Genomic DNA, 72089 nt, shown 5'->3' with positions numbered 1-72089 from the left:
GCTTTTAAATAAGCTGGGAACTATTTTCAGCGTAGAGCTAGCTGGAGAATCAATCTTGACTCAGTTGCTAGGATACTATGTCTTTGGAGCAGAAGTAAAGAATCAATTTCCCTGTGCTTTAAAGAACATGTATTTAAGTAAATTACTTCCCTAGAAATATTGATTCATTTCAAAAAGCATTAAATAATACGGAAACAAGAGGATTCTTCTGTGAAAGCTGCATCTCAACAGTGAAGCGGGTGTGCACTTAAATAAAATGTATTTACAAGGATAATCTCGACCTCATTCAAGAAAGAAAATGAACTTTTTAACGTAGTGGCAAGGCTATTCATGTAGTGAGCTCTCATGGGCCGCTGCATAAATAATGATTGCCAAAATTGTGTGAGTGTTCTTATGCGAGAACCAGCTTTGTGAATTTTTCCAAAGAATTCAGTCCTGGAATTACATCCAAGGCTGAATTCGTTCTAGCAAATGAAGTCTTCTTAAGACATATTCTAATGGAGACATCGCAGCTAGACACATACTGTCTTCCAAGATGTGTTTTAAAAATGCATAAGCTTCTTAGTGGGCTCTGTGGGCTGGTGTGGGTTCCGAAGGCCAGCCAGTGGCCTCACAGGCATCCTTGGACATCAGCAAGCTCCAGGGAGGAAAGCCAGCCAGCCTGCAAAATGTTTCTGCAGGAACTTTTGGCTGCCTTCAGCGCCTAGAGCAAATGTTTGTTTGCTTCAGTACGCAGAATCAAATGCTTTTGTGTGAAAACACTTGTTCGAGAAACAGACGTTTGTTTTCATAATCGACATTTGGACTGTTGGAGCATTACCACTTCAGATATTGGTTGGAGAAATATACATTTAATACGGGAAACCATATTAGGATCAAGCACCAATCAGAACACAAATCAAGGCGGCAAGAGAACGAGGTTTGAAACTGGACCCTGTTAGAACTAAGCAGGAAAGCGCTGCCTTGTTTTACATGTTTCTGCCGGTTGCCCAGCAACAGTAGGAAAAAAACGAAGAGTGATTTACTTCCCTCTAGAAGTGTAGGCCTTATAAACTATCAAGGATAGCAGGAAGCTTGTATTTATCTAGTATTAATATTTAAATGCCATTTTCCTATTGAATGTACCACATGCTCTGTATTAATCTGTTAGATCAGACTTAGTACAAATTCATGTTTCCTAACTGAAGGATTTCTTCTCTCAGTTCGCTGTTGATTATCCGTACTCAGTGTGGGAGAACAGATATTCCCCAAACAGCAGGAGATGCAGAAATAAACCCTGGCTTCTGAGTGCATTAATTTTTTTTTTTTTTTTTTTTTTAGCAGCAGAAAGAAACTAATTACATTTTAAGGGAGAGAGATATTTGCAAGCGTGGCAAGAAAGTCATTTATATATTAAATATATTATATTTGGCCATAGTTAATCCATAAATAGAAAGCACAATTACACTGAGTCTGAGAATGAAGACGAGAAAAAAATCTTGTAAATTAAAACATTTTTTTTCCACGTACAGTTTGAACAGTATTTTTAGTTTGATGAAAACCAGGCGGACATGCAAATGCCCTGGCTTTTATGGCATCATAGTGGAGTTTTCGTTTATATGAAAAGAAATTGCACCATCCAGGTTCATCAGAACATTTATGAGCTGAACTCTGGAATCAGATTACTATATACTTTAAAATACAATAAAATTATAGTCCAAATTTCTTTGCTGCAAGACTTAGCCCTACTTGATCTTCAGCTGATGTGTATATTATATTATATTATATTATATTATATTATATATTATACACTGAAATAGAAAAGTAAGCCAATATCAGTTTGGAAATGCCAAATGGAAGAATTATTCATTAGACCTTCAAGAAACAGACTCTGCATCCAAAAGTCCACCCATTACTAACTGTTTCCATTTGTAAATTTCATGAGCAAGATAAGTGATATAATGCATGTATATTTGAAGTACTCTGAGCTCCCAGAACTCAATAATTCAAAGTATTACAGTGAATTCCCATTTCTTCCAAATCCAAACTACCAGAGAACAGAAATAATGAGAAATCTTTTTGGTGCAATTTATAAAATGATAATGTCCCTAGAGCATTACAAGATTCTAAGTTCTTTTGAACAGTCACAGAAAGATTAAATTTTGTTCGGCGTAATTTTGTGGTAGGAATGTTTGATAGTACCCTAATTCTTTGAAGATAGTAATTAATCTGTGGGTAGCCCATGGTAATTCTTCTTTTTCAGCTTCAATATAGATATTGTATTCTGCATTTCTAGGGAACATAGGTTTTATAATTTTAATTTGATCCAACCCTAAAGGGTATAGCACAGCATAAACCGTACAAAGTTCGATAGTGGACTACACGTGTCCCACTTTATTAGCTATAGACGATTCTAAGTGGTTGTAAGTGATGGAAACCCACTCAAGCAAGTGAAAAGGGCAGGTGTTGCTGGTAGTACTGTGCACTCTCTTCAAACTCACATCTGTGGTACGCACATACTGGAGTCAAGGATCTGAGCTTGCTGGCAACCCTAGGGTTATATGTTTACTCTCTCCCTCTCAGGGATCTCCTTGTGTATCTGCTTCTTTCTTGTCTCATCTGCAAACCAACCTTTACTCCTTATGTTGGACCCTTTCTGATAACACCTATGGAGTGACAGCCGTCTTCCTTGGGCCCTACTTGAATTGAAAGAGAAAAATAGGTAAGCCTCAAGAGAGTCAAAATCCACTTCCCAAACTCCATCAATCCTTCTGCCCCCTCAACACACCATCTAGGAAGAGGTAAAGGACCATGGCCTAGAAAAAATAACAACCACTGTGGACAGAAAGGCTGATTGTATCAGCGAGGCAGGCTCAGTGTATCTGGGAGATGGGAACCGACAGCTCCCTAAGACATTGTTCTCAGGATCCCTTTGAGGACCTCAAGTAGCATTTGTTTATTTGGTGTACAGCTGCCAACATTTACTACATTATAAGCTGAAACACAGAGAGATCTAAGATTTTTTCTTTATTTAGTTCATTCAACAATAACAATTCTCCTTGGGGTTGGAGAGATGGCTCACAGTTAGGAGTTGGTACTGTTCTTCCAAAGGATCAGAATTTAATTCCCAGCACCTACACCAGGCAGCTCACAACCTCCTGTAACTCCAGAAGAAATCTGATGCCCTCCTCTGGCCTCCCTGGGGAGTGCACCCATATGCACATAATCTACACACAAACACATGCTTTAAAAAATAAACCCTAAAAAACTATTCTATGTTAACCTTGATAATATTTTTTAAATTAAAATGGAATTCCAAAATGGTAAATTAGAAATATATGAGAAGTGAATATCATTTTATGTGTGTCTGTCTGTATTTTTACAAATCTCTTTAACATCTGACCTGATTAAAAATAAACAACTGCCGTGTTCTCAGTGTCTGCCTTTGTACTTAATCTGTCGCGGTAAGCTGGCTTGGCTGAAGTACATGTAGAACAGAGGCCTTACCCAGCTCTGTGTTTAGAAAAGGAAAGCGCTCTTTAGTAGTCTTGTCCTGTGACATGGCTATTGCTTTTGGTCATATTCCAAAAGCTGACAAGGGATAGTTGCTGCAGTGCGGTCATGTCTATGAACAGTTTCCATTGTCACAATGCTATCCAAGACTCTCTCTTGAACTTTCACAGCATGTAGAATTTTTGTAACTTCTTGCACTGGAAATCTGGACTCTATGATTGGCTGACACAGGTTTTGCAAATATGGGTACACGCAAATTTCATCATGCAATATAAAGAGTCACGTTTTGCAATAAATATCTTTGCTGGTCGTCGGAAGGGTTTCAGACACCAGGAAGCCTCTCCTGGAAGGCGGCAGAGGGGGTTTTCCAAAGTCCTCATTTTCCCTGGAAGGCATTCGTTTTCACACCAGCAACAAATACTTGAAGCTGGGTGTCTTGCAATGACAGGTTGACCTGGTTCATTTTTGAGAACTATACATGCTAAACATACAGGTTGCTTTTTCAAGTAAAAACAAAGGCAAGAAGCTGAACTCACAGCGCAAACCACCAGATAGCCACATTCCCTCAGTGCGGTCATCATGCTTTGCTTTCTGCGGGGCTCTGTACACCTTCTCTTTTGCCGCACAGAACATTATAGTAACCAAGGACCGATGCTTAATAAAATTACTAATTGCTACGGGTTCCCTTAGGACATTAAATGAATCAAAATCTCTCCCTTCTCGCTTCCTTTTCCTCGCTCCCTCCCTTCCGTTACCTCTCCTCTCCTCTCTGTCGCCCTTCTCCCTCCCCTCCCCAACACCTTCCTTCCTCTTTAGACACTATGTATTAAGGCATATAGTGATGGTAGGGTAGCCTGGCGCCCACTAAACTACCAATAGTTGTGATTGCACACCTTTTCCCATCAGGATATATGCCAACACAGTGACAAAACAGGGTATTTTTTTTTTAATGTTACTGTTATAATCATTTCACCTACAGATACTGTCAAAAGGTCATACCTACTCCCTCCATCACCAAAAGCGGAGGGGGCACCTTCCTAGCCACTTGTATGCCAGCCTGGTAAACATACATCCACACAATTTGAAATCATTCAAGAACCAAATCTGATTATTTAGCCTGATAGCTTATTGACAAAAAGAAAAGAAAACATTACATTAAATAAAAAATGGCAGTTTTTTTTTTAAAATTATGAATAAATTACATCTTGCTAATAATAGTTTTGGGGGAGGAATTTAAAACCCAGAGAACCTGAAAGATGCTAGATTTAAATATAACATCTAGGGGGAGAATACTTAGAACAATAAATGCTGTGCTTCCTTGTTGGCCAATGAATTTTCCGGAACCGAGAGCCACTCTGTGAGCCTGTGAGGTATGGCAGCCCTCCAAGTCACAGAGGATTAGAAATGCATGGAAATCCTCAACGCTGAAGCTGCTGCAAACAGGTTTTCAAGTGAAAACAGAAACAATAAAAGCAATAACAAGAACTCAAATTCTCAAACAAGGTAATTACAGCATGGAATATTGACTTCAGGTCACTGGTGTGAATCTCAGACGCTCTGGCTTTAGAGGGAGGTTCATCCTGCCTTCGTCCTAGACCAGCTGGTACTATTGTGAGCAGATTTTACTATATCTCTTTAACTTCGGTGTGCAGTGAGACTAGTGCTCCATACTTCGCATGGTGTTGTATCCCATGATACACAACTGCATCACATGAGCTAATGTGGTGTAAGTGTGCAGAGGTACCGAGCACATTGGACATAATCAAAAAGCATTCTTTCTCTAACCAATTGAGGGGGCTGCAGTTTAGCAGCCAAACTTTACTGTTTATCTACTAAAGTGACTTTTATTATATACCTGGGTGAACTATTAAAACACAAAGTTACTGCCTAGTATTCATAAAGTTGATTAATTGAATCATTTTACAAACTTGGCTAATTCCAAAGAAAGCAGGGTAGAGGAAAGGTGGGGGCCAAAAGAAAACTGAAAGTCATGTGATAAATTTAAACCGAGTCACACTGATTAGCACATGAATATGGATGATCGGAACAACCAGGCCTGGTAGCTCATACTGGCATTCTTAAGGCTTTGGAGACAGGACTGCCACAGATTTGAGGCTAGCCTGGCCTATATTAGTGAGTCTAGCCAGAGCTACACAGCAAAGAAAATTCCCAAGCCAAAAATCAAGCAAAAGATCCAAACAGCCCAGTTAAAAAGCTGATTCTGAAGCTGGAGAGATGGCTCAGGGGTTAAGAATCTTTGCTGCTCTTGCAAAGGACCCAAGTTTGGTTGCTAGCTCTCAGTAGGCTGACTCACAACTGCTTGTTACTCCTGCTCCAGGGGAGCTGTCACCCTCTCCTGGCCTCTGTGGGTACCCACATATGTGCACATACATGCACAGATATGCACACCTGCAGATGAATACAAGTAAAATACGCCTGTGAAAAGCAGACTTCAGACTCTACAAAAAAGCATGAGCTTGCTGAAGAACACCACAAGAACTTTGCTTTAAATGTAGAGAATAAATGGAGTTAATAGAAAAGAGAGAAGCAAGATACACCATACTATCACTAATCAAAAGGAAGTGGACTGGATTGTAAAAAAATAGCAGATGAATGGAAAAAGGAAAAGGAAGGTGATTTCAGAACAAGAAAAAGATCAATTCCTCCAGAATCCAAAAATCCTAATATTTATGACTTTTGTAATATATGACTTGGACATTGATAGAACTGCAAGGAAAAGATAAACAAATCCATAGAACTAGTCCAGGATTTTAACACCCGCCCCACCCCAGTAACTGACTGAACATCTGGATGAAATTCGGTAGGCTTATAGGAGATTATTAACGGGATCTTACTGATAATTAGAGAACACCTTTTCTCCCCCTGAGAACAGCAGAATGGACTCTTTTCCAATTGAACTCAGAATGTATGTAGCAAGAAAGATTACACTCTAAGCCACAAACCAAATCTCAAGACGTGCATGAAGGATTCAGGTCATAGAAAGCATGCTCTCTGATAGAATATTAAATAGAAGCCAGGAAGGGAAAGTTCTCCAAACACTTAACACCTAATCATGTTCTCAGAGGCGTCGCAACCGGAGACAGCAACAAAGGAGATGGGCAAACACTTCAAACGGAAAGAAAATGAAGCATGGTATTTCCTAAATTTGATGGGACACTCCAGCGCTATTAGGACCTGTGTTCTAGACTCCTGTAGTAGGTGAGAATGGTCCTAAATCTTGGCGGAGGAGATGGCTCAGAGGGGAAAGGCTTTCACTGTGGCAAGTGTGATGACCTGAATCCAAATTTCAGAACCCAAATGTCAAAGCTGGACATGTGGCACAAGTATCTGTAGTTTCAGAACTCCTAAGGTGTGTGTGGGGGCGGGGGCGTGTGGGAGGAGGAGAGGTGGAGACCGGAGAATCCCCAGAAGATCCTGGGCCAACTAGCCAGATCTCATTGAAGGCATTTTTATATTATGGGATAAAGAATAACTTTGGTTGTAAATGGTTAACCTTCTAGCTCTTTTCAGGGGTGCAGTGTGCCCAACACCCTTAGCTGCTTGCCAGCCTTTCTCTTCTTTGGAGACTTAAGTAGGCAACCTGCCCTGGGACAGGGGGTCTCGAAGGACACTTGAAATGAATGTTCTAGAGTCTGGGACAGGAAGAGCTGTCCACACTCCTAGAGTCTACTTTCAATAAGCTTAAACAGCACATAACAATTTCCCAGTCAGGGATATTACAAGGGGGTAAAAAGAACGGGAGAATTAGGACCCAAGGAGAAGGGCTGAGAAATACCATCTTCTGAGTGGGACACAACCATTGTGATCATGAACTCACAACAGCGAGGGTTGCCTGCACTGAGCCTGCCTGAGACTGGCCCCTCAACAGTCAGTCATGTGTTGGGAAAGGGTAGATTGGACTCATTCCTCTCTGATGAGTACTGATAGGTTGGGTACTGATAGGTTCTGAGAGAAGGGGAATCAATGTCTTCAGTGATGGGTCTACTGTTGAGCCCACCAAGCCCAAAGGATACTTCCAAAGCCATGGTCACACGGATGACTCTGGTTTAAGTGATTCAGTGGATCATAAAATAAATAACAAAGTCATAAATGTAGGAAAGGGATTTGTAGGGAGAAGTCAACATGGATGGGGAAAGGAGGAGAGAGTCGAGGGGAGAGTAACCAGGAAACATTATATACATGTAGGAAAGTGTCAAAGAATGAATATAATTGACAAAAAAAATCAAAACAAAGAAGCCCACAATAATTATTGTACTTAATTTATCACAGGGAAAAATATAAAACCCCAGACTATAAAACTGTCAGAAGAAAACATCTAAATTGTGGGGTTAGACACAATCTTCTTTAATATGATGCCCAAAACTATGTTCTGTGAAATTTGAAAAATAAAAATAAAAAATAGGAATTTAATTACATCAGCCTGAGAATAACATTTAGGGAAAAGGCAGTCGCCATTTGGGAGGAAAGTCATTGTCAACCACAAATCTGATAGAAGACTTGAATCCAGAGAATGAAAAGACCACAAATGTACCAAGCGAACATGACACACGATGCACAGATGTAAGGAGATCAGTGGCTCATGTGGTAAGTTGATGAGCCCAGCCTTCATTCTGAGCTGTGTTCAGCATGCTGTAGGCTGAGCATAGACAGTATCCTGTGTGGAGTGTGTTCACGGGAACCCTCTGGGTACCACCCTGAGCATAGAAGACAGTGAACAAAGAAGAAGCAGGGCGATCTACAGGAGTAACTCAAGCAAGAGATGCCCATGGCTTAAATGAAGGTAAAAGCAATGGAGATGTATGTAACATGTGGCTGGGCTCTGCGTATATATGCCCATCAAGGTTTGCTGAGAAGCTGCGCACAGAAATTCAGGAGAGGAGGAGCCCAAGATACATTCTTTTGATACAAGCAATTGGAAGGGTGGAAATGGTATTCATTGGGTCATGAAAACTGTGAGGCTAGGCTGGGGAAGAAAGAACCTGAGGGGAAAAAATGACATAGAGTTGAACATGACCTTCAGGCTTGCAAGGGTAGTGACTAAGTAGGTAGCTGTACATATGTCTCTTCATGTTTGATTGGCACACACTTTTTTAAACACATGGGGATAAAGGTTGGAAACAGACACTAAAATGTTAATAGTTGTTGAGCTCTCTAGAAAGTGGTGCTGGAAACTGGGGAGGGCAATGTATACATGCTACATATGTGTGCTCGCATACTTCTGTGGGTGTACATGTGTGCATGCATGGAGCAGCCAAAGAGCATTCCTTATGTGTCATCCACCTTGTGCATGTGTGTCTTTTATTTTTTGAACAGGATTTTTCACTGGCCTGGAACTTGCCAAGTAAGCCAGAGAGGCCCTGGGCATCCATCAAGGTGTCTTCACTCCCCAGTGCTAAGATTACACACAGGTATTGCCACATCTAACTTTTTTATGTGGGTTCCAGTGATCAGGTCTTTGTGATTTCAGAGCAAGCTTACTCTCTTGACCTCAATGTATACATCTTAATTCTGAATTTAGCTGTATTCTCTACCATTTATATACAATATATTTGTACATGCATGCATGCGTGCATATATAACTTAGCATTTATGTGGTGGAATGGGTCAAGTGAACACAAGCAAGTCTCATGAAATCCATAATGGAGAGATCCACCGCAACCTCTTAAGCTGTGACACCGATTTCATTTCAAAATTTTTCCTTTTCATAAGACAGGCTCTCATTCTGTACCCAGACTGACCCAGAAATGACTAAAGTTCAGGCTGGCCTTGAACACAAAGCAGACTTCCTATCCCAATCTTCTGAGTGCTGGGGTTACAAGTACACCACCATACACAGTCTCCTGGGAGCTGGGGTTACAGTTCACCACCATACACAGTCTCCTGTGTGTTGGGGTTACAAGTCATCGCCATACAAAGTCTCCTGAGTGCTGGGTTACAAGTCATCACCATACACAGTCTCCTGAGTGCTGGGTTACAGGTCATCACCATACACAGTCTCCTGAGTGCTGGGTTACAGGTCATCACCATGCACAGTCTCCTGAGTTCTGGGTTACAGGTATACCACCATGCACAGTCTCCTGAGTTCTGGGTTACAGATATACCACCATGCACAGTCTCCTGAGTTCTGGGTTACAGATATACCACCATATACAGTCTCTTGAGTGCTGGGGTTACAGGTACACCACCATATACAGCTCTCTCTCTCTATTTTTTTATTTTGAAACAGGTGTCATTATATAACTCTTGCTAGCTTGGAACTCACGACATAGACCAGGCTGGCTTCAAACTCACTGAGATCTACATACCTCTACCTCCCAGTGCTGGGATTAAAGGCGTGCACCACCACATCCTGCAGCTCTTCTTTATTAAAGTCAATGTTCACCGTGTTCTCACCCGGCTTCCCCGAAGCCTTCAGTGAAATGTGGAGTGTGTGCCTGGCCTCTCATTCACTTGACTCATACTAAAAACAATACTGAGAGTTCTCAGTGCCTGCCTGGCACACAGGAAGTGTGGGGTGGGGCTGGAGATAAGTTGATCAAATAACCTAAGTTACCGCAAAAAAACCCTCATGCTCCTGAGAGCAGAAGATTGCATGAGTGCTGCAGTAGTAGAACGTGCAATAGCCGAGACCTGTTCCTGCCTTCTCACAGGAGGCATTTTGATACGTCACTCTTGGTTACGTCTGCAGCGGAAGGAGTATTTCTCCCCAGACAGCCTGGATTTTAGCATTCCTGCCCGTGCCTCTTGTCAAATACGATTTCTGCAGCCTTTGATTTGTATCAAGACTTAGTTGACTTTAGTCTTCAAAGTACTCAATTCAAAGTTCACTCTATCAGTGGCTGGATTAGTTGAGTAACTGAAATATCAGTGTTGAATGCCATAATGGTTCATAATAATCTCTCTCTCTCTCTCTCTCTCTCTCTCTCTCTCTCTCTCTCTCTCCCCATGGGCAAGATACTTACCAGGGCCATTGGCTAATAAGCAAGGAAAGGACTGTCCAAATAACATGTAACTTCAAAAGAGAGTCTCTGGCAAACACTGAATAGAAATAAATGATAACGGCTTTACCACATACTCATCTGATGCTGTTTCATGAACTTCAGTATAGAAGGCCTCACATAGTATCTGAGGTGCTACTTAAGGAAGACTCAGGAGGTGGCTGGTGATACCAATTTCTGGAAAGTATATAGTTTACTACTGCACTGGCTAGGAGGGAGCCTCAACTGAGAAAATGCCTCCAGAAGATTGGACTGTGGGCAAGCCTGTAGTGCATTTTCTTAATTAGTGATTCATGGGGGAGAGCCTTGCCCAGTGTGGGTGAGGCCATCCCTGGGCTGGTGGTCCTGGGTTCTATAAGAAAGCAGGCTGAGCAAGCCAGTAAGCAGCACCCCTCCATGGCCTCTGCATCAGCTCCTGCCTCCAGGTTCCTGCCCTGCTTGAGTTCCTGCCCTCCACAGCTTTTGATGATGAACTCTCATATGGAACTGTGAGTGAAATCTACCCTTCCCTCCCCAAGTTGCTTTTGGTCATGGTGTTTCATCACAGCAATAGTAACCCCAAGACAACTACTTTTTTGAGAAAGTCATCTGTAAACCCACAAAGATAAGGAGAAACCCAGAAATTTGTCCAGTCAAGAGTCATAAAGGCATAGGAAGTGTTGCTGGCTTCAAGATAATGGATTCTGGATAGGTAAGAAAACCTCTTAGAACTGAATTTACCATAAGCAGAGCTGAATCTTCTAAAAGTGACCTTAAAATAAAAGAAAGATGGCTTGGCCAATAAATGGCTTGCCAATGAAGTGTAAGATCCAGAGTTTGAGTGCCCAGGACCCTATAAAAATTGCACATGACTCTGTATACCTGTAATCCTATCCTGGAGCACATGGGCAGAGAAAGGAGGATTCTGGAGCCCGCTGGCCAGCTGCTCTACACAAATTGGTGAGTTCCAGGTTCAGTGAGAGACCTTGCTTCAAAATCTAAACTGGAGCCAGGCGGCGGTGGTGACACATGCCTTTAATCCCAGCACTTGGGAGGCAGAGGCAGGTGGATCTCTGTGAGTTCGAGGCCACCCTGGTCTACAAAGTGAGTTCCAGGAAAGGCACAAAACTACACAGAGAAACCCTGTCTTGAAAAACCAAAAACCAAAAACAAAAAAAAAAAAAAAAAAAAAAAACAAAAAACTAAGCTGGAGAGCAACTGAGGATGACACCTGAGGTCAGCTTCTGGCCACACTCATGCACACACAGGTCCACACACATGAATATGTACACATACATAAAACCAGAACAAAGAACATGTTGTCAGAAGCTAGCTAATCCCAGATTGGGACATGGCTTCTGCCTGGAGAGAAATTGGATTGCCTTTGAGGTATATTCTCTGCTTAAAGAGCTCTGATGTACTAAGATTAAGGAATTATATTTTTTCCAGAGAAAGACGCCTCAATAAGCAAGTGTACCAAGATGCTAATAATCTGTTCACATTTTATAATTAGTTTGCAGTGGTCTCAAACAAGAGATGAGTTAGGAGAGCAAACAGGCATTCAGAGGACTGAACAGAAAATGGAAGTCTTGTTTTCTGTAGATTTCTTTTGGCTAATGCTCATTCAGGAAGCTTACCACTCCAGAGCTGGGGAGACGACATGCTCAACAATTAAAAGCATTGGCTGCTCTTGCAGAGGACCCAAATTCCGTTCCCAGCATCCACATAGGATAACTCCAGTTACATGGGGATCTGAAGCCCTCTTCTGGTCCTTATGAGCACTGCACACACACACACACACACACACACACACACACACACACACACACACACATGAATAAAAAAGTCAATAAAAAATAAACCTCACCACTCACTGGTATACCATGTGTCTGACATCACAAGAAACCAACCATTAGCTGTTAGGTAGTCAGCCCTCTACCACTCACATGAAATCTTGCTAAAATCTTTCTCACTGCCTATGATTCCCCAATCTGATACTCACATGCCTCATGTCAGTTCTGGGTACCAACAACTTTCATTTTATCTTTCAATAGTTACCACATCTGTTTCCCCAAATGTTTCAAAGACATTGACAAAGATATTGAGACTCACTTCCTAGTTACAGGGTAACATCCTACAAGGAAGGTTTTGGTTTGGTTCTCTTAGGGAGAGATCCAGATAAGCTAACATCTTAATTGATGGTACTATTACACATGACCCTGAACTCCTCACTAACCTTGAAGTTGAAAGTTTCCTACACAATCTACCTGCTTGTCCTGTGGATGTAACAATGACTAGGGTTGGGGCAATAATCATAGCCAAAGTAACAATTTTATTGAGTAATTGAGTACTCACTGTTTTCTTGGGACTTTACCTATAGATGATAACATGCTGCGTAAGGCCTTTCTGGTACCACATTATAAGGTCTAGGCCTTAACAAGCCTAAGTTGACCAGCCGAAGGTCAGCTCGTGGAGGCTGCTAGATTCTTACTATAAGACTGTAAGATGCACTGAACATGAGAAAGGCCAGTCATTTCTGACAACACGGCTGTCAGTTATATTTCTGTGCCTGGTTTCCTTCCGGGCTCCTCCCCCCAAACTCACTCTCTCTGTCTCTGTATCTCTGTGTCTCTATCTCCTTTGTTATTAACACGTATACTTTCTTTTCATACTGTTTTGCATTTGGGCATTTTCTACAATTCAGTTCAAGTTTTCGCAGAGTGTGGCCGGTTGGACAAGGAGGGATTGAAAAGGCTCCTTTCTCCACTAACCCAGTTAAGGGTCGTTATAGTAACTGCGCATCTGCAGTTCACACTGTTCTCTCTCGTTATGGGTGGCTTCAAGAGAGATTGACAAAGGAAACGCTTGATTTGAGGAAGGAATGAACATGGAGGGTCACAGAGAGCAACTCTGCCTTCCACAGAGAAGCAGGAGACATGGGGCCAAAGGGACATACTCCAACCATGACCATATCCCAGGTATCACTGGGGCTGACTAATAGGAAATTAAACCATAGGATGCTCTTAACACTGGTGCCCTCCCTTGCAATCTCTTCATAACTAAAATCAATACAAACCCTATCTGTGTGCTGAAAGGAAATAGCTTTAACATTTTGTTTTAATGTGTGTGTGTGTGTGTGTGTGTGTGTGTTATATGGATGTGAGCACACACGTGGAAGACAGTGTAGAGTGGCTTGGCTGGTGACCAGCAAGCGGTAGTGATCCTGCTTCCCCTGCCCACCAGTGTCGAGGTTATACGTGTGTTTAACACACTCAACTATTGACATGGGCTGGGAATCCAAACCCAGGTCCTCATGCTTGCATAGCAAACATTCTTATCCATCAAACCATTTCCCCTGTCCCAAGATTGCTTGTCCTTATTGAAAAGTCTATGCTTGCCAGTATGATGGTGCCTGTCTTTACAGTACTGGGGAAGTTGAGGCAAAAAGACAGTAAATCCCAGGCTAGCCTGGGCTACATGAGATTCTGCCTCCAAAACCAAAACCAAAATTAAAAAAAAAAGTTTTTTCCTGTGTATGTATAATGTATTTTATTGAAACGAGTGTTGTTTAGGGTTTCCAACCAGATAGTTAAGTACTAAGTAGTCAAAATATGGGGTTCTAGAAGGTTCTTTACAACCAGAAAGAATGGAGTTAATCACTCAAAAGGCCATCAGCTTCTATACTGAAAGACTAGTGAACATATTTAAATAAGACTGATCAAGCAAAGCCAGGCAGTGATGGCACACAACTTTAATCCCAGCACTCAGGAGGCAGAGGCAGGCAGATCTCTGAGTTCAAGGCTAGCCTGGTCTATGCAGTGAGTTCTAAGAAAGGATCCAAAGCTACACAGAGAAATCTGTCTTGGTGAGAAAGAAAGAAAGAAAGAAAGAAAGAAAGAAAGAAAGAAAGAAAGAAAGAAAGAAAGAAAGGAAGGAAGGAAGGAAGGAAGGAAGGAAGGAAGGAAGGAAGGAAGGAAAGAAAGAAAGAAAGAAAGAAAGAAAGAAAGAAAGAAAGAAAGAAAGAAAGAAAGAAAAAGACTGACTAAGTAACATTAAACCAGTGTTCAAACTATTCTGGGAGATGTAAAAGTTCCCCCCAAGAAAACTGCTGGAAGTCTGGGGACTGGAGCGGGGGAAGCCTCATGGATTACGGGTGGACAAATGCTCCTCACTCACCTTCTCCTCTGACACAGATCTTTTATTTAGTGAAGGTCTAAGTAATATTTCATTTGGGAACACAGCTGGAGGGGGGCAAAAGTACATAGCAAAATAATCATTTTACTTCTGGTTATTGATCACTAAACAGCTTTTTTTCCCTGACACTGGAAATGAACTCCAAGAATCAATCCAACTAATTTGCAGTCCCATGAGGTGAGAGACTGGCCTCTGTCCTCCATCTTCAAATGCCCTGGCAGCTAGCAGAGACCCACAGACAGCAGGGATGAAGGCAGTCCAGACAGAGGACAACCTCCCGACACTGATTCTTGTAGGGTGTTGCTGAATGCTTTTCAGAAAATCCATGGCGGAAAACAGACTTTACATTGATGTCGGTAAGACTTGTGATATATTTGGTCCAGCATCTTCTGACTCCTCTACTCTTTTAGTGGTTGTTTGGGGCTGAAATCAGTCTAAAGGGTGTGATAATATATTGTGTTCCCCTATATACTGTGCACCCTAATAAACTTATCTGGGGTCATAGGATAGAACAGCCACTATATACAGAGGCCAGAAAATGGTGGCACACACACCTTTAATCCTATCACTTGGGAGGCAGAGATCCATCCAGATCTTTGTGAGCTCAAAGCCACACTAGAAACAGCCAGGCATGATGACTCACGCCTTTAATCCCAGGAAGTGATGGCAGAAAGCAGAAAGGTATATAAGGCGTGAGGACCAGGAACTAGAGCTGGTTAAGCTTTTAGGCTTTTGAGCAGCAGTTCAGCTGAGATCCATTCAGATAAGGACTCAGAGGCTTCCAGTCTGAGGAAACAGGATCAGCTGAGGAATTGGCTGTGGCTTGTTCTGCTTCTCTGATCTTCTAGCATCCACCCCAATACCAGGCCCTGGGTTTGTTTTTATTAATAAGACCTTTTAAGATTTGTGCTACAAAAGGGGAATTCTTCTATCTTATGGTTTTATGGAATGTTAATTCTTGGGCTGCTTTCTATGTGATGGTTCAGCGTAGATGAAGGATATCCCATGATTACTTCTACTTTCCCCAAAAAGCTTGTACTAAGTTTTTTTTTTTCTTTCGCATAATAGACTACTTAAGAAAGACTTTGGCATTGGGGGGTGGATAGGGAGGGAGCAAGGGATGGAGGGAAAGGGGGTGGTGGTGGAGAGATTGGTTTCCCTCAGAGGGAAACAAAGTCCATTCTACAACGTTGAACATGCATGTATCTGAGTTCTGCCCTAGGTCCCTACCCTTTGCTTGCTTCAGTCTGATCATTCCCATCAGCCACCTTTTCCAAGCTTTCAGGCCTCTCCTTCACCTCTCTACAAAGAAGAGAAGCAACCAACTCAGTCCCGCTGGGGTATCCACTACAGAGACAACTTAATGCTTCACTCTATTTAGTTAAAAAAAAAAAAAAAAAAAAAGCTGGCACTGGCACAGGGCTGGTGAGAGGGTAAAGATGCTTTCCACCAAGCTTGATGACCTCAGTTCAATCCACAGGACCCCCTGTAGAAGGAAGGTAGGCTAGGTTAGACTACCTAGAGAGCCTTGGATGTCAGTTCTAGAAACTAAGGCAAGCTATAGGAAAAGCCAACCCCACTACCGGCATGGCAGAGTAAGTGGAAAGAGCCTTCAGTTTACGAACAAAGGAAACTGGATTCTAGTTTTTCATTAAGCCACACTGCCTTGGACAAGCTATTTATTCACCTTTTCAAATTCCTAATTGGTAAGAGGCCAGAAATGACTGCTAATGTCTCTCTCTGATCTGGAGAACCTATAGCACCCAGCTTGATGTTCTTGGGACAGGGTCCAGCAAGTGAGCCTCTGCTAGTCCCCGACACAGCAGAACAGCCTGGGTTCATCTGTGCTATGCTTTACCTCCATGGGGTGGTGGGACAGTCATCACCGTTACAGAAGTGGTATAGGACAGCTGCAGCCAGGACAGGATTTGAGCATCCTCAGTTATGATCTAGAAGGAATGCGTTCATTCTCTCCCAGATACCAACACCCCCAATATACATGACAGTGACATACATATCCTGAGCAAGCCCACTGGACACACCTCCAAACTCCTTCTCACAGTAATGTGGCCATCTAAGTAAAGCCTGAACTAAAAATCCATCTTGGTTCCGGGAAGCTCTGGCCAATGCTGTCACAGATGTGATGATGGCTGGTGTGGGCAGAGGGAGGATTAGGGTAGACCCCAAACTGACTTGATCATAAGGCTGCTAACAGCATTGCTAGCAAGGGGAACAGAAGGAGAGCCACTCTATCTGGTATTTATCTGGGAGGATGGACGGGAAGAGGCAGTGTTGAAACTGGTGACCCTTGTAGTGTGACTTGGTCTTCAACTCTCTATTTCCCTGTGGCCACCATTTCTTCAAGTAGAAACCAGCATATGGAACTGAAGCCCAAGAGGAAATTCGAGTGGGATAATTTATTGAGAACCTGTTGGATTCTCCCAGAGGATTGGAGAATGCCTTTAATATGCTCGGGCCAGGCAACTCATATTGAAACTATAGAGTGCCTTTTCTGAGTCTTCAAGAACATCTTGTGGATGTAGAGAACTTGGGAAGTTTAGAGTCATGTACCACTGTTGCAGAGGACCTGAGTTCAGCTTCCAGCCACCACACAGTAGCTCACAACCACCTGTAACTCCAGCCCCAAGGAGATCCCACACTCTCTTCTAGCCTTCATGGGTATGTAAGTACTCATGTAGGTGCGCACGCGTGAGCGCACATGCACACACACACACACACACACACACACACACACACACATACTTATGTAGTTTTTAAAAAGTGACTTAAGGACAGGAAATCAATCACAGAACATAACTATTCAGTCCTACAAGTTCTTAGCCTACAGGTCTAGATTCTACATATATAACTCATTGGTTTTAAAATCTGAGTTTAGACTGTTCTCAATACTTTTCCTTCTTTCAATGAAAAATGGTAAGCATCCTAGGCTAAGTTAAAATGTGTATTTATTCAGATAACTAAACTCTACAAAAATGTATCAATTCACAAACCCCAAAAGGAAACTTGTTCTTTTGTTGTTGTTGTTTTGGTGTCTGCATGCGGTGCGTGCGTGCGTGCGTGCGTGCGTGCGTGCGTGTGTGTGTGTGTGTGTTACACACACCCACATTTGCTCATTAGGAGGCCAGAGCAGGATGTCAAGTATCTTCCTCCACCGCACCCTGCCTTCCAGCCTTGAGTCAGGATCTGTACCGCACAAGAAGCTTATGATGTAGCCCAGTGATGTCTCAGGATCCTCTTGTCTCTGACCCCACATGTTGGGGTTACAGGCACACGTGGCTCTACCAAGCTACTGATATGAACACTGAGGGCTGAATTCAGGGCCTTGTGTGCACTGAACCATCTCCCTGGCCCTATTTGTTTTCTTTCCCGTAGATACTTTGACATACAACACAACTCTTCTGCTTTCAACAGGATTTATTTGGGTGTCCTGACACACACTGTGACACAGCATAATTAAGCAGACAGACTCCTTTTTGTCAACTGATCTCTCCTTTAGTAGTCAAGGTAAGAGATTACCATGTTTCCCCAAAGCAAATTGCTACCCATTGAAAACAGAATTTTCTGCATGGGCTTGCGTAATTGTCAAACAAGCCAGAATCAGCACCCTGTCCTATACTCACAGAAGGACCAATGCTTTCAGACATTTCTGTAACAGTTTATTTTTTATTTTTTGATTTGCTCAACCTTAAGGACTTCTGATTTTATCCATGCCTACTGATTGGTTAGTCTCTCCCTTGAGAAAAATGGATTTTTTTTTTTTAAAGAAATGTAGACGACTTCTGGCCCTATAACACACTTAGAAATAAAACAGTGAAATGAGAGACTCAAGGAGAGACTTCTCCTCTCCACCTGAAGGGCTCCAAGAGAATGAGTTATGTAGGAGGGCGGAGAATTAAAACAAGGTGTTTCCTTGTGGCTAATGACTTACAGCCCGGGGAAAACCTAGCCTGATAAATTCAAAACAGGACTACCTCAAAAGGCTTTTTGGAGTACACAGATTTTGCTAGGGATTCCATGCACATACTTAACTATTGGTGAAATTATTAAGGCCACTCCACGTAGTTAAAAGGGAGGTTTATTTTGTGGGGTAACTTACAAATGAAGGGATAGGTTGTAGGGTCTGGCAAAGGTATGGCACAGTCCGGCGGTGTTCACTGGAGAACTGTGCTCGGTCTACCTCCAGTGTGCAGGGTCCCAGAACCAAGAGAGATCTCTCCTCTGGATCCTGGGTTTTCAACTTCCTCCCTCAGCCCCGCCTTGTGGGCATGACCATTACCGAAGCCTCAATGGGGGTTGGAACTTCCAGGCCAAGGCTGGGATGGCTACCCACTACACTTAACCATTAAGGACCTCAAGGTGCCTGAGAATGAGTTTCCTAATATCTGAGGGTGTGTTTCCCTCAGAAGCTAACTGTCCGTCCATCTCCATTAGTTCAGCCCAGAGGGAGAACCTCAGAGAACATGCTAGAAAACATCTTCAAGAATCATGTCCTTTAATTATCACATAAGTTTTAATCACATGACCTAGACTTCCTTCAAATACTTTCTGACCTTAAAAAAAAGTTTGATCCAACTAATACTATTGAATCCAGACATTTGATCCACATATGACTAGACATGCTAATTACACAAACATGCTAGGAAATAATACAATTTACTTTCAAATGAAATTTTGCCTTTTAAAAACTCAAAGGTGGGGATGGCTAGATGGCTCGGTGGATAAGGTGATTGCCACTGAACTTAAGGACCTGAATTTAATTCATAGGATCCACTTAGTGGAAGGAGAGAGCTGATTCCCACAGGTTATCAACAGACACCACATGTAGGCAGTGGCACATGCACCTTTATAAACAAACAAACACATAAACATAATTTTTAAAAACAAACAAACAAATCCCTTAAGAATCTCGAAAGTGGTATTTTCCCCAGGGTTAGCTAGGAAAATGAACAATCCCGAACAACAATTTTCATGGAACTATTATTAGCCATAAAGTAGTTAACACGTATTTCCGGCTGGATAGATGGCTCAGTGGTTAAGAGTACTTGCTGCTCCTGAAGAGGACCCAGGTTGGGTTCTTTGGCACCCACGCTCGGAGGCTCACCTGTGATCCAGTTCCAGGGGGTCTGGCGACCTCTACTGGCCTCTATTGGCACATGCGCACACACACACACACACACACACACACACACACACACACACACACACACACACACACACACACACACACACACACACACAATTTAAAAATAGAAATGCTTTTGGTTGGGGATTTAGCTCAGTGGTAGAGCATTTGCCTAGCAAGCACAAGTCCCTGGGTTCGATCCTCAGCTCAAAAAAAAAAAAAAAAAGAAATGCTTTTGAAACATCACATAACAGAGAGGACAACTACCAGAATGCAAATGGTCATTAATTCTGACCAGGAGACGCAGAAACTCCCCCCCCCCCCCCCGCCTTGCTCCCAGCATCTGCTGCATCTCTAACATGGCTGTCCCCACCGTGGTTGCACAGATGACTGCCTTTGAATGGCATTTAACATAAACTACACCAAATGCCCCTCTAATTTCATGTTGGTCTGCATTAATTAACTTCACAGTAGGTGGCTGAGGTACCTAAGAGAAAGGCTTGAGATCATTGCTGCCCACCTACCTTACACAGGTTGTCTCTAAGCCAAGACAGCTCCTATTCATTTTTAGTAGACGGTACCAAGTGAGAGACATTTTATCCTAAAGGGCAGAGGCAGGTATCCATAAGGAATGGGTGGAGTTTTCCACACGCAGCCTTATGTGTTTGAAGGAGCTGTGTATGGAGGGTTTAGACAGATAAGATGTTGTGAAGTCAGCAAGCGCCGCCATGCTTGGTAGTTTTGATAGGTTTTAGCTTGAGAAGTGTATATTTACATTTAAGTGTTCTTTCTCTTTGAAAGATGTTAAAATAGGAACATTACTGGGGTTTTTCTTTTGCAGCAATTAAAAATGATATCACTGCAAATGCTGTGTAATTTATACCCTAGACTTTGAGATGTAGACACAATTGCCCAAGATATTATCTCCCCATCATCAGAAGTACCATAATTTAAAGTACCTATTTTTTTTTCTATTAGGTTTCTCCAATTATAATTTTATCAAAGCGGGGAACTGAAAGGCCATGTAGGGACCAGCTCCTACGAAGCCCTGGCACCTTTCGCATCACGGGGCATGGTCCTCCATCACCCCTCCAGTTCAGTGAATGAGAAAGTACTTCTAGAAAATTCCTGGGCAGTTCTTAAGTCAGTATCTTCAGGTATGTTTAGGCTGTGAAGGAAAGAGGGAGGAAGGGGGAGGGGAAGGTGTGAAGAGTTAGGGGAGAGGTGGGGAAGAAGGAAAAGGACAACTCTGTCCTCACTTCTCCTTTCTGTGGGGTGGATGGAGGTGAACCAGCATCTGAGGGGCAGAGTGACACGGAGCTGGACCTCCAGAAAAAGGGAGGTGGGGCTGGGGAGGGATTTACGCTTGGGGCTCTGGGAAGGAACCTGATTTCAAACCTGGTTCAAAGCTCCCCTCTGAGAACATGACTCCTCCAGCCAGGATGTCTCCAGGAACTCCCCCCACCCCCCAGCCTGCACAACCGAAACTCTTCCGGCCGCCAACTTGTACAAGAAATCAGAAGGTGATGGTGACTTGCATATTTTAGTACTGGTTTGTAAGAAAGGAACACAGCAACTGAAGGGCACTGGGGGTGGAGGTGGTGATGGGGGCACTTGGGTGCCAGTGATCCGAAGCAACTTTGCCAGCAGCATCTTCTAACACAAACCAACCAACCAACCGAGAAGTACTGGTACCAACAGCTCATAGACATTGTTGGAGGTAGCAGTGAGGGCTTAGAAAAAAGGCATTTCGAACAATTAATGGAACTTAAGAGTTTGATTTATTGGAATGGTAACCACCATCAAAACTTTCGAGAACCTTTCAGCTAAACAAAAACAAAACAAAACAGAAAACCCCTACATCCATCTACTCTTCAGGTTTCCACGGGTGTAGGAGTTTCTACCAAGGTGACACCAGAGAGAGACTTAATGTGTCGCTGTTCCTGGGTCCCACTTCTTCCTGGGAGTCCTGGATGAGCAATAGTGTACCTATGACACAGTGCAGAAATGAAAAACGAAAACAAGGCAAAACAGAACAATAGACTCTCCCCCTCTGCTACTTAAAACGGATAAAAGGTTCCATTAATGCTTTTGTGGGCCCGGCGTTCATCGCACACGGCTGGTGTTCTGATCCCACCCTATCTGCAGTTTACTTCCGACAGCCCGATGGCGATGGCGCATGGTAACAGTTAGGGCTTGCTTGGGTGGTCCTGGACTCTCAGGACTGAGCTTGACATCTTCTAGGACGTTTTACTTGGAAATTCTGATGACATTTTAAAACTGTTCTGAGGTTCTTGTTTACAAAAAGGGTTATTATAAAAAGTGGATTTTTCTTTTGTCCATTTAAGATATTCATCCTCTTGCTATTTATCCTCCATTCAACTCATAATCCTGTTTAGGGTCACTATGATTAGTTGCTATGGAAATTACCTCCTATGGAAACGATGCCAATGTGATTACTGAATATTAGTTTTAATGAATAATATCAATACCAGACATTCACCCTTACTCAAAAAAGGAAATCTAATTAAAATTTTGAAAAAGGATTAATCCTGGAAATTACTATGGTCAACTTTTCTGATGATTTTTGAATCTGTCATCTGCTTTTAAAATAAGTATTAAATAAATTTTAAGACATTAATCAGCTACTTGCCTCCCCAAGTTCCAGAGGGCACAATGGAGATTAACATCATACAGCAAGCCGAGCAATGTGGGACATTTCATATCCATTTCTCTCACTAATAAGTGTGTGCCTCACTGATGAGCGGCAGAGTCAACAGGATTTCAGGGCTCATCAAGGAAATGACTCTGAATGGCGGATTACTAATTCCCTTTAAAGACAAAGAATTTAATATTCTAAAACTTATCCCAGGAATTTAAAAGGTCAAGCCTATAAACCATCAAGTTAAACAACAGAGGGGAGCCAGAGAACCGTTAGATGAGAATTCCAGAAAGCTGAAGGGGAAATTTTCTTGGGTGGATTCTGTAATTTGCGGTTTGAATAAAACCTTTGAAACATTCCATTAAGTATTAAAATTCTCACAATGAGACTATGGCTTGTATTTAACACATTCTACATTACTAGACAATCTCTCTCCAAAAGAAACATCAAGGCTTTCTTCTGCCTACTGCTTATTCATTGCCTGCAAGTACGTTAGGAATAAATTAACCCTTCCAACAATTAGGATACTGTCTAGAAACTGCTCTTTTGCTCTATGGGGAAAGAAAAAAAAATCATTTATATTCTGGAAATGAGAAGTAAAAGAGAAATTCAATTCTCTAGTAAAAGGTGCTTTTCTGTATCTAATAGCTTATTAATGGTTTATGGAAATCGCCATGGTCTTTACCTATACAATTGTGTAAGATTACACACACACCGCCTCGGACCTGCGCTTCACAGCTCAGAGGATCTCGACAGCACAGGCTGCCTACACTTGCGCTTGCAGCCATGATCGAGGGTCCAGAATGCCTCTGAGGGATTTCTGCTTTGGAGCCGGCACCGGCTTGCCTTCAAAACTGGTTTTAGTGTCCGTGTGTTCATCACCAGCTGAACTGTTTTTCCTGGCAGGGAGAAGTTTGCGAGGGGCAGCCACCGGCTTCTGGGAGAGGTGCGTTGGTGATGACCCTCCGGGGTCTGAAGGCGAGGCTGCAGAGATGCTGGCCTGGGCCCCGCTGTCCTTGGATTGATCTGTGCCACCCTGCGTCTTCATGCTGAAGGGAGGCCTGTCCGTAGGAGGAAGTGGCGCTCGCCTCTTTTTCCTCTTCCCGTCAGGGGCCGGTTTGCCCGCGGGGGACAACACTTTCTTCTGGATGACCATTTCATGATTGCCATCGAAGACTGCGGCCCACAGGGGTGGTGCGGGTTCTTCATCCTGACCCACGAGGAACTGCCCATTCGTCTCTCCAATTTTCTTTTGTATTATGTCGGTTAAACTTTCAAGTTTCACAGGTGAATCGATGCCTGCAATAATTTTAAGAAGAAACTTCATGGGGGAAAAAAACCAACAGTCATATGTACTTTATCCAAATAAGCTATTATTTTCCAAGTCACTATGCTACCTAGAACGACCATTAAAAACTTAGGAGCATGATAAGTAAGAAAAACACTTACTTGTAAAAATAATCTTATCACGAAGGTCCCAAAACAAGGCTATCATGTTCTGTACTGTAGATATACAATAAATATCATATATACAACATACACTGCATATGAAAAATGCATATGCTCACACATACAGAACACAGATGGACACACATGTGCGCTTCTTGACCTCTTTATAAATATTTATCGTACAGTAACTTTTCTTAGATGTAAGCCTTTACTTTGCCTGCTAGGAAGTTTGCTATATGAAGAGGGATGGAGGTGATGAGTCAAGAATTTTTCCTACAGACTCCTGAAGTCTCTGCTAATGGTGAAGGACAAAACCCCCAAAACCAAAGCCCCAGGGCAGGAGTCTGAAACCCTCACTTTCTGGTGATAAGGATGCTGGGTAAAATTTTCCTTGGGGAAAAAAAAATAAGGAAACTGAGATAAACATCTGCTGACTGAATTTGAGATATTTTAGAGTCGTCACCGGGAATCTATGATTGTAAATACACACACACACACACACACACACACACACACACACACACACACACATCTTTGCAAGTATATTAGGAGTGGAATGGACAGACACTGCTTTCCAGATGAGCTTGTGAGCACCATCCTGGAGGCCACCCTACAGATTAAACACCATCCAAGGTGTGGGAAAGTGAAGTAGAAAAATTTAAGAACGACAAATTTCTTAAATACTAGACCCAACTAGTCATTTTTGACCAGAGATGAATGCTTCCATTCATTAATATTTCCCTATCTGTCTGTAATACAAAAACAAACAAAAACCCAAAACACACCCAGTAAACAATGACTGAAAACGATCATGTCTTAGATTCTTTACTTTTACATTTTCGGAATCTCATAAGCTAAGTACTTTCTTCTTTTAAGCCTGGAGTTTTCTGTTTGATCGTGAGCATTTGAACTATGAAAAATACGCATTCATTAATTTCGTATTAATTCATCTATTAAACATGAGCTCCTCAGTCTATAATCACAGTCTTTTTTTTTTTTTTATTCAATTTGATTGTGCCCTGAAAATTTTAGCATTTTAATGTCAATAGAATGAGCGGCTGGGGTGTGGACAATGCTGGTTTTATCACCCTGTGGCTCAGAAGAGGCAAGCCACACTTACTCATATCGTAGTACACGGAGGTCGCCTCCCTTGTTAGGAACAAAGGTGGTTTCCGTGGCGACATAATCTCAATTTTCATAAGTTCTTCACAACAATGCTTCCATTGGCCTACAAGAGAAAGAAAGAAGCAGGCTAGTTTGAAATATAAATGTGAAGCTATGTATTTCATTTTCCGCCAATATCAACACAGTGTGTGTGTGTGTGTGTGTGTGTGTAAAAAGTGTCAATAAACCCTAGCATACCAGAAGCATGTATAAAAACCTGATAGAATCCACAGTTTCCAAAGCTGATTCTTCATGAGTGATTCATTAAAACAAAACAAAACAAAACAAACAAACAAACAAACAAACAAACAAACAAAAACCCCACAGTTCTGGGTAGACACTAAGATCTCCAGGCGATCAGCTAGGGCATCACCACACAAAACCACAGGCAATCCCATTAACCTTTGGATTCATATGCAAGTGTGCACAGCTTCTGCCCTAGGCTTTAGATGAAAACATCCAGTATTCAAGAGATGTGGGAGATGAAACCCATTGAAATCCAGATGTCGGATGGAAGAAGAAATACAGAATTCAAGTCCTCATATATCTTTAACTTGAAAATTTTAATTAAGAAGTAATAATTATTTAATAGCGCACCTATTAAATTAAAATTTCAAAGTGTGGACATCATCAATGTTTATTTTCATTGTATCACTATTTAACCCTTAAGGTTTGCAGACTTCCCTATGGATTAAAAAAAAGATGGATATTTGCTGACTTGCATTCCTGGGTATCATGTGACCATCCAATGACATCATAGAAGTCACGGGGTTCACAACCCTATATCTCACATCACTAGAAAGGGAGGGATGACACACCAGATGCTTTCTAAGGTTGACTTATTTCTTTCTCCTTTTTTGAATAGTTGCAATGTGTATATTCAATCTGTCCAACGTGGTAGTTTTCCATGGCTGAAAATTTCAAAGACACTTCACGTTCACTTAATTACATATTCATTTTGTTGTCACGGCACATGGTGATAAATGCCTACATTTTGAATCCATTACTGTAACTAGTTAAGACACATCAAAAAACACATCGGGGGTTTTATGATGATACTGATTACCACACAGCAAACCAACAGGAAACAGACCCCCAGGACACACAGCAGCAAAGGCTCCTCCTGGGGGTCTGAAGCCAGAAGCTGGAACTGACCTCTTACACACCCTCTTCCTTTCTCGATAAATATGCAAAAGCCTTTTGTGCCCTCCTCTGTGGCAGTGAGGGAAACATCGTATTTGATGAAAAATGATGACTCATCTAAAACGGGCCAGCATTTCTCTTTCATGCTCTTAGGCGTACCACACTGTGAAGTGGTGACTTCTGCTCGGGGATCTTGAGATGAGTAGTTCATAGCTGCACTAGAAACAGAATGCTAAGCATGCTGAAGACGGGAACATAACCCTGTCCTCGTTCCGCATGCTCCTAGTGTCAGAGGTGATTTTACGACTGAAGCATTCTGCATTGACTAAGTCTGTCTATAGAGAAATACGCGATAGCCGATATGTCAACACAAGGTAAATATCAGGAAGGATATATATACTGTGTTCACATAATCTGCTCTATATAGAAGGTGTTTCCCACAATGCTGTTACCTTATTATACATATTTAGAGTGTGTGTGTGTGTGTGTGTGTGTGTGTGTGTGTGTGTGTGTCTATGCATGCACGCACGCATGCACACAAACACATGCATGTAAGCACATATGTGCTGTGGCACCTGTGAGGGTCAGGGGACAACCTGTAGGAGCTGGTCTCTCTAACCACCACAGGGATCCTAGGAACGGAACTGAGGCTGTCAGGCTTGGTGTAAACATTGCTTCCTGCTGGCCAGCTCGCTGCCTCCATCACACACCTAGACAATGATCTACTATGCTAAGCTCTTCCTGTAACTCAGTATTTATAGTAATTATTTGAAAGACAAAATCCTGTCTGTTCAAACATTCCCTCTTTGGCCCGCCATTCCTAGCTACTGACCATGTGGAACAGGGGTCGTGCCTCTTTTATAAACTTTCAAATCCTAAAACAGCAATTATATCTCCCTTTCCCCCCCGACCTCCACACCATGTCCATCCCGGCTAAGCACATCCACATCCATCTTCACTTCTTCCCCAGTCCTGATCAGCTCACTCTCCTGGTCTTCTACTCTAAAACTGGCCTAAGGAACTGAAGTTTGACTCAAATATTAAATTATTCTTTTTCTTCTTTTTTTATTAAATTATTCTTATGCTATTCCATTCCTGATAGCTTCTCCTTCTTTGCTCTAGACACCATACTTCAACCAAGATGAGGAAGGCCTGCTTGCCACTAAGAAAATTGGAATGATGAGGTCCGCAAGATGGCTCGGTGGGCAATGGAGCACAATGCTGAGTCTGACGACCTAATTCAATCCCCACAAACCCACACGGGAGTAGGAGACAACCAGTTCCCACAGACTGCGCTCTGACCTGCACACATGTACTGCAACAACCACATAGCTACACACACACACACACACACACACACACACACACACACACAACACACAGATAAAACCAGGCATACACAGAGGCACAAACAGATTAATGTTAATTTAAAAATGACCAAAAAAAATTAAGAAAATGAGAGGACTACCTTGTAATTTAACATTTTGGGGAGTACAAACACTTTCATCTTTGCTTCATGGGCATACAAAGTATCAAAAGTAAGAGATTTTGCACTTTAAAAATGACAGATTGGCACTACTTGGTTAAAAAAAATGTCAGCCATCAAAGTGACAATGTGAAGAGTTACCTAGAAGTGGGTCCTCCTACTAACCCCCCCCACGGCGTCCAGACTAGAGTGTGTTCTGGATTAGCACTTCCAATGCCCCTTCTCTGTCATTATGCCCATATAGAGCATGACCTGCCAGAATCATCTCTTTAAAACAGCATCTTTTCTTTTTGTAAGTCAGGCTCTCTAAATCAGAGAGTCTAGGAAAACGGTCAAGATTCGAATTATGGGCGGTGGTGGCGAACGCCTTTAATCCCAGCACTCGGGAGGCAGAGGCAGGCAGATCTCTGTGAGTTCGAGGCCAGCCTGGTCTACAAAGTGAGTTCCAGGAAAGGCACAAAGCTATACAGAGAAACCCTGTCTAGAAAACAAAACAAAAAAACAAACAAAAAAAAAAAACCAAAAAATTCAAATTACGATCCGCAAAAGAGAGAGGTCTAGCAGTACACACTTGTGATCCCAGAGGCAGGAGGACTAAAAAATGCAAGGGCTAGCCTGGGCTACAAGAGGTCTTCGCCACCACTACCCCTGCATGCCTACCACGTTAGCACTTGGGAAGCTGAGGCAGGATCTCCAGTTCAAGGCCAGCCAGCACACAGCGAGACCCAGCTGCACAAAACCAGCACGACAGAGAGCAAACTGTTATAAGTCACCCATGCACACACGGTCTGCAGTAACTCCCGAAAAAGAAATGCAGGACAGCTGCACACCTGAAGGAGAACTTAGGCCTTTACCATGTGTCTCAGGATGGTGCTTAAGGAAGACGGCTTGCAGGACTGCCCTGGTTCAGTGCCACAAACCCAGGCCTCCCTGGGTCTCACTTTTCTCATCTCGAGAGTAGAGGCAAGCAACGTGCCTCCTGGGGACCTCATGGGAAGCAAGGAGGGCTGTGGAGCACGGAGCCTTGTTCATTGCCTGTCCTGCCTCCTTTTCCCAACCTCCACCCCGACACCTGCTGAACTGCACATCAGAGCAGGCCTGAGTACCGTCAGATGACAGCAGGCGCGGCCGCTGCTTTCTGATTTACTTTCAGAAATCACTCCATTGCTTGCAGACAACTCTATGGTACAAATCCGTAGCATTCTGTAGACCGAAAATACTGGCTGACTCTAACCGGAGGCTAAAATGGATCAGAAGCAGCCGTCGTTCGCGGTCTCCGTTTTCAAAATTAAAATCCCAGATCACACATGGGCTGCTCGGTTTATCGCTAAGGCCAAGAATCTACCTGTGAGCAAGGCTCCCACAAATGGAGAAAGGAACCTGAGACTCTCATGTATTTTACACACAGCGCTGGGCTGTGCTGCTGAGATGGAAAAGGACATTCATGGGGCTAAAACTTGGCTCTGGATGAAGCATGAGATGCCATCACAACAGATCTGCACTTAGCAGAAGGGGACCAAAAATGAGACTCTTTTGAACACTCTGATCTCGGGATGATCGTTCTCTGGAAATGGTTTGTGGTACACAACCAAGGTTTCCGGTGGGGGGGCACATCCCTGGTACAAATTATTTATTTTAATATCTGGACCTCTGTGTGTCCAGCCTCCCAGGCCTCATGAATACACTACTAGAAAACGCAAATATCTACTTACTAAGATCAAGGAAATGCTGCCGGAAGGCATCCATCCACTCATGAAGGTCCTCTAGGCTGTCAACTGCAAAGATGTGAGTCACTGCTCGCCCGGCAACGGTGTTGACGACAGAGAAATGATGTATTTTCTTTGAATCCTTCTCCATGGCCTGAATTCTGGTTTCCTAAAAATTAAGATAAAATTGGTGGTTCGTAAGAGACTATTTCTGAAATGGCCAAATGTTTTATTGCTTAGCTTCCACATTTATGCAAAGTATATAATAGTATGGCTGCTAGTTTGAAATTTAAAAAATGTTACTTGAAGAATCTTCAGTATTTAATCTCAAATCTAGAATGTCTTCAAGAGGCATTTTTCTTTATTCAAAGATCTTTGGGTATGCTGTACACACACACACACACACACACACACACACACACACACATGATATGTGCTATGTTCTCAGAATACAACTTCCATTAGGATCTCAGATTCCTGCCTTTTATATACATCTTAAAATTTCTATAAAGCCATTTTTATGTGCCATGGCTTTAATGTGGATTAAAATATCAATGACACTTCCAACAGGCATGTCTGTTTCTTCCTTATTTTCATAGTCAAACATATTACAGTGTTATCAGTTAAAGTAGAAAAAATGTAAAATTTTTACAGACAACAACAGGTTTTTCTTCATTAACATTCACTTCACACATGGCATTCACTGGTAATGCTCACAGCTCAAGATCCATGAGGTTTATGGACATTCCGATGTTCAAGTTATTTTTCTTCAATGCTGAACACAACAGTCTACTACAAGGGCAATGATCTTGTTCCTGCTGGAAATCTCAGTTTTTTTTCTGAGTGGTATCGGGTAGGACACTGCCATGAGATTCATGGTGCAGAAGATTTGGGGGACTATCCCCAAGTCCCACACAGGCAGGTAGTAACAGCAAGCCCTATGTGGCTTAGAGTGCAGAATACTGGAGGGATGCAGTCTGGGACAAAAGATTCATTTTCCATCATCTGAGGGCAGCACTGTCCAGCAGAAACATGATGGGAGCCAGAGGCAATTTAGAAATTTTTTACAAACACATTTAAAGAGTGAAAGTGGGCGAAGTTAATTTTAATGGCATATTTGATATAAAAATAGATACTTTCTATTATTTTTCATTTCCATTCTTCAAAATTCAGTTTGTAGTTTATGTTTAAGAACACAATTCAATTCTAGCTCTCTCACTTAAATACCCAACAGTTCCTGATGGCTCCTGTGAATACAGTCCTGTCTAGAGGGAGGCAGTTAAGCTTGCTGCAATGTGTGCAGAATGATTGTACTGGCCTATAGCTATAAACACCAATTAGGAGTCGGGAGAAAACAAAACAAAACACAAAAACACTTGCACACACCTGCAGTGACCATGATGTGAGCATCAGGGAAGTAATGGGATTGGAAGAAAACTTGATTCCCTGAAGAATGGGTGAAGCCTGGAAGCTGAACACCATCTGCACCATACAGGGAATTCATTTCCAGAGGACTGAATTCTTCTAGAATCCCTTGGGAATACGTATGCTGCAGAAATCATCTGTGTGTCTTTGAACTTTTAGAATATTACAAAACACAAGGACTAGCAGCCATCTTGAGATGGGTCTGCCTGGTGGTCACTAGATTGCAGTGGGACATGGGGTCAACACAATGATTTTAAAGTGACAAGGTCTTTGTACATCCCCATCTCTAAGTAATAAATTGTGTGAATTATCTCGTGTGTTACAGGATATTTGATCAAATTGTGTGAAGATGTGTCTCTGTCCTTCCTTACCTGCCTAAGGCACCTTCTGATTGGTTGAATTAAGAGCTGAACGGCCAATAACTAGGCGGGAGAGGATTGGTGGGACTTGGGGGCAGAGATAGGAACTCTGGGAAGAATCTGAGGTGGGGGATTAGTCAGCCAGACACTGAGGAAGTAGTGCATACAGGACTGAGGAGAGGTAATTAGCCACATGACAAAATGTAGATGAATATAAATGGTTAGTTAAAGTTTTAAGAGCTAGTTGGGAACAAGCCTAAGCTAAAGCCAAGCTTTCATACTTAATTCAGTCCAAAGAAAGACCCATTACAATCTCAGTAAAGTAATCATTTATACAACAACAAAATGTTAAAATACTATCTATTGAAGGAATACTTTTAAACCATAACCACAAACCAACTAACCAACCACTAACCAGCCAACCACCCAACCACCAACCAACCACTCAACCAATCAACAACAACCAACCAATCAACCATCAACCAACCAATCATCCAACCACCCAATCAACCAACAACAACCAATCAAGCAATCAACTCACTAAACAACTACCCAGCCAGCCAACCAAACATCAACAACCAACTGATCTCTTTAAAAACAAAGTTTATTATCAGTAGCAGAGAGTGACTTAAGCTCTAGAAGAGTCTTTGGGACGCTGCTGTCGGCCTAACTAAATCTTGAATTCAAGCAGGGAAGAAGGGTAAAGAAATATTCTTGCTGCTGAGACTGACTGCCCCCAATCAATTTCACTTCAACAAGAATTTCTGATTACTTTTGTAGAGGGAAGTGATTAAAGAGATTTCAACTTCTAAATAAAGAAAATGGGATTCTTTGTACATATGTTCATGTACAAAGTATTGTTTCTAATAAAGCCACTCAGCAGAGAATGATGAAGCAGTCCATTTTTAGCCTAAGAAAACACAAGTCAACAATTACAGATAAATACTATGCCCTTCATTAACTACAGTAGCCATTAAACATTGCTATAGTTTTAAAATATCCCACAGAAGGGTTTTTGCTTGTTTGTTTTAAGACAGGGTCTCACTACATAGACCTGGCCTGAACTCACTATGTAGACCAGGCTGGCTATGAACTTAAGAGATCTGTCTGCCTCTGCCTCAAGAATATTGGGGTACATTGAAGATTTTGTTCATTTGTTTGTTTTGCTTTTTAACAAGTGAAAATTAAATGCAGAGTTGAGATTAAATTATTTTATCTGATAATCTGATATATATTTATCAGATAATCTAAATTATAGATTTATAATTTAATCTATATATAATTTAAATTATAGATCTGACTAAGTGGAAACATTTGTAATTAAAGATTGTGTGTCAAAGAAAGTGATTTGAACAAGTGAGGCTTGTCAGGGGTTAAAGTCCACTCGAGCTGCTTGTTGTACTGGTGACATCAAAGCAGGCTTAGCCCTGTCCTCTCCAAAGATGACATCAGGAGAAAACAGCAGAGTAAATTTCAGGACTTACATCTTAAACACAGCAAGGACAGGCACTCAGACTCTCCTAGCAGGACACAAAAGCAAACAGCCTGGGAATTCTCCAGTCTTAGGATTTGTCCCATGTCAGGTATCACTTAGCACCTAGTACCCAGGAAGTGGCTGTACCGATTTGAATAAAAGAATGGAATGCTGGAGGTGGTGATGCATACCTTTAAACTTAGCACTTGGGAGGTAGAGGCAGGAGGGTCTCTGTGAGTTCGAGGTCAAGTTGGTCTACAAAGTGAGATCCAGGACAGCCAGGTCTGTTACACAGAGAGACCCTGTCTCCAAAAACAAAACAAAACAAGCATGAGATCAGGGAAGAAGCATGGATGAGGTGCCATATAGCAGCTTTGAATGCTTGGGACAGGGTTGAAAAATCAGGAAAGATGAATGAGTCATTTACTAAAATTATACAAGGCCCAAAAGAAGCTTTCACTGTTTTTGTTTTTGTTTTTTGTTTTTTGTTTTTAAATAAAGATTGACTTCAGCTGTAACTAAAGTGATATCAGATCTAGAAGCTAGACAAATACTAACTGAATCTTTGGCTTCTGAAAAATGCTAATTCAAAATGTAAAGGGTGGTTAGGTTTTAAAGGCAAGATCAGCACCAATAGATGAATGGATTCTAAATGCAACCAACATTGGATCTCATACTTATGATGAAACTTGGATGGGAGAAGTGATTTCTAAAAATTTTAAGAAAAAAATCAAAAGGTTAGACGTTTTAATTGTGATAAACCAGGTCATCTGAAAAGGGATTGTAGGCAAGGTGTTCCTAGGAACAATGTTTTTTTCTAGAGATAATCCAAATAGAAGTTGTGACAAAGGCCAGCACTGGACTAATGAAGGCAGATTGACATGGAACAGGCAAGGGAACCCTTTGGTACCATGACACACCTTAGGGGCCTCTCACAGGCCTCCATGTCAAATTTGGGCCAATCATTCCCTGTCAGCATTGAGGAAATTCCTCCACAGAGCAGTTAAAAGACTTAATGCCTGTTGTGAAAAACCATACTGCTCTGATGACAGAAGAGCTTCAGCAGATTAAAAAAATTTTTTTTTCAAGAGAGACCATGAAACCAGTATTTTGGGCATATAAATGATCAAAGACCAAAGCTAAAAATACAAATGAATGGCACTGTGATTGAAGGTGTACTAGACACAGGCATGGATGTAACAATAATTTCAGCAAAATTGTTGCATACAGATTGGCCTCTTCAGTAGGTAAATATTCCACTTCTAGGGACTGGAACTTTACCTCAGGAAAAACAAAGTGCAAAATGGGGTGAGTGTTTAGGGCTAGAAGGACAGATGGGAAAATTAAAATCATATGTAGTTAACATAGCAATGAATTTATTGAGATGTGATTTGTTGCAGCAATGGAAAACACAGATTAACACTCCTCCAATCTTAGAAACAAACCAGGAACTAACCTATGCTTCTGAGAAAAATATTAGAAGGTATTATAAAGGACAGTTACCGACTTTTCAAGTTGTACAAGAACAAGGTACAACAGCTGCTGATCATTCAAAGGCACCAACAGCCCTATCTTTAAAATGGCTAATTGACAAACCTGTGTGGGTGGAACGATGGCCTTTGACATCAGAAAAATTACAGGGCTTAGAAAAGCTGGTGCAGAAGCAGCTAAATGATCAACATATTGAAGAATCAACAAGTCCCTGGAATTCTCCTATATTTGTCATTAAAAAGAAATCTGGAAAATTGAGAATGCTAATAGATTAGAACCATAAATAAGGTGATCCAGCCAATGGGCTCCTTACAGCCTGGAATTCTCTTGCCTTCTTTATTACCTAAAGGATGGTCTATTTAGTGATTGATTTAAAAGACAGCCTTTTTGGGTTGGGGATTTAGCTCAGTGGTAGAGTGCTTGCCTAGCAAGCGCAAGGACCAGGGTTCGATCCTCAGCTCAAAAAAAGACTGCCTTTTTACTATAACTTGACAAGAACAGGATAGAGAAAAATTTGCCTTCACAATACCTACTTATAATAATTCCCAGCATGTTAAAAGATATCAGTAGAAAATTCTTCTACAAGGGATGTTAAACAGCCCTACCTTGTATTTGTGCTAATATTTTGTACAACCATTGGAAATAATTCGTAAACAGTTTCCTCAAGCTATAATTTATCATTATATGGATAATATATTGATATTAACTGGCTACAGACCACAGTTGTGTTGAAAACTCAAGAACTAAGTAATTTATTTCAAACCTTACAAGGTGATAAGGACTTAAATAGTCCCAAAAAATTATTAGCTGAGGCTGAAAGAGAATTGGCTTTGGTATAAGAGAAATTATAGGGGCACATGTCACTTGGATCCAGAACTTGATTGTATCCTGGTCATACTACCTTCTATACATTCTCCTTCAGGAATTCTTATGCAGAGAAGATAATATCTTAGAATGGATATTTTTACCACACAGATTGAAAAATTAAAGACCTATGTAGAAAAGGTTTCTGATTAATTAAGAAAGAAAAATTGAGACTTTGTCAATGATCAGAAATGGACCCAATAGAAATTGTAGTATCTTTTACTAATGCTGAAATTGCTTCATTATGGGTATAAAATGAACACTGGCAGAGTTTGACGTAATTTCTTCAGAGAGATTAGCAACAAATATCCCAAAAGCAAGTGATTTCAGTTTATAAAAATGACTAATTGGATTCTTCCCCACATTGTACAAGGAACAGCAATTTCTATACTAATGCAAGTAAATCAGGAAAGGCAAGTTATAAGTCAAGAAAAGTAGGTAAAGTGGCTCAAAGCCCTCATGATTCTGTTAAAAAATCAGAGTTATATGCTATTCTCATGGTATTATTAGATTTTCCAGAACCTCTTAATATAGTTACTGACTCTCAATATGCAGAAAGAGTTCTTTTACATACTGAAACCACCGAACTTATTCCAGATGATTCAGAATTAACTTTGTTATTTATTCAGTTGCAAGAAATAATTAGAAATAGACATCATCCCCTGTATACAACACATATCAGGTCCCATATGGGTCTACCAGCCATATCTGGCATGAGGTAATGATTAAATTGATCAGCTATTGGTAGGAAATGTGCTAGAAACCTCCAAATTTCATAAGAAACACCATGATAATAGCAAAGGTTTGAAGAAAGATTTTCTATCAGTTGGCAACAAGCCAAGGAAATTATAAGGAAATGTCCTACTTGTTCTTTGTATAATCAAACTCTACTACCGGCAAGAAGCAACCCAAAGGGTACTCAAAGAAATGAAATTTGGCAAATGGATGTGTTTCATTTTACGGAGTCTGGAAAATTAAAAATTAAAGTATGTGCACCATAGATACATATTCAGGACTTCAATGGGCCACTGCTTTGAGTTCTGAAAAGGCTGACTGATCAGAATGGTTCAAAGGGGCTCAATTACACGAGTCTGTATTGACCATCTTGAAAAATTTAAAACTAAATTATGTTGTAAAAATTCTCTTAGTGCCACAGGCAACATTTCATTCCTTCCTCACAATATGTTATAAAGACAAGTGAGGTCTGAAAAATGCCAGGTCTCAAGCCAGGGTGATTGGGGATGAGAACAGTGGTGTTTAAACCCAACACTGGCATCGACAGGGGTCTGGTGATGGGGGCAAGCACACATCCACAGGCATGAATGGGGCATCTAACTTCGTGAAGTACAGACATCGATTAAGCCAAGCATCAGGCACAGCCAATACCAGTCTGAAATAGTTACTTTCAATTTTTGTCAACCTTAAGGTAAAGGCTACTAAATAAACAGTTGTTTGGGGCTATGTTTAATAAAGGACACATAAGTAGCTGAAAGGGTTCAGATATTAAAATGACTAGCACGAATGGGAAAACATGCCATGCAATCTGTGGTAACTGGGCTTTCCACAGCTCTTGATAAGCACAACAGTTAAAAGCATTTTCAAGACAATTCAATATAACCTATCACACCAAGTAGAGTTATTGATTGGTTCAGCATAGATACATTATTGAAATGACGGATGTAGAGTATTTAAATCAAAACAGACTGCTGATCTCAAAGGCTCCTGTTTCTTTCCCACCCCACCAGCCATGGATAAAGCTTCAGCTAATAAGGCACTTTCTGCCGTGTACAGGGGACTGTTGTTAAGTAACCATCATTGAGTGTCTTGCTCAACAACATTCAGAGTGAAGTTTTTGAAGTTGAAGCAATCACTTTGAAGTAAATCACCCTTTCAAATTTGGATTGAAAGGGGGTGGGGAATAGCTTTTAGGCTTTTCTTCCCTTAATGTGACTGCTTCCACAGATGGCTCCCTATGAAAATTAATGAACCGACTTGGCCTTACAGGAAATGCTATTTAGAAGGACAAGAATTACAGTCAGAGAGCAGACCCCTGCAAGCCAAGCGGAGAACTGGAACGGACGTGCCGCAGTGGCTACCAAACTAAGCTGCTCACGTCACCTTTAGAGCGGCCTTAAACAAAACTGTTTTTTGGACATGGCGAGAAAAGGTAAGCAAAAGAAGAAATCTACTATGTCTTTTAAAGCCAAGTAATTAGACAGATACAAAAATGTATGAGTTTATCACACAATGAGAGAGAAGGAGGCAGGGGCTGGAGAAGACTGTCCATATGAACGACAACACAGTCCCTGGGGCCAGCGTGGTACCAGCGAGACACTTGCTCCTTGTCTGGGAAAGAAAGCCAATCGAGATACAGTTCTGCATTGAAAACACAAGCTAAGAAGTCATTGTAGGCAACAATGGGGAAGTTTAAAGATGGACTAGATGTTGGACCACACTGCCACATTTCCCAGCTTGCTACAACACCAGCATGGTTACACAGGCATGAAAGAGTAGTCTTAGAAGTTGCCTGTTCTGCAGAGAGGGGTGTGTCAGCGTTGTGTTTAAGCACATCAGCAAAGGTACGATACCAATGAAGAGACAGTACAAACACCGTGGTTCTGTCATGTGCTGGGTGCAAGGCTGGTCGTGCTCATGTTTCTTCCAACTTTCCTGCACATCTGAGTCAATTTCTGAATTGAGAAAAAAACCGAATAGACAATTATGTAACTATCATGTTTTAGGGGGTGGCAATGTGCCTGGAACAGCATGACGGGTCTGAATACCTAGATCAAGGACCTTGACTCTGAGTGGGAAGCTTTGAGGTGAATGGGAGGGCTCAAGAGAGAGAGAGGGGAAGGGCTGCAGAGGAAAGCGGCCCCCCAGAGAACACTTCTGAGACTCAAGTTCCAGCAGGAACGTCCTGAAATGGCTGATGTCTAGGACTTAAATCAAAACGGACTGCTGACCTCGAAGACTTGAACTTCTTTCCCACCCTAGGGGCAACCGATAAAACTTTGGTTAATAAAGCGCCTTCAAGCGTGCAGAGGTCAAATGTCACCTGTGTCTCCTCCAGGTTTAGAGCCAAACCTACACAATTTCTTGGATAAACAATTTCCCCGAGAGTGTATGATGGCGAGCTGTGCAGAAGCATGGGCCTTGCCGGGCATGAAGATTCCTGGCACCCCACTCACTTGTTGCTGGTGGACTACAGCATCATCAGCCACCTGGGCTATCTGACCCATCAGCTGGGAAGAGGGATGCTCTGTCAGGCGGCAAAGCCTGCTGCCGCTCTTCCGGAACGACATCTTCACCCTCAGACAGGAAGTGCAGACGCACTGCCTGTGGTGACCCGCATTTCCGCACAAAGACCCCCTGAATTCAGATGGGAAAGACGGGGCACAGGCTTGCACTTTCAACTGTTGCTTCGAAGCTTGGACTCCTTCTGTCCCGAGCTACATGTCACTTCAAAATCCCATTCAGAATGGGTATGGGGACAGGAGAAGTCTAGTTCTGCCTTTCAAACCTACTGAACAGTGTTCTCTACCAAGAAATAAGATAAAATAAATAAATAAACCCAGCTCATTGATTTTTTTTTTTCTACCTTCTCAGAAAAGAGTAAGTCGCCTAATAGTCCTTACTAGTTTGGCAAGTTCAACCCAAGGGTGATGTTCACTTCTTGGCTTGTCAAACAGAAAGAATACATCTGCAAAAGGAGGTAGCCCACCCTACTGTAGCGCTAAGGTGAACTGACCCAAAACTCTTTCTTGAATAAAGCCAGTGAGTTTTCAAATGTCATTTGCAGGGACAGGGGGATGGGCCAGCATTAGGAGGATGCCTACCATATAATCATGAGCATAAGATCCCAGCCCACTTCACAGCTGGGTGTCCGCTAAATGCCTGAAACTCTAGCCCCAAAGGATCAGATGCCTTCTACACACTATGACTGTGCAGGGGTATGCGCGCGCGCGCGCGCACACACACACACACACACACACACACACACACAGAGTAAATAAAATCTGAAATCTACCATTTGTTTAGACTATATTTTATCTTGGTTTATGACTCCACATTCTATGGTATAAAACAAAAGGAAATTTTGGCAGAATTCCATTTTTACCACACAGCTATTGAATGCAAACCAACTTAAACACATAATCATATGCAATATATCTCTAGTCAAAATTACTTAATCTGAATGTAATGAACCAATTAGTCACATACACCTCCCTCCCAAATATGACCTGGACTTAACAACACACCACTGTCACCAAAGGAAAACAAAGGCAGAATAGGACATGATTAGATAAAGGACTCTGGTGCCCAGGGATCTTGGATCAAATAAATAAATCAATGAAAATTAGACGTGTTAGGGACACTGGGCAACCTGCTCTGTCTATAGTAATACAGTGTCAGAAATAAACTTCCTGCAAGAGACATTGTTATGATTATACACAAAAGTACCCTCGATGTTAGGAGAAAGACACTGTTTGCAACTGATCTTCAAATGATGCAGAAAACAAAACAATCCATAGGAGAAAGCACATTAACAACAGCAAGGGAACCCGAAGTGCAGAGGGGAGTGAGTCCTGGCTGGTCAATGGTACAGGTGGTCAGCATTCTGTTTTAACCTTTTGTGAATCGTTCAAAGTACTAAGAGCCTAAGGAGAACACCACAAAAACAAACCAAAATACAAAGCTGGGCAAATAATGAAAAAGCATGTGAATTTTTCATTAATAAAATTATATATGCCATAAACCCAACTTTCTAAACCAAGAAATTCATTATGTTTTAATATTGAGGCATTACTTATTTATATTTTCTGAAGAATAACCCTAAACTTTACTTTTTAAATTAAAACTTAATATGGAGAACTTGCGAATAAAAACATTAAATTAAGTGGACTTAACTACGTGATTAAAAAAAAAAAAAAAAAAGTCCTGCTAGAGAATTTCCTTTGGGTAAAAAGCAAAAATTTCCCAAAATGGGATAGACAAGAATACTTTTGGAAAAGATAATAGAACTAAATTCAAGTCCACACAGATCAGGAAAAAAAAAATGGTTCCGATGCTTTCAAGAATATGAGTATTAAGTGGAATCACAGGTGACTTTGATACTCTGAGCAGAACACGCACAGCCGAGGGGTGGGATGGTTCCCAGCCAATCACACAGTCCAGCTGCACCTCTCTACAGGAAAGCATGGAAAATGGATGAAACAATTAGGATTTGGTTCCCGAAACGTCACTGAAAGTATTCTAGGGAAGGGGACAGTCAGGATGGGGACACGCAATAAACACGACACTTGGCAGGAGAGGTGAAGTGAAGGGTGTCATGGAAGATGCTTGGTCTATCCTGTGCTCACTCACTTCCCTGCGGAATTTTAGGCAAGGAATGTGTAATTGCATTGCAAACACTGCTTTGTTGTAACACACCTGGATAAAGACCCCTGGCGGACTCTCAGGTGGAAAGGTCGAATTACAGCACACTCCCTGACATGTTCAAAGCACACACTGCCAGTCTTTCCTGCGCTGGCAGAGGTCTGGACAACTGTCCATTCATCCCATGGGAAACAAGAAATGAGAAGGTCTTTTTATGGACTCATTTGAATATTCACTAGAAAGAATGCCGCCATAACCCGGGCTGATGATAGATGTTTAAATATCATCCCTTAAATTCATGAAAAATATATCTTTTAAAAAGGACTTTCAAAGTTTATTTTTATTTATTTGTCTCTCTGTGTGTCTGCCCTATGTATGCATGTGCCCCCAAAGGCCAGAAGAGGATATCAGATTCCCCTGGAGTTGAAGTTACAGGTGGTTGGTAGCTGTGTGCTGTGGGTGCTGGGAACTGACCTCAGACCCTCTGCAAGGGCAGAGAGCCATCCCAACCAATGAGCCAAGTCTCCAGCTCCCACAAATATCTTATCAATGTGGGGTCATAACTCTGGGCTGTAAAAGCGGTCTGCTAGCATGCACTTCCATCATTATATGTTATTAGGGACTAGATGGTGTTCTGTCTCATCAATAACCCCTACTACACAAAGACAGAACATTCAATTAATAGCCTATGCCCACAATCCTTTCCTCCTATTCTCTATGACTTCAAGGGTATCAAGAACATACATGAACATAAACATCATAAACCGATGTGCCCTCGGTAATGCAGCATCCCAAATGTCTGGGGCTGTGGCTCAGTGGTGTGGGGCTTACCATAGAAGAGCAGGCCACTCACCTTGTCAATGGAAACCACCAGAGTTGGTTCCACGTTAGCTTCAATTTCTTCTGGTCCATAAAAACAGTGGAGTTTGCCCCCTCTCAGAGCACAGTACAGCCTTCTCCAGCCAACCAGACCTTTGACTGTTTGCTGGAAAAAAAAAAGTCAAGAAACCATCCATCTAAATCACTACCACCTTAACTCTAAACCCAGCTCAGTATTTACATAACCAGTTGAGGCTTTAGAACCTCTCAAATGTGACAGAATTAGCCATTCATTGGCTGTACAGTAAGTCTGAGTACCCCAAATCTAAGAGCAGGGGAGTCTGGAATTCTCAGAAGCATTAAGCAAAATGAAGGTAATTATTACCACACAATTTTACACACACAAAATCATAAATCAACACAGATTTGGGAAAGCTGGTCTATTAAAATCTAGTGCTTAGAATTACATAGCAATTCATCAAAGGACCCGGGGAAATTATAAAAATAACTCTCTCTACACTGAAAATAATTTCCCTTCACCTCTTTCAGAACACTAGAAAATGTTGACTACCTAGCAAGAATGCAAATTTTCTTTCCTCCTAATGGAATCTTTTAGAAAAAAAGCTATTGATTCATTGAAGCCCACAATTAATTATTTACTGAATATAAATAACTATGGCTATAAATAAATCAGGAGGAGGTGGCACAGAGGCAGCTTTGGATGCCCTGAGGCCCAAACTGTGCCAAGCGCTGTCTGCCAGAAGGGCCTTTATGTGAGAGGTGCTGGGCAGCCGGAGTCAGTTTCCACAAGACAACCGTTGCCACGATCCTGTGCCTGTGCCCGTAGGATGGGGAACCAGAGGGGACTGGAGAAGCAGCCCCAGCGTCGGCCAGACTGCAGCAGGCCTTCCCTGTAGCCGCTCTTCACACCCGCCGACATCTTCCACAGCTCGTGTCCAGTACTATTAAAAAGCTAACCCTTCCAGAAAGGCCACTGGAGTGAATGCCTGTGTCCTAAGAGTCTGACTGGCCCTCCACAGCTGAAGGGTATATGGAGTCCTCTACCTGCTCATTCAGGAATCCTGCAAACGCGTCTGCAGTCATACAAGCTGGCTGGGCCACTAACCGGCAGCACATGTTGCCATACAATGGAAGCCAAAAGGAACACTCCTCTGTTTAAAGAAGGAAGGGAGGGGGAAACCAGGTATAAATACACGTTTAAGGTTGTTACACATTCCAGAATTTTTCTTTTTATGTTTTTTTCCCCTTTCTACAAAAACAATCCATTATTTCAAAATGAATTTTACGTATAGGCTCACCTACCTGAATTCTGATGGCATACTAAAGGACAGATGAGCATGTGGAGAAGTCAGGGCGGGCCCAGACCAACAGTGGGGTCAACTGAAGAAGAGTGGCCCTTAGTCTTTTGATTCAAGAGTAATTGTTCAGGGAACCTTATAGAAAATAGTCTAATAAAGTGATTTGTGTTCACTGAACTTTACTTCTTACTCTCATTTTCATTATAATGAGCAAGGTTATGCCTCTAAATGGAACATTATTTCACCCAAGTTAAGACATGTAGACACTTCAACCCTGCTTCTTTCTCTCCCCCCGTTGAACAAGTAAACAGATGCCAAGAGAAGTCGTCTCTAGGGTGAGCCTGCGGGTGAGAACAGGAAAGGAACCATGAGGTCTGCCCTGGGTGACGGCATCAAGCAGGGTGAAGAGGGACTGGAGGAGTGGGGAAAGAAGGGAGAGGAGGAGGAGGAGGAGGGGGAGAGGAGGAGGGAGAGGAGGAGGGAGAGGAGGAGGGGGAGAGGAAGAGGGAGAGGAGGAGGAGGGAGAGGAGGAGGGAGAGGAGGAGGGGGGAGAGGAAGAGGGAGAGGAGGAGGAGGGAGAGGAAGAGGGAGAGGAGGAGGAGGGAGGGGAAGAGGGAGAGGGAGAGGAGGAGGAGGGAGAGGGAGAGGGAGAGGAGGAGGAGGAGGGAGAGGGAGAGGGAGAGGAGGAGGAGGGAGAGGAAGAGGGAGAGGAGGAGGGAGAGGAGGAGGGAGAGGAAGAGGGAGAGGAGGAGGAGGGAGAGGAGGAGGGAGAGGAAGAGGGAGAGGAGGGAGGAGGGAGAGGAGGAGGGAGAGGAGGAGGGGGAGAGGAAGAGGGAGAGGAGGAGGAGGGAGAGGAGGAGGAGGAGGAGGAGGGAGAGGAGGAGGAGGGAGAGGAAGAGGGAGAGGAGGAGGAGAAGGAGGAGGAGGAGGAGGAGGAGGAGGAGGAGGAGGAGGAGGACTGCCAGCATAAGGCATCAGAGCTGGCCACGGGGCGTTCACACCAAGGCAGAGCTTCGACAGGCCTGTCCAGCCTAGAAAGAACAGAATGAGAAAGGTGCGTATGCCTGGGGTGAAGTCACGGAAGGGGCCAGATGTTGGGAGTCACAACCAAGCAGAATAAAGAGAGTGACCATGTTCCACGGGCGGCCCAGCCCCTGAGAGCAGTGAGAAGACACCATGAAGTAGTGACAGACAGTACGGGAACACTAAGTGTCAGGGAGCAGAAACCAAGGTTCCCCATCACGGATGGAGCAGGTTGGAAAGTGCATGATGGGCTGGAATGTTTCGGTATTCCAGGGGGCAAGAAAGTGCTCCAAGAAAGGCTTCTCCTGGGTGGCTCCCTGTGGCTACATCTGCAACCAATGCAACTTCAAAGCGAACCAGGACGCTGGCACATGGTGATGATGCTCTGACTGACAGGAAAGGACACGCCCCCGAGAGGCAGAAAGCAGGGCCAGGAGGACATACTCAAGTCACAGAAGAAGCCAACATCCCGCAAACACAAACAAGGGCAGCCCACTTAATAACCAGCGGCTCTCTCTAAAAAATGCCAAGATTATGAGAGTCGGGAGGGAGACTTCGGAACTGGGGCCGCGGCGCTGCATCCCTTTAACGAAACGTCACCGGAGCAGGGCGAGAAGCATGGAGTCTGCACATCAGAAAGGGCCTCACTTGCTGAGGCAGGTGCTGGGGTGAGGGGATGCAGCCAAATGGCTCAACAGTCCTCAAAAACATGTTAAGATTCTTGGGGTTTGTGAAGCACGCTGGGAGCAACTTGGTGTCACGTGTTTGTGTTGGGGGAAGATCTTGGCCATGAACTTGCAAGTTTCTTCTGAGTTTGAGATTATTTTGAAAAGTCCTTTCAAAAAAAAGAAAAAAAGGAAGCACCTGATGGCATTCCTTCGAGGCAGGCTGCTGCGCAGCAGTAGGTATCTATCACTCCTACCCATACATAAGGAAAGTGCTGGGTAACTTATTCTGTGCATCGGGTGTAAACAAATATCCGGTACATGCCCTCACCTCAGGCTGTCCCACCTGGAAAAAGGATTTTAGAATGCTCACTGCATCCTGATAGTTAGCTGTTGGCCCCAATTATTATTTACTTAAAGCCTTAGGAACACTGAAAAATTACTGGTTTGGGTAAACATACAGTTACTTAGTATTCTGGTTTGCTTTCTGTTGCTGTGATAAACTCCATGACCAAAAGCAATTCAGAGAGGAAAGGCTCGTTTCAGCATATACTTCCAGGTGATAGTCCCTCATTGAGGGAGGTCAGGGGAGGAACTCAAGCAGGAACCTGGAGGAAGGCTGCTTATCAGCTTGCTCTCTGGCTTTTGCTTGGCTAGGTTTCTTATATAGCCTAGACTCACCTGCCTAGGGATGGTGCTGCCCACAGTGGGCCAGACCTTCCTATGTCAATTAGCAATCAAGAAAATGGTCTACAAACATGCTCACAGGCTAATCTGATGGAGGCAATTCTTCAGTGAGGTTATCACTCTCTTCCTAGGTCTGTCAAGATGATATTAGAAACTGACTGGGACACTGAGCATATACTAAGATAGCCAAAGTTTAGTTATCAGTCAAGGGGGGAAACCAGCCTAAATAAAGAGCATGAACTAAAACTTAAATGCTTTAACAACTTCCCCACGCATCAGTCTATTATAGACTACCACACAACATACCTTCTGGGACTAATCCAATCTGTTTTTTTTTTTTTTTTTAAATTAAGGCCTTAGCAAAGCGACCTGATAGGATACACACATATATACAAAACACACAGCGATTTCAAAGCACAGACACAAAGCAATAAGTGGGAGCCACCTTTTCTAAAATAAGCAGTAAACAAAATAAAAACTCTACACAGCCAAGCATCTGAGTAACACATAAATTTCTTTTATACAGGAATTTCAAATTTATGAATGGCCTATGTTGTAAATATCTGTAAGTTGCTTATTTTTTAAGTTAGAATGTAATTCCTCAAGACACAGAATTATAAATGATTGGATCCTCAGACGAGTCCATAAAGTTTGTGCAATCAATAATGTTTTTGGACCTAACACACCACATCTCATAATGTGCATCGCATAAAATGAGCTCATATTTTATGAAAAGGAGGGAAAATTCTTCCTTCCTGAAGCATCTTTGAAAAGGGATGCTGGATGCAGAATACCTTCCTGCAGCGTCCTTGAGAGGGGATGCTAGATGCAGAATCCCTTCTTGCAGCATCCTCAAGGGGGGATGCTGGATGCAGAATCCCTTCCTGCAGAATCTTTGGATGCAGATGTTGGTCCCCAGCTCCACCTACTCTGCCATCACCTGCTACTTCTTATCTAGGCATCTGCAGCTCCAGACTACTGAGGAATAACAATCACAGCTTCTCTATGCCTCTCACAAGAAAGAGGGCCTCCAGGACACTCAACATCTGAGCACCAATTTCTATACTTAGAAATACCACCTGCCTTAGGCAGAGTCCTTGTGTGTATAGTATGGGTACCCTGGCACAGGCCAGCTGCCTCTCTGACCACACCTCAGGGCAGCCTCACTCCCACAGTCCACTCTGTCCATGTGTCAAGGCCACTTCCAATCCTTGTGCCAAAAACATTTGTCAAAATACTTAATCACTCCTTTCTAACCAAGGGGCACACAAGGACAGGATGAACAGGAAACGAAAGTGCCAACTACTTCCCATAAAAACGGCTTTCAAAAGTGAAGTCAAAAGCACCAGCCACCCCCCCCCCCCCCAAAAAAAACTTTCTAAAAGAAACTCTAAGGACTGTGTCTTAAGAAAGAAAGTAATCCTAAATTCAAGATATGAAAGTCAAGTAGTCCCCACAGACACTTAGAACATGGGGTAAGACAAGGTCAATGGTCAAAGCCCAGAGTATCCTGTGAAATTTAAAAACAAACAGAATTATATTCTACAACAAGAGCTCACTGATTAAGGGAGTGGAGACTAACTGTTCTAAAGTTTTTACACTGTCTGGGAAAAAGAGAAAACAAGCTCTTACTGTTTACTTTGGTGATTACGATTTGAGGGTAATTTCTAAGATATTACAACATAATGTATAATTTTACCAAGAGAGGAAAATTTGAATGATAAAAGTAATTACCCCTTGTTTAAAGAGGCAGGCCTGTAATGTAAATACACATGTGTGTGTGTGTGTGTGTGTGTGTGTGTGTGTGTGTGTAAAAATAAAAACACAATTTAAAAATTATGTGCGTTGAATAACAAAGGCTCAAATCAGACAACGCAAAATCGAATAGCCATGAAATTTGGACGCACAACTTGATTTGTTCACACCTCCTGTCACAATGACTATGTAAATCTACTGTTATTTCTAACAAATATTAGCATGCTAGTGAGTAAGGCTGACGGGCCTCTTTCAGGAATGCGCATTAAAATAGAGAAGACAAAAAGGAGTCAGGATAAGAAATAGACTGGGGGCAGACAATACTGCAGGGACCGTGTGATAGAAAGTAGTGAGGGGGATTCCCTGTTCAGAAAAGTCACATTCAGACGGAGTCCACGTGGACCTATGATGATAGTTTTTTAGAAATGACTCAAGACACAGGAAAGCAGAGCCAGCAGCTACTTTAAGACAACTCAGTGTAAGGAGTGCAGCAGCACACACTGAGGGGGAGCAAATACCTGCCACTAAGAGGGCTTAACACCTCTGTCCACACACAGTCGGAATCCCAGTGTCTGGGAAAGGACATACAGATGGCAGAGTCATGAAAGACCAGCAGGGAGGCAGAGGCAACCCAAGCTGGGACATCCACACCCAGAGTTCCCAGGGCATGGGGTATCAGTGAGAATGGGTGCAGAGAGGTTCTCCTTAAAATGGTTAAATTACGTGTTTTACAACCCATCACCTTCCCTCTATTTTGGGTAAATTTTACTATAACTTTAAGAAGTCACCATGAAATCACCCATCCCATTAGCGCCAGGGCCTCTGATCTTTATAGCGCTAAGCATGAAGGAAGTGGTAGCCATACGCACACTTTCATACCCTTCCCCCTAGAAAATGAACAAGTGTGCAACTCGGTTCCGACCACTGAACAGGGTGGCTTGTCCTGATCGTTAACTTTAAGTCCAGACACATCCAACTGTCAGCTAGCAGAGTGGACTCTCATCAACTTTGAGTCACAGATAAGGACATGGTCTACTTCAGTTCTTCCCACTGTAAGTCAGGGTTAGCCGAACAACATCAACAGAAACCCTTTCTTTTTCTCCTCTGGAGGAAGAGAGAGACAAGCTGGAAAAAAACAGAGTCGTCCATGTGTATATTTTTAAAGTCAATATCCCCTCCAGGGTAACATGCTAAAATTAGACATTACCGTCACCACATGCACAGACCTAATACACACAATAAAGAACACTCAGAGCACTCACCATCGCCATTAACAGACAGATTATGGGTCTTGAAGAAGTCCCCGGCACTTTCCAAGGTCAGGGTGGTATGAGCTAGCAAATGGTACTTCGCGCCTCTGAGAATGAGATAGAAGACATCTTTAAACATTCTTACGTGCTATATCTATGATGTCAACGATTCAAATGTCCAACAAAATAAAAACCACAAAGAAACAACCTGATCTTAAAAAGGACTTTAAAAATGACTCAGGCGACATTTCTCTAAAAACACACAAGAGGCCCCAAACAGTAGCAGAAGCAGCTTGAACATTTCTAGTGCAAACCCATCACAAAAAGGTACCCCTAGGGAAAATGGCCACTAGTGGAAACAAATCTGGGGTGGTGGGTACAGACCATAAGGAATAAGGAACGCTGGCTGGGCAAAGGAGGATCTGGAACCTTGCAGAACTGCCAAGGGAGCATGAGGCAGCAGCTGCTGAGGAGAACAGTGCCGTCGTTCCCCTAAAAACTGAAAAAGGAGGCCATCACAGGGTGATCCGGCAGCTCTGCTTCTGAATACATAGCTGCAAAAATGGACAACAGGGATGGAGATAAACCTATGAGCAACGTTCACAGAGGCATTATTTACAGAACTGAGAGGCTGAAAAAAACAAGTATCCATCTGATGTTTTCTGTTGGCTTTAGTGGCTGCACATCAGAATCTCCTGATATTCTAATTATCATCTGCCACCCCACGGCCCCTCAGTCAGCACCCCGCCAGACTCCCAGGCCACGGCCTGGCGGGGCTTCAGCTACAGTGCTCGGGCTCTGCCATGGCCATGATGTGTAGGTTTATCAAGCCTCTATCAATAAGACTCAGAAGTCAAAGGCTGGAGTGAACACCTGCTAACTCAGAGAGGCTGAGTGGCTACTAGCGGACCTTGATCTTTGGCTGGAGACACTGCAAGAGACACACCTCTTCTCTGGTCTCGGAATCCAAAGAGCTCAAACTCTAGTCCCCACCTTCTCCTTCTGCGTGTTGTCTATCCAAACCGCTGGCCAATCTCCATCTAGAAATGGATAAATATCATCTACCTACCTACCTACTTACCTATCAGTCTGTCTACCAATTACCTACCTATCCACACACTGCAAAGGATTATCCAGTCTTCAAAAGGAAGTGAATTCTGACACATCCTACATACAACATGGATGACCCCTGAAAACACTATGTCAAATGAAGTATTTCTGCCACAGAAGGACAAATCTCTACGATTTCTCTCGCACCAAGCACCTGAAGCAGTCAAATCCTTAGGAAATAGAACAGTGGCTGTGAGTTGGGAAAGGGGTGTGTGTGTCAGTGCTGAATGGGTGCAGAATTTCAGCTCAGGAAGATGAGAAAGTTGTGGAGACAGGTGGTGAGGATGGTCGTTCAGGACAGCAAAGCAAACATCCTTTATACCCCTGAACTGTGTTCTTAAAAAACTTAAAAACAGTCCATTTAAGTCACATACGTTCTGCCATAATAAAAATGAAAAAGTTTAGTTATACCCAACACACATGGTGGCACACCCTATCATACCAGCATTTTGGAGGCAGAGCCAAAAGATTGTGATCCTGGGACTCCATAGTGAGACCCTATCTCAGCGTCTCCCCATCCTCAGATTTGTGTATCATGGATGACAGATTTATATAGTCAATACACGTTATTAACTAATTTAGCATCTTTATCGCTTTATATTTTGGCAATAAAATCTGTAAGCTTTTTGTAACACCAATGTTTCAATGAAGGGTCTCCATTTGTTATAAACCCATTTACATAATCCCTATAATGTGCTAACTCTTGTGCTGGGTGATGGGCATTCAGTTGTAAATAAGATCCAGCATTATATTCTGGTAAGGGGAGGAGGGGCGAAGGAGTAAATAGCAACAAACACAAATATATGAAACGCCAGCAACTTCTAGTGGTGATGAAACCTTTTCTACAAAAGGAACAAAGTGGGTGCTAAGTTCCATGCCAGGAAGGTAAGTCAGAGAAAGTGTCTCTGAGGAAGTAGCACTCAGGCAGTCACAAGGAGATCTCGGGGCTGGTGAGATGGCTCAGTAGGTAAATGACTTGGCTTGCCAGCATGAGGACCCAAGTGGCACATGTCTGTACTCTCAGCATGGGGTGGTAGAGATGGGTGGATCCCTGGAGGCCACTGGCCAGACATGCTAACGGAATGATGAGCCCCAGGTTGAGGGGCAGACCCCCAAATGAGGTGAAGAGAAGGAAGACATTTAGCATTGACCTCTGACTGTGACAAGTGTATGGAGCACACACATAGACACTCCAGATCTGGCTGAGCAGATGATGTGACACTCTGAGGAGACAGGGCCTGTGGAAGGAGAGCTGGGCAAACAGCTACAAAGCAGAAATGGAAGCAGACATGAGGCCGGTACTCATGGGGCAGCTTGAGGCTGGAAAGGCAGGTAGAGCTCAGAAGACACTAGGCTACATGAGCCCTAGAGGAAGGGTGCGTTGAAGTCTATGAGGCAGGGGAAATCTTGGCAAGCTGAGAGAAGGGTAGTGAGACCCAGAACTACATGGACTTCCCAGGGCAAGCTCTGATAAAGACCACCTTGACCAAACCCTAGCCAGGCTTCTCTGAGCCTTCTACTGAACTAGGCCTCAACCTGGGCTTCTGTAGAACTCAACACCGATATTCTAAGAGCTCATGGTCTGAGGCTGAGAAAACTCAAGGCTGCATGAAGAACTTCACATTGGTCTCAGCCCACCTCTAAGGACAGGTGGGTCCCCGTCTCCCAGTCTGTCCAGACAGCCTAACTTGCTGATGTCCCAGCTGGTAAGACCAGGTAAGCTGCACTCAGACCCACTCAGGACTCTCCTTGTGGCTGTCTGACATGTCCATTTCCACGACTCCGAGCCCCCTCTCTTTTAATCTCCTCTTAAAACACCTCAATACAAATTAAAGTGGAGCATCGTCCTTGCCAGCCTCTACTCCCTGTGCGAGCGTACACTGTTAGCATCTGCCTTTACCACTTCATTTCCTGCCAGCTCTGTCTGACAAACACAATCTCCTTCCGGCCGTGGACTTGAAAGGTCTGGAGTGTCTACCCACAGTGTGGGGAGCTGAAGCTGTCACGTCTCACTACTCACCATAGCACACTGGCCAGAATTCTTAGACATTGTGGAGATGAAATTTGTATTTCGGTAGTTAATGGTTATAAACACTGAATTTGGAGCTGGGGTCGTGTAGCTTAGTGGCAAAGTACTTACCTAGTGTGTGTGAGGCCTAAGTTCAATGCCCCAAAAAAGACCAAAAAAAATCTGTTCACAAATAACAACTGTATTTTCTATGTATTTTAATTTTATGAGTTTCGATGGTTTTATTTTTTTTTTCTCCAAACATGGTGGAGTATGTTAAAGGTACACACGTGTGCACACACAGACAAAGGCCAACTCTGGGGAAAAGAGAGGTCTGATGGGAATTCTCATTCACTGTGCCAGGTGATGGTTTACAAACTTACCTCCCACTAAATCTTTAATGGGATTTCCATAATAAAAATATGCACACAGTTAGCGAGCACATAGGCATTCTTTTATAGAATTTCTATGTAAATAAAATGTGCACACAGCAAGTGAACAGGGACATATGCACCTTCTCTTAAATAAAAGGATGTTCCAGAGAACATGTTTCAGCAAGATTTCTTTTGAAAAAAATTATGTTTTAAGCTTCATGTGCATGAGTATTTTGCCTGCATGTATGTCTCTGTGCACCATGTATGTGCCTGGTGCCCATGGAGGCCAGAAGAGGGCATCAGATCTCCTGGAGCTATTGCTGCAGATGGTTGTGAGCAGCCATGTGGGTGCTAGGCATTGAACCAAGGTCCTCTGGAAGAGTAGCCAGTGCTCTGAACCACTGAGCCTTTGCTCCAGCCCCTCTCTTGGTTTTTCACTGTATAATCCTTACTTTGATTGATCAGAATACCTTCCAGCACTCAGTGCTACCGGTTAATGTTTATGTAGGAAATCTCCTCTCTTTATCTCCATATTTCAACTTGACCCTTTCAACAGAGGGAGGCAGAGGCACAATTTCAGCTATTCTGAGCAGCTGCGGGGACGTCAGTTACTGAGAATCGTATTGCCACTGAGGCCACTAACCTCATGCGCTGTGTGAGCTATCCTCTGCTCCATGTGGGCTACCCTCTGCCAGCACTGACTCGCACTAGGCACGTTTCCACAGAGCCTTTCATAATTAGCTTTTACTGTCCCCTAGCATCTATGTGACACCCCGCCCCCCGCACCCCTGCAAAATTAAGGAAGTACTGGAGAAGACTGGAGAATACACCAAAGTAGCCAAAGACCACAACCACAAGGAGAGAGCTAATAGCGCACAAAGCTGCCTGTGAATACGATGCCAGCTGTGTGGTAACGAGGTATAATATATGAAGCACTCTCCCTGGATGCTCATTTGTTTTGTGCAACTACATCTTTTGAAAACTATAAGTGTTTTAAATTGATAAGGCAATATCATTTTCCCCTGCGAGAGAAAAATAAACAGGCTTCCTATCAATGACAGAATGCCGGATGTGCTGTCTCTCGGAAAAAGATTGCTGTCAATGAGGTAGAGCTGTCTGGGTTTGTCACTGGGGCTGCGACAGTCAGCAATGAAGGGTGGAGGCGTGGTCTCTGACGAGCAAGGGAGAACTGAAAAAAAAAACCACGTCATTATGTCAGGTAGGTGAGGCTAAGTGAGGCACAGGAGGAGGGTGAAGGCGAAAACAGGTTACCTCAGGTGGCCACTGCTCGTAAAGGCCGAGGATCAAACACAACGTTTTGGACTGAGTTGAGGAGCAACGAGCAAAGGGTAAGGGGCAGTCACTAAGGCAGAGGAAGAACCAAGACAGTGGCCCCTGGGAAGACAGTCAAGGCCTACTTCTCAAGCAGTGAGCCAGCATCAGATGTGACAGAGTGTGGGTGCCTGCCTGGCTGATCTTCACCGGACTTCCTGTGAGCCAGGATGGAAGAGATATAATGGAAGTCAGCTAAATGATCCAAGAGAACGGGAGGAGAGGAAGGTGAGACCCAACTATGGAAACTGATTCCTCAGGCCAAGAGTTAGGGAGGTCCTTCGGCATGTTGATATATTTGGGAGATGGTAAAAGTGAAAGAAAAGCTGGTGGCCAAGTGCTGTGGGATGTCATTCTCTATGCTGTGAATATGTGTTGCTCCGATCGGTTGATAAATAAAACGCTGCCTGGCCAGTAGTCAGGCAGGAAGTATAGGTGGCACGACGCAGATGAGGAGAATTCTGGGAAGAGGAAGGGCTGAGTCAGGAGAAGACGCCAGCCAGACACAGAGGAAGCAAGATGACAAGGCAGAACTGAGAAAAGGTACTAAGCCACATGGCTAAACATAAATAAGAATTATGGGTTAATTTAAGTGTAAGAGCTAGGCAGTAATAAGCCGGAGCTACTGGCCATACAGTTCATCATTAATATAAGCCTCTGTGTGTTTATTGGGGTCTGAGCAACTGTGGACCGGGCAGGACCCAGGAAAACTTCTAACTACAGCCCAGGGAGGCAGGAAGTGGGAAGGGAGCATCTCAGTCACTGAGAAGACAGGTCCAGTGGGATCTAGTGCTCAAGCAGGTGAGCCCTAGATACACAGAGGCAAGTGAAGTAAGTGGGCGATGGGTCGGATGGGGCGAGGGCATGTGAATTCAGTGACGGTCAAGAGTATCCACAGCATTTGGAACACAAGGATCAGGTATGAGAGGAATGGAGAGATCTTTCGGGTTAGGGGAGAAAGCAAATTCTGCAAAATCCTTTAGGAGGTAAATCGAGAGACCACAGGAACTGGAGATCTGCCCCGTGGCGCCGAGAGCTCCCATGCATGTATGCTCACTTGGAGCATTGGGGCGAGGGCCCAAGAGGCAAAAAGTTATACAAAGACTGTATTACAGGTTTAAATTCTTTTCGTAGGCTTTGTATTAGATTGTTCTCTGATGTTGTGACAATACCACGGCAAAAAGGGACTTAGAGAGGAAAGGGGTTTATTTCATCTTACAGCTAGGGTCAGTCATGAAAGATGTCACGGTAGGAGCCTGGAGGCAGGAACTGAAGGAGAGGCTTCAGAAAGGGGGCTACTTACTGGCTTAATCCACAAGGCTCACTCAGCCTGCTTTCTTATATACCCCAGGACTACTTGCCCAGGGGTGGCACCACCCACATTGGGCTGGGTCCTCCCACATTAATCATTAATCAAGAAAACACCCCACAGATTTGCTTACAAGCCAATCTGATGAAGGTTCCTCGACTGGGGTTCACTCTTCTTAGATGACCCTGGCTTGTGTCCAGTTGACAAGAAAAAAAAAAAAAAAACAACAATAAAAACAAACAAAGCAAAAAAACCTAACCAGTACAGGCTTTCAAACACGGTTTTGCCCAAGAACTCCATTCCCCAAGTACTAAAAGGTAAATACATAGAACACTACCCTCCAGGTCCTAGGAAGGGCCCATCTAAAAAGAACAATATGAAAAAGAAAAGTGCTAATAAATAATCCCCTCTAAAATGGGTATGCTAGAATATATCCAACAGATGATGTGGCCAGGGAAGATAATGGGTTAACTGCCAAGTGACTTCAGAGGAAGGCTGGGGGGGGGGGGCAGCCTAAGCAGAAGAGTAAACACAGCACAGGGCGGAGCTTAAGAGCCCAGGAGGAAGACATCTGTGCAGATGCACACAGCATCCTCTCCAGAGCAGGTGAACACAACAACATTCTCCAGATTCTAGTCCTGAAGCTCCTGCCACTTCCCCAATGACATAGTTGGGGTGGTTAAGTGGTGGCGGGTGACAACCACCTCTGCAACACCAGTTGCTGGCAGAGATCTCAGGGCTATGCCTACTTGGGAAGAACGGCAGAACTGTGACCAATTCCTTTCCTTAAAGACCCGGGGAGACAGCATCTCTGGGCTCTGGGTGAGCAGGGTAGATACTTTTGACTCACCTTTGCAAAGGAAGCAAGCACATGGAGTTCAGAGAATATAACTGACTCGCTGGTGGCTAAGGACAGGGGTCCCACTATGCCAGGCTGTCTTTATGTCTCATTGACAACTAGGTTAACGTTGAAGGGCTCTTTTCAAAGAAAACAAAATCACAGTGACTACATGCAAGAATCCTGAGTGACTAGCAAGCTCTGAAGCCCAAGGGCCCTCAGGACTTGGCTGCTGCGTGGTCCTTCCCAAGGCCAGTTCTATGTGGACGCTGAGTGATTCCTCAGTGAAATTTAGAAATCATCTTAGCTTTCACCATCAAACCTTTTAACAGTATGGTTTCCAACCACAAAGGCCCCGTTCATGCTGGGGATGTGTTAGGAGCACTGGTTTATACCTTCATTCTGATTTAAGAGGCAGCACAGTGTCTTCTTGGGACATTTCTCTTTAGTTTATATGTGTGTGTGTTTTGCTTGCAGGTACATCTGTGTAACATGTGTGTGCAGCACCCTCAGAGGCCAGAAGAGGATGTCACATGCCGTGGAACTGGTGTCACAGACAAGCATTGGCCCTAAAAAGCACCACTGCTCTTAACTAGGAAACCATCTCTTCCCCTGTGTAGCTTGTTTTTTAAATTTAGTTTTTCTTTTAGTCAATTAAAATATCACAAATGATACTACAGGTTTGATATGGAACTTTTGTTTTAAGTGTGCTTAAATAACAAAGAACATTGTCTTAGTCATGGAGAAGCATAAAACAGTTAATTCAGCTGTTAGAGGAACTGGCAAGATCTAGCTAAAGAGATTTCATCAAGCCTAAATCCCACAGATAAAAAGAGAAAATGAGTCACATCAGGGAACATACTAAAAATTACCAAAAATGTTCACTGTCTTCTTGAAGCCCAACAATACCATTTTATGATGGTATTTGAAGTCGCTTCATTTTTAGCCCATGACTAATTACATGGGCATCTTCCAAACCAACATGACTTCACTTTTAAAGCATTCCAGTCAGGATAACATTTTGTTTCTAAAACATTACACTCATTCCTTTGCGCCAACCCTAATACTGAGTTCCCAAAAGTTTAATCAGCTACATTTTTTTCTAACAAGTAGGCTGATTGCTATAATATTGGGGGGAGGGGTCAAGTAATATGAAAAATAAAGACTACTTAGATGGCTGTCAGAAAAAAAAATGCATTCTTGTCAAGAAAAAAATCGCTATATTTGGTCACATACCATCTCCTAGATACATACTATTTTATATGCACTCATTTTGGTTAAAGACTAAATAAACCCTGCAGTGGGAGTCTCAACACTGAACTTGATCTGTATTAGAAAAGCAAAAATATATTCTGTTATGCTCTCTGAATACCAATGCTATTCACAAACTCCTACCAAGTACCAAAGTGAATGTTTAGAGGAGTTGTGGGCTGTGTGTGAGCCAGCATACTCTTTGTTCAAATCTGAAGGCCAAGAAAATGCTGGTATTCAGAGAACATGGCTGGGTTAAAATGCAATCAGTGGTATTATCACATCTGTCGACAGATTTTTAGTGGTATAAAATAATCAAAGTTTCCTGAAACATGTCTATAAAAAAAAAAAAAAACCTTAGCATTCGAATTCAGGGGCAAATCGTGGAGCCAAATGTGGCTAGAAGAATCAAGAGGAAGACACTTGTCCCTCTGAGCAGTCATGTGACAAACAGGAGACCAAGAGGAAAACTGCCATGCTTCAGAGAAATGCAGGCCTAACAGAGGGTCCAGCCTTGTCTACATTATCTTCTACGAAATTACAAAGGGGGCTGAACATAAAAGTACATCCACACTGTATGGTCCCGTGACAAGGTTCTCACTGTAGTGCTTCTGCAAAAACTCAGAAAAACAAAAAAAAACCTGGAAAAAAACAGTAACAATAACTTAAAGGTACAGTTATTAAATACCTACCATACACAAAGTCCAAGGATTAGCTTATTGAATTTCATAATGGTACTATAGAATTAGACATTATTGCATTATTAACATTTTTCTCTTCGTGTGGGGCAGGGCGAAGAGTATATTAATCTGCCTTGGGTCACACAAGTAGTAAGTGATAGAATAAAAAATTAAGTACTCATTGTCAAAAGACAGTTTTCAAGTGTTTAGAATTCTGTTCATTATTGTTACTTGATTTCAGGATGTCTGAAACCCCCCAAATGTCCCTGAGAACAAGGGGTAGGTCTAAGCACCTCTGCCTTCCAGAGGAGGAGACAAGATGGGGGGAAATGCAGCATGCAGGTGCAGCTGGAAGACCCTAGTGGTTCTGCCAATTCTTAGGCAATGTTGCTCTTTGGACATGCAACCGCTGAACTAGGTAATTTACCTCCATAGTCTCTTTCCATTCTAAGGTATCCTGATCTGAAAGCGGAATTAGGTAATCTCTATACATAAGAAATGCTTCTACTACTGTGGTGGTCTGAATGAGATGTCCCCCATCGTCTCCGGCATTTGAATGATTTGTCCTCAGTTGGTATGTCTGTTTGAGGAGGCTTAGGATGTGTGGCTTTGTTGAAGCGGGTCATGTTGGGGGGAGGGGTAGCTTTGAAGTTTCAAAGCCTTGTGGAATTCCCTGTGCACTTTCTCTGCTTTGGGCGTGCACTTTGAGATGAGTGCTCTCAGCTTCCTGATCCTGCCTGCATGCCTTTGCTCTGCCATCATGAACTCTAACTCCATGGGACCATAAGCCCAAATAAACTCTTCCTTCTACAAATCACCTCAGTCACAGTGTATTAGCACAGCAACAGAAAAGTAATGAATACAAATACCTTATGATGGAGTTAAAACCTAGTCCAGCAAACCGACAGGATCCCAATGTAAATACACATCTCAAGGAAAAAAAAAGAAAGGCCCCCCTGCCTCTGTTTTAACATCTGAGTTAGAGAAAAAAATTTGGGACTGTTTTTTAGACCTTGAATTAAGATGCATTTATTCATGGATCATAAAAGCAATCTAATGACTTATAGATGGCATTTTGGTAAATCTGAATGAACTATAATCAAAAATAGACCTAATATTATACTGCACCCCCTAGTGTTAACAGTGCTACTACCTATTAGGCACTTGTGCAGCCATCCATGGCATACAGCACAGTTCTTAGTTCCAGCCTCTATCAAAACCATCAAAAAAAGCTAGATGGTGCGCACACCTTTAATCCCAGCACTCGGGAGGCAGAGGCAGGTGGGTCTCAGCATTCCATTCTACCTGTCTTGAAAAAACAAAAACAAAGCAAACAAACAAACAAACAAAAACCATCAAAACAACCCATCAGAACATCTGGCATGGGAAGAGTTCTTAGCTACATCTTGATGACTAAGGCTTCCAGGATAAACACTTAGAATATCTCATGTCTGTAATTAGAGACCCTTCTTGACATGCTGAAGAGCCAGCTCTATTAGCCACGGGAAAAAAAAAAAAAATTCCAGGAATGTGGCCGAGTCAACGCTTTCCCAATGAAACACAGACACAAAACTGTGGAGAAAAACACAATGTTTAAAGAAATTGCACAAGGGAAGAAGTCAGGGCTCTGGGCAGAAATGTTGATTCCGGGCTCAGCAGGAAACAACACAGTGAACAAGGAACACCAGGCTGTAGCACACAGCAAGGACACCTCCAAAGATCAGCCTGGTGAAAGGATGCACAGGTCATTCTGAAGGCCTCCCGTGATTGAGGATGGAGAATTCGAACTATGACAGGAGAAAACACCAATATGTAAAAACTCGAGAGCTCCAATAAAACATGCTCATGACCAGCTCACACTTAGATCTAGAACTTGGTGAAGTGTGAGAGTCCTTGTGTTTTTCTCTTCCCTCTCCACTGATTTCCTTGCCGTGGCAGCCAGAGAACTGGTGGAGGCATCGTCTTCTTTCTCTGCAAGAGTGCCAGCTTAGGGAGAAAGATCAGTGGACCATCTACACTGGATCTCCCCCTCCCAAGGCTCAGGGATCGTTGTGGAAGACAGGGTGAAAAGCATCCAAGAGCCAGAGGCGGCAGATGACCATGAGGACACATCAGGGGCCCAGCAGGGCAGCCGCTCGTACGGACTCACAGTGGTTGTGACAGCATGCACAACCACTGTGTAAGCCCAAGCCAGACCAAATCCCAGCATGGAGAGCCAAGTGGGACACACGGCCCACCACTAGCCATGGGGCTACTGGAGATTGTTAGGTGCTGTTAAGAGAAAGACAGCAGTCTTTAAGACTGTATTCCCTGGTAAATCAACCATGAGCCACACAGCCAAGAGTACTGGAGCAGCACAGATTGCTCTGGAAGGGTTTGGGGAGGGGGCAGACACACAAAGTTGGGTGGGTAAGAAGTGGGGGATGGATGTGGGGAGAGCTGGAGAAGACAGAGGACCAGTGTGCTCAAACACATTGTATGAAACTCTCAAAGAAGTAATTAAAAAGAAGAAATGCAGAACATGTGTAATAATTATAATCTCCAACAAAACCATGAGCCATGGTCAACGGCTGCTAAAAGCATCAACTAGAGGACAGGTAGCCAGCTTTATAGTGGACACATCAGGCTGGAAACTCCTGAACTCACATGTGGCACAGGGCCTCCTGATGGGAAAATACAGTCAAAGTTCATCTACAGAGAGAAAGCATCAGAGTCCTAAGGAGAACCTGACCCAACTAGTCCCTCAGATCTATCACAAGGGAACAGGAAACACGGGAGCCAGGAAAATGTTTTAACAAGAGCACAGAGATGCAATCAGCTAGATTACAAATACAGGCACCCTACAAGACCTGGTCTTCTCCATAAATAAGGCCAAAAGAAAAAAAAAAAAAAAACCAACCAAAAACAAAAAACCAGCAGATGGAATTGTAACAGACTAAAATAAGCCTAAATGTGTCATTACGGCCTTCATTTCCTCCTGATTTGAACAAACATACCTCAAAGGGACTTCTTCAGGATTGTATAATTTGAGTACTTTTAACATTGTTAAATGTGATAATAATATTGTATTGGCTTGTTAAAGGGATAAAACATTTTTAAAAACGGCACACACATAGAAATCCAATTAGCAGACCTTCAGGAAGCAGCTACTTGACATATACAGGCCCTCTTTGAGAAAAACACTTCGTCTTTCTGGTAGATGTGGAATTCCAAACAACTACAGAGCAGGTCCCCTGACTTCCATCCTTCAAAGGAAGGGGCTAAGGGTATCTCAACTGGGTAAATACCATGCGATTGAGGTTTCCTTCTGTTTCAGGATGTCCTACCATTGAAAATGCAAACACACATCTAACGGCAGTACTCTGAAAAATGCCGTTCACGCTATATTAGAAAACTTACGCAACGGAGCTGACGAGCAAGCATGCCTCTGGGTTCTCTTCCTGAAGCGCCGAGCTTATCTTCCTTCCGGCGGCTTTACTGATGGACGTCTTCAACTTTTTAGCCAGCTTTCTGGGGGTGTTGGTGAAGTTAGAGTCCTCGGCACCACAGCTGTACACTTCCACCTTGATCCGGAAATCTGGTCCAGCGTCGTGGCTGAGAACAAGAGCCGTCAGAATGCTGGGAGTTGAATTTGGTGGAAGACAAAACTGCACCACCTTAGATGCTTTTACAATATTCAAACATCAGCATTTCAGACATACATGAGGAGACACAGTTTCCACATGTATTTAGTTTCTGAACAGCTTTAGAGGGTCACTGTAACTTTTAGGGCTGTTAGCTCCTAAACCAGAGTCTTGGAGACTTAGGGAATGATTTTTTTTTTTTTTTTTTGGTGAAATACTTGCCAGGCATCCATGAATACCTGAGTTCACTCCCCAGAACCCATAAAAAAATAAAAAAAATAAAAAAATAAATAAATAAAAAGCCAAGCACAGTGGCAGGAGCCTATAATCCCAGGACTAGGGAGGTGGAGTCAGGAAGATCCCCGGGGTCTCCTGGTCAGGCAGCCTAACCTCATCAGTGAGCTCTAGGCCAGCAAGAGACCGTCTTTAAAAACACAGTAGACAGGGCCTAAAGTTGTCCTCTGGTCTCCAGACACTTATGCACATATGAGCATGAACACTCCCACATACATTCATGGCACACACAAGAACGTGTGTGCGCACACACACAACGCATGCAAACAAGCGAGCCCTTTACTTCAGTTGAGCCAACATACACAGGCATAATACTTAAAAAATATAAAGAGTAAAACACTCCGATCCTGCCGTTTGTTCCTTCACAGTCCTTTACCATCAACATTTTTAAAGAATTTATATTATATCTGTAATTTCCTGAAACAACTATCCCTCCTGATCAGAATCCACGGGACCTCAAATTCTCATTTGTCTTCATCCCCAGACAGTCAATCCAATGTCTCACTGTTGCCAACAGCTATCAACATCCCACTGATTGGTTACAGAGAGGGAAGGGACCACACAAACCAAGATTAAGGGGTGTACTTGAAAGCACAGGCTCCCAGAGGGCCGCACTGCCTTGATGAAGGCTGTATCTTCATGAAGTACCGTGCCTCCAAGTAGAAGGGACCTGACAGGCATTTAGTAAAACCTATTCAGAAATTCTCCAGGTTGGCCAGGGAGATGGTTCAGTGGGTAGGAGCTTGCTTAACAAGCATAAGGGCCTTAGTTTGGGTCCCCCAACCCCATGAATCAGATGTGGTGGTCCATGTCTGCAATGCCAGCACTCCTGCAGGAAGACTGGAGGCAGACACAGGAGAATCCCCAGAAGTCCGTAGGCCAGCTTGTTTGGTACGTGCAACAGAGACCAGTAAAGACCAGATCCTGGCTCACACTAGGTAAAAGGCTAAGGTCTCCCTGGGAGTGACCTTTGACCTCCGCGCCCCACTCCATTGCACAACTGTCCCCTCAAACATGCACACAAAGGAAATCGACAGATAAGAAATCAATAGGAACGCTATGGGTTAGCGAGCACAAAGACTTGCTTCCCACTGTCTAGGTACGATAAACCACCATTGGGTCCACAGAAACCCATTGTGTTGATACAAAGAGCAGAACACACTTCGGACCGCATCCATCTGCAGATGTGACCTGAAGACACAGTCAGTCATGGGGTTTAAAATTCAAACGGCCAATCTACAGTTTGGAGAGAGCCAAGGACCAACTTCCAGATATTTTTATCGTTTCTTACTTGGCAACTTCTAAACATACAGTATTCCTGGTAATGAGTAACAAATGTCAATATTTAGAAGGAAACCAGAGATTCATAAATATTGAAGACTTATTAAAAACAAGCATCATAACAAAAAGCACATTTTTTAACATTTAGAACATTTGTCAGCAGCTATTTTTAGGCCAATTTAAAATATTTATACAAAAAAAAAAAAACCCCAATAAATCATATGTTGTCTTCCAAGTCATTTGTATTGTTCTTCCTGCAGTGGGGGAGGGGAGGCCATCTAACTTTTGTCTTTGTGGTAAAAGGCAAACAATAGCAGAGTGATGTGAAGAAAAGGGCCAATTAGTGAGGGAGTGGGACAATTTTGGCAAGAAACAAAATGTCATTAGCAACATCTGAAAATAGAAATAAAGATATAGAGATAATGAAGAAAATACACTGGAGCCTAAATGATACAATAGCTTGGGACTGTTCCTGAGGTGGGACATAACTAAATTCCTTTGGCTTGGACACAACTTGTAAAACGGCCTGTGTTGCTGCTAATAGCCCAGGGTGACATGTTGTTTCATCCTATACAATTACTCCGGGACACTCGCACAGAAGCCACAGATGCTATCTGTCATGGTCCTGTCAGTGATACGTGACCGGCGAAAGCAGGCCTCAGAAGTCTCAAGCGTCAATGGTCACAGCAGAGGACGGGCTACCGATTCCACGTGAGCAGTTTCGGCAGCTACGACCACTCGATACGGAAACGGCACCTTGAAGGCTCCCAAGAAACAAATCCCACAAGGAGGAGGGAGGCCAACAAAGTCTTTGAAAGAGAGGCCAGGAAAAAGTCAGGGTGGTTCGACATGATCTCCACGGCTACCCAAGGAGCTGTTTCTGTCTCTCTGTATGATTGACCATCATAAAATGAGCCTGTGCAGAGCAGGACAATAAAACAGCCCCTAAGGCAGCCAGGCTGTCCTTCATTATTTGAATGCATGAGAAGTCCACTGTAAGAGAAAGAACACCCCAACACCATGTAAGAACTTAGAGAACGGCTCATAAGTAAACTTGCTTTGTCACTTTATTACTTTTGGCACTAAATTGCCTGCGAAGTTAAAAAAAAAAAAAAAAATCAGCTTTAAGCCCAAATTCAAATTCACTGTACATCAAACATAAAGTGAAATTCTATTATCCTCATGGCTTGGTTAGTGATAGAAATATAAATATTTATAAAAAGTTTATCAGAGCCAATGAGTCAACTGTTTGCTTTATTTGTATTAATTACATGATTTCTGTTTTATTCTGAATCCCTCTAAAACGTCTATCTTTTAAACATTTAAAGCTGTTAATGCTTTGAAAGGGATCCAAGGCCCATCAGGAGGTAGGCCATCAGAAAGCAAAGATAGGAATCAGCCCTCGGCCCTTCTTTACAGATAAGACAAAGAAGCAGAACTTCAGATTTCACCCCTGAGAGATTAAAGATACTTACAATATGGTGATGTTTTCAAAACATATATCTGTGATCGTCTGATCCACAATCACCATGTCGGTATCAAACACTTCGTCTCCCATCCGGAATAAACAGAAGATGGCGTAGCGCTGGGTGCCTAGAGGAGAGGCAACAGAAGACGCCATCACAGTGGGACAAATCATACCCGTGTGAGACACTCGACTCATACACTGAGCACTGACCGGCCATAGCTCCAGCCGCTGCTTCCTGTGTATGCAACGGCCCCTCACCCCAACTCAAACCAACCTCAAACCAAGGAGCGCCAAAACCAAACATCAGCGCCAAAACCAAACATCAGCCCCTCAGCATCCCAAAGAGATCCCCAGAGTCAGATCTGATCGCTAACCAACTCTACTCCCTGTCAGGAACTGAAGCACCACACATAAGGTCCCTCCGTTATTTGATGTCCAAATCATGAGAAAAAGTGTTTTTTGTTTTTTTGTTTTTGTTTTTGTTTTTTTTAGAGCAGGCACATTAATATCAGCCAAATTCTACCAAACTAAAAGCAAGGGAAGACACCACCCCCAAACCCCAAACAACCAAAAGGTAGGCAGCACAATGAAAAAAGACAAGGGAATACAAAAAGCAGGAATAAAGAGACAGGGCGATACAAAAACATCGCTGCTTTCAGTTTGGTGACATTCTTAAAAGTACTAGGTGATTAAAGGGCTGAATCCTCATCATTGAGAAACCATAGCTCTTTAGGAAAAGTTTATTCTCCATAGTAATCAGGAAGATTGACTCAATTCCCACATGCCTTCCTTGGGGAAGTAAATTTTATGTCCTAATTGAAAAACAAACACTAACCTGATTTAAATTCTTCATATAAAACTAATTATGGCCAATGCCATTCAGCTTTTAGACTATGAAGAACAAAGCCATCACACTAGACAAGGCAGGTAAGGGACTATCGGGTCGCTCAGCTTTGCTTCACACAGCTAGGAAACATTTGAAGTTAACGTCCGTGATCCTGATTTGTAAAGCCTGCATATAGCCAATAAAACAGTGAAGAAAAAAAAAAAAAAAGATCATACCAACCTAAAAACTTTCCATCACATACTGTTAACTAACCTCACAAAGCAAAGCAGAGACCTCCCAGGCCTTAGTCGGAGAACAAAACAGTAATACCACCTTTGCTGACTTACTTCAGGCTGTTTTTTTAATGTATGTGTGGTGGTGGTGTGTGTGTGTGTGGGGGGGGGGGGTCTACCTTTCTCCCTGTCTCTCCACCCTGAGCCCATCACTCAGGTTCCCATCAGTGATGGGAAAGTGTACTTGGTATGTGCCATCAGGGACCTGATACGCAGATCCCAAGTCAGAAAACAATAGTTCACCAACATTGGCTTATTGTCAAATGGCAGCAATATCTCTCAGTACCAAAGAGTTTTGTCCTCGGAGATCACAAGTCTGTGTCCTGCGCATTAAAGAAAACACTCCTGATTACAAATTAAAAACATACGTACATTCTTTATTACTGAAGTGGTCAGAGTCTTTCCACATCAGTGGTATTCGAATATCTATAAAGAAGGCAAAAAAAAAAAAGACAATTATTTTGATAATTTTTATTTCACTCATGATGTGAACCCCTGAGTTCCATAATAGATTGTGCCCATTGAAGCCAAAATGAAATATACATGGCGCATTTTCTAGTTATCGTTTACAGTTGGTTTTTCAAATATCTTATTTATTTTTATGTGTGTGGGTATTTTGCCTGCATGTGTGTCTCTGCGTCACTTGCATGCCTGATGCCCACGAAGGCCAGAAGAGGGTGCTAGATCTGAGGTTGCAAGTGGTTGTGAGCCCTCATGTGGGTGCTGGGAACCCAGCTCAGGTCCTCTGCAAGAGCAACACACACTTGGTCACTGAGCCATCTCTCTAGCTCTATAGGTGATCATTTTAGAACTTATTAAAATACATCCTTTGAAATAATGATTTTAGCTCTACATCTATGCTCTCCCCCGCCCCCACCTGCCCCAGCTTTACGATGCCTTCCTTATCAGCTGCGCCATAATGAGCCCCTGTCTGTTTCTGGCCTAAACACTTCATGGATGGAACCAAACTGGTTATCAACAACGACACATCCCAATGCCAACACCGTGCTAGAATTGTTGTCTTTTGGAGGCATCTGATTGTCACTGGATCTTCATATGAATTTTACGATGTGGTCAAAATTCCCTCTCAACTTAGGAACTCAAAACTTTTGTTTTGCATTGACTCTCCCTGCTACCTCCCTCTCTCTCTCTCTCTCTCTCTCTCTCTCTCTCTGTGTATGTGTGTGTGTGTGTGTGTGTGTGTATGTATGCATGTAGGTCAGAGGCAACTCCTTCTACCATGGGGTCCAGGAATTGAACTCAGGTCATCAGGGTTGGTGGCAAGTGCCTTTATCTGTTGAGCCCTCTCATTGGCCCAGGGAACCAATAGCTTTTTCAATATTTTATCTTCACACAACAGATTTACTTTTAACATTTTCTCTAACTTCAGCTTTTTGTGTGAGGGCTGGAGCTTAGGTCCAGCGGCTCGGAAGAACCTCCCACGGAGCTCCGCCTGCAGCTCCTACCCTTACAGTTTAATTAAGGTTATTCTTGTATATTTAATGCTTAAGGGGAGTTGTTGTCTTATTGTAAATTACAGTTTTTTATTCATTATATTCTCTAGCAAGTTATTGCTGGTTTTAAGAAAAACTACCACTTTTTATTTATTTATCCTAAATCCAGTCACATTTTATTAAATGCTTTAATTCAAGTGTCTCAGTAACTTGCCTAAGGTCACCTCCATCTGCCATCCATTAGCCTCAAAAAGTATCCAATCTGCCTATTCATTTCCAATAGCTTCATTTTTCAGTCATTATTTCAGCTACAATCCCAAACCAGTGTTAAATCATGTTGACATAATAGACATTGTTATTTTGTTCTGGATTTTAATAGGAATGTCTTTGTCTTATAATTACAGCTCGGCTGACGGCCTGTCAGAACTCACTTCTTGCTTGACCATAATGGGTGCCTTCCCTCGTTCCACAGTGGTCAACGGTCTCTCACTGCAGCTGCCCTGGCTGTGGTGGGGAAGCTTTAACTAGTCATGTTCTCATGGAAGGAGAGCATGTCATGGAAGGACCCTGACCCAGGCTTCCTCAGCGGCTTCCCCACAGCCTGGGGTCGATCCTGCTCTGTCCTGCCTCCTCCCAGCTCTGAAAGCAAAGGGAGGATGAGGAGTCTCATCTGTTTCTCTTCAGACAGCCAAGGATCCAGCTCTGCCTGACAGAAACGCCCCCTACCCACTCTGACAAACCACCACCTGGGTTGTAGCTTAGAACCATCCACCTTTGTTTTTTTTCTCTTCGTTGACAGTTTATGGCAACCTAAGACAGCCCAAACAGGATTGCTAACCTGATGTATCACGTTCCAGGCTATAATTTTGTAAAAAGAAAACCGGGGGCTTGCTCAGTGGCTGAGCATTTGCTGCGTGACCATAGTTTGGGTCCCGAGAACCCACTCACATGCAGGATGGCTGTGACAATCACCTGTAATTCCAGCCTGTCGGGTGGGGGGGGGTCCCCCAAAGAAAGCTGGCTCTAGAGACTCGTCATTACCTGTGGGTTTGACTGACAGACCCTCCCTCAAAATTAATTAATAAAGTGGATGAATGACCGAGGACGACTCCGCCTCAGGACCCCACATATATGCGCATGCACTTACACATGTCCACATACATGCACACATGCATACACACATATGAAAATGAAAAAAAAAAAAGAAAGAAACGAAAAACGAAACCACTGAGGTGTGTGGTTGACTGGTGTGGCTTAGTCACTGATTTGGGAGTTAGTGAAAACACACACTGACGGACACAGTGCCATTACCCGCTGCAGAAAGGATTGGGGACGAACCTGTTATTTTTATAGTTATGACGCTCTGGGGCCAATGGAAGCAGGTACAGGAAACTCAAAATCCAGGTCTGTCCTGTTTACAGAGCAATCTGAGGAACATTATAACACCTGGCTGCAAATGTCCAGGGAGTCAAAATCATGTTAATGACACATGCATCCTCTCTTCAGGGTTTTATTTCCTTAATTTCATTAAAAAAAAAAAAATGTCTTGGGAAGAAAAAACATGTTTTGGAGAAGACAACCTTGGCGTTTGTATAAAGGTATCTGTGATCCTGAAAAGAAAACCCCCCACCCTCCCCGCCCCTCCCACTGTAGATTTTTTTTTTTTAAATCCTTTCTAAATGCAGTGGCCGTAAGCTAGCACTCTCAAAAACAACAGCAGATGACAACAGTCACAGAACTCACAGGACAGGCCACCTACCTCATTTGCCTACAGGGTGGTGGTGCCTTAGGAGAAGCAGAGGAAAGAGGACAACGTCTAAGTGAGGGTGGAAAAATCTCCTCTAAGGATCTACAGTCGTTAATGGACGCAGGCAATGCAGCGGGGCCTTGCGTTGGCGGCAAGCGGAAGACCGAGCGTGAATACAAACGATCACGAGACGGGCAACGGGTTTCCGTGAAGCCCCTCTAAAAATCGGCAGCACTTTTTGCTCAGCTGAGGGCAATTTCTCTCCAAGAAGGACCTAAACAAAACGTATGTCTGTTGTCCCTGCATGGTAGCGTTTGTCCAGCCATGATTGAGAGCGATGGAGGTGGAGGACAGACAGTCCCTTGAGAGGCAGGCCCGGTGCCGCGGCAGCTAGGCACTCCACCTCAGGCCAATGGAGTAAGCCAGCTATTACTGGAGGCACACTGTGTATCTAGGGTGTGCTGAGGAGATATTTGCAAGCCTGCCATGCTAATCGCGTGGCATCTCTATGCCATTGTCTTGGGTGGCCCTGCCATTTTGGAGAAACTGCACAGCCTAAGCGCCATCTAGTGGCAAGGTGCCTTCTCACTCTGCGGACCGGAAAAGTGAGGATGGGAGGGTTTAGAGATGATGAGCAGGCAGGCAGGATCCTGGAGAAAATAGCGCAGTTTCACAACCCAGCGAGGTGTCTCAACCAAGGCGTGAGTTGACAAGGGGAGGGGAAAAAGTATCTGCCCAAAGCACGTGGCTCGTGCGAGGGAAGACAGAGCCACAGAGAGAACTGGGTCAGAAAGGAAAACTTGGCCGGGGCTGGTTTTGGCTTTCACAAACTGAAAAGTGGTCAGTCATCTACCCAACGCTCACTGTGCGATCCCCAGGAGCCGAGCCCAGTGATGGTGGCTTGGGTATGATGTGACAAGCCAGATAAACACGGTCCCAGCCCCGACCACGACACTTGCGTCTTGGACCGTCATTAAATAGGAAAGTCAGGGAGAGAAAGCTTGTGGGTTGGCAGCCCGGCTTGAGCAAGCGGGTCACTCAACACACCTTCCGCACATCCCACAGCCCGAACAGAGGACAAAAACGCCCAGTGTAGGTAACATGTGCCGGGGTTGCCCCACGGCGCAAAGTTCCACGCCATTGTAGCGCCTAATGATAAAATATTTAGGATAAATATTCTGATGGAGGTATGACTAATAAACGGAGAGACAAGAAACACAGAATACGCAAAGGCCAGCCACGCTGGCCCCTTTAACAACAACATATCCAGCCACTCAGTGGCGCATCCCGGAGCGTACCTGACAAGGCAATCTTCCCTCTGCAGGGCCTTCCTTCTCGCCTCTCCCAACTCACATCACTGTCGAGAGAAAAGCACATCGACACCAACAAAGGTCTTTTTAAATAAGCAGTTATTTCAAGTCTTTCGCAAATAGCTGAACTTTAAAATCAATACATACCTATGAATATTCATGACTAGCGTGAAGTATGTGGCTCAAAAGGTGTTTCGCCAACCGCTAGCTCGCCGCACTGTCTTTTGAGTTTATATAAACTACTAAACTTCCTGATAACATGTACTGGTGTCTCTATGATGGTGGCCGTGCTGACGCTCAGCACAATGGACAGTATTGTCCCTGTCCCTGGAACTGCGATCACAAAACCTACATTTCGAGTTTGTTGGCTACACTGGCCTGAAGGAGTCGGGTGCTGCCCAAGTCATGCTGTGGGGCTGCTATCTCTGAGGCTGAAAAAAAAAAAGACCCAACTCACCTTACGCTATAACTTGCGTGCAGTTGGCATAATATCTTGTTCCCCCTAAGTTCCAAAGAACAAGCACACAACAGATTAATATGAGAGAACCGAAAGCAGAGAGGAAAATGGAAAACCTCTTTCAAGGAAATCCTGAGATGTAAGACAACCCCCCTCCCAAAGTTAGGACTTCATGTCGCTCAAAACAGAGGGAGACGCCATTCGAGCTGGGAGATCACACATTCAAGGCCAGCCAGTGAAGACTGTACCTCACAAACCAAGCAAGGGAGGGCAAGATGGCTCAGTGGATAAAGGCATTTACAGTCAACCCTGGGGCCCTGAGTTCGATCTCCAGGACCCAGATCATGCCAAGACAGAACAGATCCCTGCAAAGCTATGATATAAAAAAACCCTCTCAAACTATACCATAAATCCAATTAACCATAACATTTTTCAGAATTAAGTCAATCTAAAAAAAATGAGAAAATTCAAACCTCAATTTTCTAAAACTTCAGTTATTTTCAGTTTAAATACTCTCAAAAATGCTATTTTAGGTACAAAAGTGGGATGTTTTCCCAATTTATCCAAATTAACCATGAAATTGCTAAATATGGTTGCTTTATTATGTTAATGATATATATGCTTGAAAGCTGCAATGGTCACATTGGCTGAATGCTGCAGTTAGGGTCAACCTGAGCAAAGTGTGCCTCATCCAAGCAAACCCAGTTTAGAATGTTATCTTTCTAAGACCTATACACGCAATTTTTTCTTCAGAGCTGAGGATCAAACCTAGGGCCCATTCCTCTACCCCTGAGTAACTTCCCCACCCTAAATGTTGATTTAAGAGATAAACACATAAAAGGCACCCTTTTTTTTTTCCACTAGCTTTCTGCCTGTAGGTACAGAGAATGAGCAACAGAGGGAGCCAATCTGCCACGCTGTAGCTCAAAAATCTGTATGAAAATGCTCTGAGTAAACACAGCTCGGGCTGTGTTATTTTGTTCCATATGGGGGCTTTAAACAGCATTTCTTTGCCAAAACTGGTGCACTGTAACAATAAATAGCATAATGACAACAATATTTTACATGTTCTTAATGAAATAGTAACAGGGTTCTAAGCAGTATTCTGTCATTTGAAAGCATATTATAAAACCCTCCACCTTTTATGCAAATAAGTGAAAACTAAAACACTCAGAAATACACAGTGTAGAATTTAAAGCCACCCTAAAACTATGACATATGATGGTAATAGATTCATGATACCCTAGATTATACCCCAAGTGTGATATAATGAGTCCCTTTCCAGAGACACTAAACTATCGAAAATTTAAGAAATACATTCAGCGGGTCTTGAAATACATGTTTCATTACAGACAAGCACAGACTTTGTCCTTCCCATCTATGCTTTTTCTTCTTTTAACTTACAGTACGTAAGCAATAAAGTAGGAGACTGGAGTGTGAGGGCTGGCAATCACATCCAACTCACAGAGTTATTTCTGCACTATTAAAAACTCACAATTATGTTGAATGACACACGTAATTAAATCCTATAAATGACTCTAATTAGCATTATTTTTTACAAAGCCAAATAAAGCATTTCAGACTTTTAAGTGGAGAAGAGATGGAGTGGCTGGGGTGGGGGATGGAGGCAGGCAGAGGACAGAGCTAAAATGTTAGCTCTGTGAGTGCGGAGGAGGAGGGTGCTGGGTGATGAGTGCCCTACCCAGGACAGTGCCTCACCAGGCCCGGGGGCATTTAGGACAGCCTTTGAGAAGGGCAGACAGCCGCATCCCTGGAATGATGCATGCAGCAGATCTGGACCCAAGCTTTGGACTTGTCACCACTGCTTCCCCCACAGAGAGCCAAGGGACATACCTAGTCAGCTCACACAGCTGCCCTATAAAGCAACAACTCTAACGCGTGAGGCTGCAGTGTGAGGACAGATGTTTTGGCTCCAGGGTTGAGCCTAGGCTTAGGGGGAAGATACACTAAGCCACTTGCTAATGTGATCAGAGTCTAACTTGCAGTTTCTGTGAAACAGTCATCCAAGACTCTCTCTACACATCCCACCAGAGCCTTCATATCAACAAGAAAAACAAGATCTCCTGTAATGTCCATCACCAACACAGCCAGAAAACAGGCTGCCACAAATGCCACTGTCTTTAGAAGACATGAAAGCCAGCTCCCGGAGGCCTTGTCCCACCGAGTTAGGGGACCATTAGCTGACATTACACTAGCCTGGAAGAGATGAGAATGTGCATAAAGCTTGATAAAGCTTGTGGAATACGGTACTAGATCCTGGAGGAGGGTGTTGAAATGTACTTAGGTTCAACCAATTATTAATACTGTGGGCGGTGGTGGTGCACACCTTCAATCCCAGCACTTGGGAGGCCGAGGCAGGCAGATCTCTGAATTCAAGGCCAGCCTGGTCTACAGAGCAAGGTCCAGGGCAGCCAAAGCTACACAGAGAAGCCCTGTCTCAAAAAAACTATACACACACACACACAC

The 72089-nt window shown here is 43.1% G+C and overlaps 1 protein-coding gene across 1 annotated transcript; it reads right to left on the bottom strand.

Annotated features, from left to right (window-relative positions):
- Positions 1-21629: 21629 nt before the first annotated feature.
- On the bottom strand, positions 21630-69193 carry Rtkn2 (rhotekin 2). The gene is made up of 11 exons (XM_036167963.1): positions 69134-69193; positions 67848-67873; positions 65007-65060; positions 63523-63640; positions 60249-60443; positions 47960-48054; positions 42314-42420; positions 41283-41414; positions 29444-29606; positions 25059-25166; positions 21630-23788 (listed from the first exon to the last, which is right to left on the bottom strand). Exons 3-11 carry the CDS (start codon positions 65041-65043, stop codon positions 23256-23258), a joined length of 1488 nt encoding a protein of 495 aa, XP_036023856.1. The 5' UTR covers positions 65044-65060; positions 67848-67873; positions 69134-69193; the 3' UTR covers positions 21630-23255.
- Between the last annotated feature and the right edge of the window lie 2896 nt (positions 69194-72089).

The sequence above is a fragment of the Onychomys torridus genome, chromosome 18 (genome assembly GCF_903995425.1).
Source record: "Onychomys torridus chromosome 18, mOncTor1.1, whole genome shotgun sequence".
NCBI classification, from domain to species: Eukaryota; Metazoa; Chordata; class Mammalia; order Rodentia; family Cricetidae; genus Onychomys; species Onychomys torridus.
This window is presented reverse-complemented; position numbering and strand designations above follow the sequence as displayed.

Excerpts from the sequence above, each read along its gene's own strand:
- Rtkn2 (XM_036167963.1), bottom strand. The coding sequence starts at position 65,043 with ATGTGGAAAGACTCTGACCACTTCAGTAATAAAGAAT. Across the intron at positions 42,421-47,959 it reads TCTGTCTGTTAATGGCGATG|AGGAGTGTTCCTTTTGGCTT; the intron begins GTGAGTGCTCTG and ends TTCTTTAAACAG. Across the intron at positions 29,607-41,282 it reads TGGTGGTTTCCATTGACAAG|GAAACCAGAATTCAGGCCAT; the intron begins GTGAGTGGCCTG and ends CTTAATTTTTAG.